The 72,089-nt window shown below is 33.0% G+C and overlaps 3 protein-coding genes and 1 pseudogene across 3 annotated transcripts; 1 reads left to right on the top strand and 3 right to left on the bottom strand.

The window, feature by feature from the left end:
• Window positions 1-4,025: 4,025 nt before the first annotated feature.
• On the bottom strand, window positions 4,026-5,245 carry LOC105178270 (zinc-finger homeodomain protein 2 pseudogene; annotated as a pseudogene).
• Window positions 5,246-42,610: 37,365 nt separating this feature from the next.
• On the bottom strand, window positions 42,611-47,739 carry LOC105178271 (GLABRA2 expression modulator). The gene is made up of 5 exons (XM_011101717.3): window positions 47,110-47,739; window positions 46,616-46,717; window positions 44,156-44,427; window positions 43,237-43,546; window positions 42,611-42,802 (listed from the first exon to the last, which is right to left on the bottom strand). The coding sequence occupies exons 1-4, from the start codon at window positions 47,492-47,494 to the stop codon at window positions 43,358-43,360; spliced, it is 948 nt and encodes a 315-aa protein (XP_011100019.1). The 5' UTR covers window positions 47,495-47,739; the 3' UTR covers window positions 42,611-42,802; window positions 43,237-43,357.
• A 12,472-nt stretch (window positions 47,740-60,211) lies between these two features.
• LOC105178272 (uncharacterized) lies at window positions 60,212-61,030 on the top strand. Its single transcript, XM_011101719.3, has one exon. It carries the CDS (start codon window positions 60,326-60,328, stop codon window positions 60,728-60,730), a length of 405 nt encoding a protein of 134 aa, XP_011100021.1. The 5' UTR covers window positions 60,212-60,325; the 3' UTR covers window positions 60,731-61,030.
• Window positions 61,031-66,612: 5,582 nt separating this feature from the next.
• Window positions 66,613-70,440, bottom strand: LOC148786949 (uncharacterized). The gene is made up of 6 exons (XM_088884587.1): window positions 70,419-70,440; window positions 68,207-68,315; window positions 67,988-68,111; window positions 67,542-67,886; window positions 67,349-67,456; window positions 66,613-67,239 (listed from the first exon to the last, which is right to left on the bottom strand). Exons 2-6 carry the CDS (start codon window positions 68,215-68,217, stop codon window positions 66,733-66,735), a joined length of 1,095 nt encoding a protein of 364 aa, XP_088740713.1. The 5' UTR covers window positions 68,218-68,315; window positions 70,419-70,440; the 3' UTR covers window positions 66,613-66,732.
• Window positions 70,441-72,089: the final 1,649 nt, after the last annotated feature.

Below are 72,089 nucleotides of genomic sequence, written 5' to 3'. Positions count from 1 at the left end.
TTTAAAATTGTATATTTATGTATTATATATATTAGGTGTGAGGCATTTTCGAGTGGCACTGTAAGGCATCGTTCCTCGAGCTCTTCGTTGGTGATGTTTTGTGGCCGAGGGGTGGTGGAGGTAGACGTGGCGGTTCCAGGGGGAAAGGAGCTGGAGGAGGGGCGCGAAGACGGGAAAAAGGGTGGGGGAGTAAATATAATAATATTATTATATATTTATATATAAAATAAACTTTATTTTTAAAAATCAATTAAAATCACATCAAGAGGGTGTGTAACACACCATCTCTTTTCAGGGGGTGATTTGTTTCATTTTAAAAATATAGGGAGATAATTTGGTATTTGTATTTTTTCATAAAGAGATAATTCACTCATTTTCAATATCACAGAAGAGTTGCACGCATTTTTTTCCTATTTTTATGCTAAATTGGCAATTTTCTGTCAGGAATCGTATACAGTGTGTGTGTCTTTTTCTTTTAGTTTTTTTTATTATTATTGTCATTTAATGCCAAAATGAATGAGAAAACTGAACCAAAAAAGTGCTACTGCTCATATGTACAGGATAAAAATTCTAACTTTTTTCTTTTTAGGTTTTGTAGTCAAAATTAAATTACAAGTGTAACACACATCAGGCTCGCTTAGGGAAAATTCTGAGTTCGGACTCGATTCGGCCCAAACTCGGAATCGATCGTATGATAAGTGTAATATACTTATCATATGATTGGTGTATAGTTTAGAAAAAGTAATAAATCGCATAGCAAGTGCATCACACTTATTTTTTTATTGATTTGATTCGATCAAATTGAGCCCAAACAAAAATTTACGGTAGATTAAAATCATTATAATTAAATTAAATTCGGACCCAACAAACCAAACTTATCATTGAATATTGGGGAACTGTAACAGCACAAATGCTATGTACGTGGTGGTAGAAATGTGCATTTATGTGTAGATCGATGGATGTTGGAATTAATTGATGCATTTATGTCTATGCTGTGTTCCATCCAGAAGCCGTTTTATGTTGCAGCAGTGTGCCCACATGTCCCCCTTCCCAACATTAGACACATCAAAGTTGCAATAAAGAGATTGCAAGAATTTCGAGACTCATACAACAAAGCTTTGGATCTATCGACTTCCTCGAACATCAAACCCCATCCCATGTTTTCTTTTTTTTTTTTGCATTTAAGGTAATTTTTTTTTTTTTTTTGGTGTTCTTTGAGAAGTCATATGAGGTTTTCAGCTCTTTCTTTCCCTCAATAGAAGGTATAAATTACTGTAATTTTAGTTGTGTAATTTTTAATTCGGTACGAATTTATTTTGATAATTTAACCGTATAATTTTAAAAAATTTTGTAAAATTGATGACGAAATTGGCTGAATTTTGCTAAAATAGATGGATAATTGCACGACATGTACCTGACTAATTCTATCGGTAAAATATATCGGCACATATTGAAATTAGGAAAAAATGCAATTGACCTCCTGTGATATAAAAAATGAGCAAACAACCCTCCATAAAAAAGAATAAAAAGCAAATCACCTCATGTATTGAAAAACGAAGCAAATTACCCACCCCTTGAAATTATGTCTAATTACACAAACACTCCCTCCCTTTATAAAATAACAAGTACACTCTTTGAGAGGGTGTTTTGTGTAAAGTTTCACCGTTCAATAGAGAATATATTTATTCTTACTATCATAACTTTAAAAAACATACTTATAATTTTATAAAAAAAATAAAAAATATTTGTATAATTAAACCTAATATTAAGGATTGTCGTCCATACAATTTTACCCCAATACTGTGAAATTGGAAGTACTGTGAAATTGGAAGGTTATGGTATGAGTAGCTATATTTATCACATTTAATACTAATTTTTGATTTAATCAATACATCATTAAAATAATAAATAAATTATAATAATTAATATAAAGTAAGATAAATACTCACGGGCAAATAAAATAATTATTTACACGTCCAGTGTATGAGGAATTAATTCAGTCTTAGGGGTACGGATGCAATCGTACACATTTTTCAAGAAATAAATACTCGTGATTTTGACTTTAATTAGTTACAATTATATAGAAATCGTACACATGTAACTAATCATTAATTAGTTCACTCACAATCTTGACCACAAGCTGCAATGTCTCGTCCAGAACACTAGTAGTAATTGCAGGTGGTTGACGATTTTTATGAACTCGACCTCGAGTTGTAATTATAAAAACACGACTTTATCACTATTAAATACTCGTAATCTTGATTGCAGATTATGACAGCTTTTAATTTAGAGTAAATAATGCTATTAAAAGACATCACCACAATATCTCATGGTCAAACTATAAGATATCAAACTCCGAACAGTTAATTCAACCTGCATTTGGTGCAATTTATGTACCAATAGTTGCCACATATCTTTATTTTTTAATGAAACGGGATATAAGTTGAATAAATAAAATTATATTGTTCGTCTCACAGGATAAGGGAGTCCATATTTTTTATCTTTTGTTTTTTTGCATATTAAGTTGTCTCAAAATTGAAATTTTCAACTTATTTACTCTCCCAATCCAACTTTCAAACAAAAAAAAAAAAAAAAAAAAAAGAAAGACAGCGAAATCATATATTTTGTACATGGCTGTTAGTTTTCGGGAAGTGGTTATTGAGACTAAATATATCAAAATAATTAAAATACTGGTAAGAACTGCACCCTATATCTAGTGCGGCAAAAAATATTTGAGAAAAATTGCACTTTCACCCCAAATAATTGGAGGGTCTATACTTTTAGTCCTAAAACTAAATTTTCTTTGATAATTAATCCCTAAAGACACTTTTCATAAAAAAAAAAACGACCACGTATGAAATACATGGTTTTGCAAGTCTATTTATTTTATAAAAATTGAGTTGTGGGACTAAATGTGTTGAAAACATCAAATTTTGGGACTATTTATAAAAATTCAAGAAGAGTGAAAAGTGTTGACCACTGTGTCATATAGGACAAGAAAACGAAATTTTGCCTAATTGAACATCTAACTGAGCAATGTATCCATACTAGGTGTAGCATGTACAACACCCATCAGAGACATGGAGTAGATTGAGTTACAGACATAAATAGTTTTCGTAATCATGCGTATTTTGCAAGAACATGATCACATTAACATTGAATCAGGCAACTTAATACAATTTAAGTACACAAAATCAAACACGAGGAGAATTAATCACCAGCAACTACTATCATTTAATTTACTTCAAACATGGCCGCGCGTACGAACCGCCGTCGCAGGCATTTAGCAAGAACACACGAGCACTCGTGACTGAGGGAGTTGCAGTCAGACGCACTTTCCAGTTGAGAATTAAACACGCTTCTTGAATGCAGATGTAAGTGCAAATGCACTTTTACATTGGAAGGTTGGGAGCCTGGCACAATCTTGAGTGTGGATGAGAGAAGAAGAGCTGAGCCCATGCAATGGCTGTGATCCGTGTACATCATCTCTCAACCGGAGAGAGAGAGAGAGAGAGAGAGAGAGAGAAGGGATGGGCTTAATTTCCCTCTATCCACATTGAATGAAGGGGCAAGCGCAGTATGATGAATTAAAGAGGTGGGGAAGTTACTCAATTCCGTCCATAAAATGCTCTCATCAGAAGAGCACAGAGTTCGATAATGTACCAACACAACACACACACACACAGTAGCAACAGAAGGCTCTGCAAGTTTTCTGCACAATGAAAACAAAAAGGCAGTTTGGGAGAGTGATGAATGCTCTAAACTAACAGAATTTAATGGCTCTAACTCACAAGAAAGTGAAGAATTTATCTCAAAGAAAGGAAAATTGAGAGGAAAACCTGAAAACCCATCCACCACAAACTATATATGATCTATCCCACTTCATATTTTATATTCAAGAAACCAAACACTTGCTGCAAATCCACTTAAAACCATATCCCAATAGGTGTAAAAAGAGTAAAGAACAATATCAAGTATCAACAAATTAGCAAAGGAGGAGAATGGAAAATCATATGCAAAGAATGTAAAAGGAGAAAAACCCTAGTTTTAACTTCGATTGGAATTCAGTAACATTAACAATGAGAACAAATTTCCGGCCGGGGTAGCAGAAATCTCAAATCACCATCCTAAATTTGAGTTCGTGCCCATCTGCTAATTCTTGCACACTCGTGCAATGTTGCTAGCTAGCTCTAAAGTTGCAAAATCATACTATATAAAATAATAACACAAACACATGATTTTCCACATAGAATACTAAGAATTTCCCTCCAATATCCCCATTTGAACTTCCCGTTTTTGATCTGCTGGCTGCTCTATTTCAATTTTCAATCCTCTTAGGTTTTCTTACCAAGCGTGTGCTTGTTATTGTGCATCCAGACTTTGAGCACATGCCTCTTCACACCCACTTCGCTGCAGAACTGCTGCACCAGTTCCTCATCCTGCTTCTGAATTTTCCAATCCAAACGCTCCGCTAAGTTCAGCATTTTATCCTTCTGTTCTTGCGTGAACTTCGTTCTGAACCTCTTCTTCCCACCGCTGCTGCTGGGGTTCGAATAATAGTCCTCCATCTCATCTCTCGACCCACTCCCGGCGCCGCCTCCTCCGCCGCCGGAGCTGGAAGGCAGAGCCAGCGGCGCCGCCCTCTGCTGCTGCTGGGGCGGAGCAACGTGGAGGTACCCACTGGGGCTGCGGTACCCGAAATGCCCGTGTGGGTGGTGCGCCAAGAGCAGCTGCTGCTGGTGCGGACGCTGGTGGAAAACAAACCCCCCGCCGCCGCCCTCATTTTCCCTCCGGTGGAAGTTGCGGTGGCAATTGCAGGCGGCGCACCTGAGGGATTCCAGAGTGCCCTCCTCCCCCGCCGGCATGAACTCCCCACAGCCGTCCACGGCGTGCCCCCCGATACCCACCGCGTGGTTCTTCAAACACTCCTTGTATCTGGGCTTCATCAGCGGCGGCGCCCCCCCCTCCACCGGGCTCGGCATTTTAGTCGGGTCCCGGGTCGAGTTAGAATTCCCGAGTGAGTCATCGTAACTCGGTCCCAACCCAACCTCTCCCTCTTGCTCCTCTTCTTGATCCTCATACTCCATCCCTTTTTAGATTAAATTCAGCTACTTAATTATCATATCTATCCCCTATATATATATAGTAACAGTGTTTTAGATTGTACACATGCATTGCTAAACCCTAGCTAGGATTAGAGTTACCGGCAACCCAGAGTACAGGTTCTAACTCTTCTTCTTGTTTTAGCCTTAGGCAAATATTTGAATTAATAGAAGTGAAGAAGATAAGATAATGTAATATGAAGATAGTGTAAAGGGATTTTTATGGCCCACTACTTCTAAGAAGAATGTATGTCTAATTTGTTTGCAACTATAGCTACCAAGTTCCTTGCCATGTATAATTACAAATCATATGTTCGAATTCCATTAGTAAAATATTATTTTATTGTATAATAAATATTATTTAAATTTTATTTATTTAATATTATTGATCATAGTATATTATTGTAATTATCTTTATTAGTTATTGATATTTGACAAGTATAATTGTAATCGAGTTATTTTAATTAATAATAGTTCATTGCGTAAAATCAAAAAAAAAAAATCAATGTGACTTAAAAACTATAACAAGTCAATTCTATCTACGAAGTTCAAATAATACTAGTGTGAAAACATAATTTTTTATCACAATTAATCAATATTTTTTATAATTTTAAGTTGTGGTTAATGTTTTGACCTCATTTGCAAAAATAATAGTTAATAGCCATTGTCCAATTGTACATGGTTATTAGTATTCACAATAATATTTTAGTTTTAACTATGATAATTAATCATAGGAGGAAACCATATTTCTCTTTAGTTAGATGTTATGCTTTCAAGTCTTACCCTTTTTAATGATAATTAGAATTTAATCAAAATATTTGACAATAATAGATAATTAATTCGCAGTTACATGTTATTATGTAACTTATGCTAACTAGCTAGTGATAGCCGAGTAATGGGGCTAGTTGTTTGTAAAAAAATTCTATGTTTTTTTAAAATTAAAATTGGTGTGTCTGTAAAAAAGCATAGTATTTTCAATTTACTAATATGTTGTAAAAGTTGGTAAAAATGAGCTTCCAACTTTTGATTAAATTTAACATAATTTAAGTTGTTTAAAAGAAAAAGTTGCAACCTTTAAATGTTCGATTTGACTTATTTTATGGCAAAAAAATTGATAAATATTTATATATACGAAAATGCTATATATTACATTCTTCAACTTTTTTTTCCCCTTAAATTAATTTTTAAAAGATTTGAGTATTAAAATCTTTGGATCAATTAATTTCAATAATTGCTTAACTAATAAAAGTTATGTAAAGATAAAAGACTATAGAATATATATTGATGGGTATAATCCTAATTTTATCTAAAAAAAGACTATTTTGCCTTTGAAGGAGTTCAAATTTGCAACTCTACCAGGAAGATCCGTGTTTTTTTTATGGGTTCGGGTGGCTAGTCGGGTCGTCCGCGATCCGAACCAATGATCTGACACACGTGGCATACAACTTTTGGCCAACGGGACCCCCTCATACACTATAAATACTCCATAGTCAATGCATTTATGGTAGGACATTAACTATGCTCAATACTATACTTCAGGTCACTTGAGCTCGCTTGTAACCAAGCGACTTACTTATTAACGATCTCGATACCAAAGACTGACTTAAGCATCGGAGGGTCTTAGCTGAGGGCTACCCCAGCAAGCCTAATGATTTATTTCTCTTTCTCAGGGCCCTTAACATTGTCTAGGAGAGGTAGCAAGCTCGAACAATCTAGAAGACCATTTCATCTGTCTAGGGAGGTTGCGTGGATTCTGACCCAGATCAATTATGGCGCTGTCTGTGGGAACCTGAGGAAAGAATATTTTTTACTTGATCTCAAGGTGGTCAAAAGACTCAGAGGGGGAATCTACCATAGCAGAACCATCAAGGCAGGAACAAGTGGAGCAAACCCCTCTACGACAGGAAGAGAGAGTGTTACAGTTAACGCACGAAGAATTGAAACGAATGATAAATATTGCTAGTAGGATGTCATGGTGGAGTATGAAAGGAGAACAGTGGCCCCTGTAGCTAAAGAACTAGTAAAGAAAATGTTGTTCAAGGATAAAGGAAAGATGGCGGCAGGTGAATACAAGGAGATGATGAGTTGTACAGAACAGAATATAGAGCCAATACTAGAAGTTAGTCATGAGAAAGATGTATCGAACATGACATTCAGCAAGAGGGGGAAAAGAAGGGAACCAACAATATCGAGAGTAGAAGTGAAAAACATAGGGAAGTAGATAGAAAGATTGAGGCAACAGATAGATGACCTAAAGAGACGAGGTGAGCTGGTGGCGCAGAATAAAAGCTTATCGTTTGCCAACAAATTCTAATTGAAGTCGTGGACTCAAGTTTTTTGCTACCCAATCTACCTAAATACGATGGATCAAAGGATTTAGAGGAACACGTGTCCGCTTTCGAATTGGTAATAAACTTATACGGACAAACTGATTCGATTAACGCAAAATTGTTTGTCACAACTTTGACAGGAAAGGCATAGGAGTGGTTCACCAGTTTGCCAAGTGGAACCATTGAATTAGACGGACAGTTAATTCAGAAATTCGCATTTTACTTTGCAAGAAAAAGGAAGGCGAAGAGATCAGCGACCTACATGAGTTTCATTGGAAGGTTTAACAACGAGACTCTTGATGTTCACAACCTAAGGGTTGACATGATGATAAGCATATTGATTCATGGATTGAAAAAGGGACCCTTTATGTAGCATTAGCAAGGGATCTTCCTGAAGATGTGGAATAATTAATACAATTAGCTCGAAAATATATCGATGAGGAGGAGATGAATAGATGAAGGATGGGAAATGGATTGGAGGTCGAGAGTGTGGTCGCGATCGAGATCGTGATATGCGAAATTGAGCTGAGAAAGAAGAGGAGAGGTCGTTCCAGTCAAAGTATCACAAGTATACACCGTTGGGTACTACTAGAGCTAGAGCCATGATGATAGTTGAGAAAGACGACCTACTACAGTGGCAGAGTAGGACTAGAGGAATCCCTGCAAAAAAAGAATCCAAGAAGTAATGTAAGTTCCACATGGACAAGGGGCATGACACTAATGATTATTATCAATTGAAGGATGAAATTGAAATGTTGATTCGACAGGGATACTTCAAGGAAATCATTTTGAAGCCAAAATGGAGTAAGGGTCGAAAATCCCCTAACAGCGCGAGATGCTGATCGCAAAGTAATGAGAGACTTAAGCAAGAAAGAGAGAGGGGAGAAGGACAACTTGGTAATGCTCTTGTAGAAGGGGTTATTTGGTGAAGAAGACGTGGGCTCCAAAGTCTAGGTATGTGAGTTTTATATTTCAACTGTTTTTAAATGGAGTGTTAGTTTTTGCAGGTACCAAGATTTTTGCTAGCGTTAAAGATAGATGATTAGATGTTGACTTTTGTAATGATCTGAGGGAGATCCCTCATAAATTGATATGAAAAAGATCAATTTGCGTCTGATTATGGCGTATATATAAGGAAGCCTGAAAAAAGCGATCATACTCTCTGTATTTGCAAGCTCACACGTCATAAGTTACATTTTTTGGGTTACAGTTATCTTCCAGTAAATGATTAACGACCTGGGAAAGTTTGCGTGTGAAAAAGACCATTTAATCTGAGAAAGACGAACCTAAAAAGAGTCACCAATTTAAATAATTATTTAATCTAAGAGATTGCATCTGAGAAAGAAGGACCTGAGAAAGGTTGCTAATATAAAGAATCTCTGAGAAAGATGGACTTGAGAAAGGTCGCTAATTTAAAGAATCTCTGATCTCAGAAAGATTGCGTCTGAAAAAGACTGATTTGAGAAAGGTCACCAATTTAAAGAATCTATTTGATCTGAGAAAGATTATGTCTCGAAAAGACGACCAAATTATGACGATTTGAAAATTGTATATGGACAAGATTGCAAGTCCGAAAAAGACGACCTAATTATTTTGATCTAAAAAAGATCGTCTAAGGAAATATCACTCCCACATTAATTCAGAATTAATTCTATTTATTCTGTGGAATTACCCGAGTTAGTAGACATGTAACAAATTTTGCATTAATAAAGTTGTCATTATATGGATGAATTGTTTCAAGTACAAGTCAGTTAGAAATCGAGGGTCATCCACATCACAAAAATGCTAAGAGGAAAATGGTAGAGCGATCTACATAAAGGGGTCAAATTACAAGTCAAAGTCCTAAAATCCATGCATCATCCTCATCCCCATCCATCTTTCTAATCTATTCAACCAAGACGTCGAACTCATCGTTTCCACGTTTGGAGGTTCTTCCTCAGGTAAGGCTAAGAGGTTGCCTTTCTAAAGTGGGGTCGAGCCAGTTTGTGTCAAAATCCTCTAAGAAGCCTTTTAATTTTTGGACTTAGGAGACACAACAATCCAAAACCTTGCATCAGTTAGTTAGCAATTTGATTTCTACAGCGACTTGGAAAGCATGCGAGTTGAGGAAGCGTCTAGAGCCCTATACGCGAGTATCCGATAAAAGTTTTTTATGATCATTGGACGCCAGATACTTGTTGCGACCTTGAGCATGAGCACCCTCCAATTCTTGATTGTACTCGTCCGAAGCAACGTATTCCTCGCAACCCTCAATTCGACCCTACTCCAACCATTCCTCTCGACCAGCAATGTGACCCGTAGAGAGGCCTTTTGCCTTCGTCGATTCTTTAGCAGTAGTGATTTTGGATTAGAATCAGAGGGTTGGATCTCGCAATTGTGCTTCAAGCTCGGCCTTTTCTCTCTCACAAATCGTTAGCTTAGCCTTTTCTTCTTTAAGGAACTTATCACTGGCAAGCTTCTCATGTTGCTAGTATGTGCTTTTCAAGGCAAGATGATGGCCAAAAGTAGCAGCCTAACACATTCAATTGGAAGACTCAAAATTATAAAGGACAATTCACAAGCTCTATTCCTAAAAGAGTTACATGAGAAAAGGAATGAGTAAGGTTGTGCTCGACCTGAATATGCGAGAAAGGAGTCAAAAGAGCCTGGTCGCGTGGTAGAAGAGTTGGATCTTATAGCTCCCATGAGTCTTGACCTATGTGGATCTTTAGCACAAAGCTCAGAGTTGAGATGGCCCGGTCCGGTATTATCTTGTCACCTTCCATCTCAGCAGATTTATAAAAGGGGATTCGAAGTTCTATTTGAGCTTCCTTCCACCAAATAATAAGCTCCTTAACCACCTTCAAATTTTCCTCCTCAACCTCGCAACAGTAGCTTTACCCTTCTTTTGTGAGGAGGTTGATTTACTCCTGTTGAATAGGCTACAATCTCTTATGCTTCCTTTTACGTTTCTTCAGCTCTCTCGGGCCCTCAACAACCTCTTTGCCCTTGGATTTTCTTCTGGTTGGCTCAGATTCAGATTCTTTGTTAGGTTCGTCAACAACTAAAGGAGCTTGGTTTCCAATTGCAGAATTAGTATCTTCGCTGGTGACATCAATAGGATCTCGAAGGTTCGGACTATGGGATTGATATATGGGCTAGCCTCCTGGGGCAATTGAAGCGTGATCTCCTTGAGATCCAAGAATATCTTCAGCACGAGTAGAAGGGGGATGCAGGGAATCTGTTTCAGGAACGAGGGCCGGTCGTTTAGCTCTTCTCACACGAAGTCTGTTCGCAATTCGAGCATCCATTATGATATGGTCTGCAAAAGAAAGTTATTTAAATACACCAATATATGGAAGCAACACAGTTGGAATAAGGGAGAAGACTCATCACCTTAAGAACCCTGGACTTGAAGGGGTGCTGGACTGAGACCGGCCAACTTCAAAGCGCTCCCTTCAAGAGCCGTTTAGCTTTATATCAGTTTTGGGTGGGTCTGCTAAACAGGTCGTCATCCAACTCCCCTACCCCCATGAATTTTGGATTCAGGCTTTGAGATACACCATTCACAAGGAAAATGCTAAGTTTGATTATTAGGGGAACTAATAAAAAAATATTGTCCTTCTAAGGACCTAAATTTGATTTTAAATAGCTATGAACGCATAGTGGGGTTTAGAGGAGAGATTGAAAAAACTTTGATCCCTAGACCTTTTCAAGGTCGTGAATTTGTAAAGGGCAAAAGTTATCAAAGTCAGGTTCAAGCCCTAGTTGATGCATGACTATGATATATACAAGTATATGGTGAATAGAGTTTGGAGCTAATTGCATAGGCATATTTCTAACCTAGATAATATACGAGCAACAGGTGGGGGAAGAGAAATGTGCAAGCCTGCATCAAGATGAACTTAAAAAATGGGACAACAACCTAGAGGAGGTCAGTGCGTCCGGTCGAAAGAGAAAGGAAGAATAATTTCAAAATTCTGAGGGATATGGTATTCTTTCCTAATCGTTGCAACAACATATGTAGAGTACTTAGAATACCAAGCCTGGGTTCATCGGCCATCATTGTTTCTCATTTCTTGAGGGTGAGATTGAGGGCTACAATTTCTACGTCAGCAACTACATCTATCCTATAAGAAGGACCGATTTGAATATTATGAGCCAAAGGCTGACTTGAGGTCGCCGACGAACTGGTGGAGGTGGAGTTGGAGCTAGACTCTGAACTTGAACTACAACTCGAAAACATAAATAAAAGAAAAAGGGAGGTCAGGAAGAAGTATCTGGGAGTGAAGGTACCAGAAAACAAGAAGATCGCATTTAGAGGTAGTAGATCGCACTTAGAAGAAGCAGATCGCAGATGAGTAGCAGGGCTGAAGTCAAATCCTCCCATATTTATAAGTGTTAGACCATGGAAAAGTGCGTCAAAATCGAGAGTTATATGCTAAGGACAACAGGAGAATCCAAAGGCTCAGATTGAGTGACTGTTCAACTTCTCTTAGCATGCTGGACACACTAAGAAGAAGTAGGGAAATAATGATGGGTATAACCCTAATTTTGTTTTAAAAAAACTATTTTACCCTTGAAGGAGTTCAAATTTGCAATCTTTTTTATGCGTTCGGGTCGCTACTAGGGTGGGGATTCACGACCTGGACCAATTACCCGACACATGTGGCGGACAACTATTGGCCAACCGGACCCCTTCATACACATAAATACTCCAAGTCAGTACATTTATGGTAGGACATTAATCATGCTCAACACTATACTTCAGGTTGCTTGAACTCACTTGTATCCAAGTGACTTACTTATTAACAACCTCGATACCAAATATGACTTAAGCATAGGAGGGTCTCAGTTGGGGGGCCACCCCAACAAGCCTAATGATTTGTTTATCTTTTTCAGGGTCCTTAATATTTATTTAGGAGAGGTAGCAAGCTCGAAAGATCATTCCATTTGCTTCGAGAGATTGCGTGGATTTCAACCCAAATCAATTATATATATGTCTTTTTTTTGTTTAAAAAAATAAGAGAGCAGGGTGACACCCCGTAAACCTGATGGTAATCATGATTGTGCCTGCCCTATATCTATGACGATCGTGATCTCTATAATTAATTTGCTATCACCAAAGAGTTAAAGACTAACCAGATAGGTATCATCACACAAGTCTGACATACATTTTATCTTATAAAATATCGTGATAATAATTAAAATGGGTTAAATCCATTTTGCCCCCCTGTGATATAACAAAATATCAAAAACCCCCTTATTAAATTTTTAATATCAAAAATCACCCCTAGGTTACCAATAAATAATCACACAGCCCCCTGGTCAATTTGAATCTATTTTTTTAGAAACAATGACTAAAATACCCTTCTAGTCAAACCGGTCAACTAGGCTTATTAATATATAATTATTTTAATTTATAATTTTTAACATATATTTATAATGCATATAATTATAATTTATAAAAAAAATTAAAAAATAATAATTATACCCCATTCCCCCCACCCCCACCTCCCACCCCCCAAACCCCCAACCCCCACCTCCATCTTCTTCCCCCCTCCCCTACCCCTTCCACCTCCAAACCCACCCTTCCCTCCCCCCTCGCCTATCCTCCCCCTCCCCCGGCGCCCATTTGGGCGACGTCGGCCGCTCAGATCTGGGCGGCCGGCGTCGCCCAGAAATGGAGGGCGACGCGGTCGCCCAGATGATGGGCGACGGCCGTCGCCCTTGCTGCGTTGGGCGACGGCCGTCGCCCATGGTGAGGAGGGCGCCGGCCCTCCTCTTCAGCAGCGGCGGCGTCGTCGCCGCCGCTGCTTTTTTTTTTAAAATTATATATAAAATTAATTTTAATTTAATTAAAATAATATTTTATTATATACATAATTAAGTAATTATTATATAAAAAAATATTTTATTATTAATAGAAATATATCATATTTTAATTAAATAATTATTATATAAAATAATATTTAATTCTTAAATACATATATATAATATTATATGTTAAATGTGAGAGAAGGGCAAAAATGTCAAAAAAAAAATATATTTTTATAAAAAAATCGCAGTCAAAGCGCGTGTGGCCCAATTTTTGTACGGAGGGGGTTTTTTGAACTTTATTTTATATCATAGGGGGTGTATTTGATACTTTAATTTTCATAGGGGGATTTTTGAACATTCCTATTATCACAGGAGGGTCTCTGAATTTTTCCCTAATTAAAATCCATTTCATGAGTGTAATAACGTTTGACCACTATTGATGACGCGAAGAATATTACATACAGGACACGTTTCTTCATTGAAGTTTAATTTGAGAATTGAGACTCTCTGTTTTCCCCAAAATGGTTTTCTTTCACTTTTGTCCAACATCCGATCACCGGACATAGCCGGTAAAAGGGTTTGTTGTCTTAACCTCTTTTCACTGCAGGAAGAAACTTTCACATTTAAGTTGGAAATGAGGTTATTACTAAAAACGTATTACGTACATTTTTTTATTTAAAATTTATATTTTTGAGATGTTTTAAAATAATATTTTATATTAGTGAGATAACTTTAAAATAAAATATAAGATGATAAATAAAAAAAATTGAAAATATTAATATTGCTCTTCAATATTTAAAATAATTTGTAATTAAAGCACACTCGATATGTATGCATAATTTATTATTTTTATTATATTTATTTAATTAAATAAAAACATATAGTTGATCAAGACTATTAAAATAAATTAATTTTAAATATAAACGAACATAAAGTTACTTAGTAAATGAAATAAGTATCCGTAAATTAGAGATTTAATTAGTCAACTAACATTTTGTTTACCTAATTAAATTAATTACTTTAACAACCTTAAGCCTTTGTAATTAGTATAATTCATACAATATGATATTATAAATGAAAATATAAAATATACTATTATAAAAAGATAAGTATTTTTTTACTTACAATAGACGTTTTTTACACTATCATACTAATTTTTTTGTTGTATCAATAATACGATTAAATTGATTTTATTTTCTTTTAATTTCAAAACGTAATGTGTTAATTTATATATTTTATTTTTCTTTATAATATCCTTTAAAGATATTTACATTGTCTTCCTCTGATATTTGGTGTAATTACACTTAATTTTTTTTATTTGAGAAATTATATTTAGTACCCTTGATATTTATTTTTGTCTCTGTTAGTTAAAATTCACCATATTTATTTTTATTAGGAAAAAGAATCTTGATTAACTTATCATTAACTTATTTCAGGTCAATTCTATTTTTTTTACCAAACTATCTTTATAGAGAAGATAATATACCTCCGCACATATATTAGCATGTGAAAAATGTGGGTAATGATTCCTTTGAAGGTAAATATGATTTTTTGTTGTTTTTTTCATTTTTCATTAATATCAGCAAATTCAGTTATGTGTTACGAATAGAAAGATATATTTTGTTAGACAAAAATAAAATTAAAAATAATAAATATAATTTTTAAACTATAAATACGTATGTGTAGTTATATTAAACTTTAAAAAATAACAATATAATTATTCATAGTATGTAGTGACGACGCACTACGAGAGTTAGTACAATAAAATTGAAAAATCAGCTACGTGCAAACAGATACAGTGCTGCTCACGCGTCTAACTGGTGATGGAAGTGGCAAACGGTGTAGTTCCCGAGTGAGGGCGGCGCGTTGAAAACAATGGAAGGGTTGGGGTTTGGTGTTGGACGTAAATGGTTTAGAAGAGAGATTTAATTAGGAAAAAGACGAAATTGTGGGTAGTGCTTAGCATTTAAGGGAGGTGGTGAGGATTTTTAATGTTACCGTCCGCTACTGACATGAATGACGCTCTCCAGGCGTCAACCCTAATTAATGTTACTTGTCCGTATTTTCTCCTCTGGGATAAGATTGTCTTCCCAAATTAGGTTGTTCTTTTTATTTTTAAATATATATAAAATTATATTATTGTATGAATGTTTGTATAGATTGAGCAATTAAATAATATAATGATTCAATTAATCTATTAGTTAATTAAAGATAATGAAATAATTTTAATAAATTCAAATAAAAGTGAGATATAGACATACTGGTCCAATGAAACTTGAACCAATGACCTAGAATAAAGTCATGAGAACTCAACTGTAACTATTAGGCTAAGAGAAAATTATGTTGACACCTCGTGAGTCAAGGTGCGTAGTGGGCACGATCGGTCTAATACCAGCACAAACCAACCCGAAAAAGTCTGGTTCAGGATTGAGCCTACTATTGTTCATGGCCGATTTTAGGGTGATCCTGGACCTCTAAATGGCAATTGGGGTCAATTTTTAAACCTAGGATCAACCCACGGTTTCAAATCGACTGAGGTCCGGACTAAGCACAGACCAGGCCCGTATCAGGCCAGAATGTGCATGTTTAATTCTTTTTTTTTTTAATTGATATTGAGATTTTCTTATAACAATTACTTCAATTTATAATTGTCTTTTTTGAAATAAATAACTAATAAATTAAATCACACGAAAAATTATATATAAAAAAATAATCGTTAAGAATATATAATAAACTTCAAGAAAAAGGCTCAATAAGCCCTGTCCAGGACCAAGTGGTTTTGAGCCACTGGGTTGTGCTGATCCCACATATTGATTCCTGAGACCAGCTCGGTCCCAAGCGAGCCTGAACCTAACCAGCTCATTCTTTATCTTGGTTCAATTCGATCTTGAGTTGGATTAGCCTGATCCGGCACACTGTGCATCTTGACACGTAAGGAAGATCCAAATACATAAATGCTTTTCATTTTTTATAAATTATAAATACACCCCTTAATGTTACAATTGTAATTATAAGGGTTAAATTCATACATTCCCCTCTGAACTATTCTTGATTAACATTAGTCCCCCTAAATTGATAAATGCAACACTTCCCCTCCTAGATGGAAAAAATTGCTTATCATGCTCTGAATAATTATATTATTCTAAATATATTTTATTATTTTGCACATTAAAATTATTATCAAATTATATTTTTTTAATAAGTGAATAATTTAAACTTAAAGTAGAGTAATAAGTTAATATATATATATAATAGATATAAAATAAATATAATATTATATCAAACGAACTCATATATACTTCTGAAAAGAAATTGACAGTATACATAGACTTAACCAAAAGTTAAATACTTTTCGCAAAACAAAACGACTAAATATATTTTCTCACATATTTTAAAAGACATACATTTAAGAAATAGATACGTAATTGTTCAATTTATGTTATTAACTATTTAATTTTTTAGACAAAAATGAGTAATATTACATATATGTTTTTAGATATATTTTCTTTATCAATATGGCAAAATAATCTGTTAAATTTTTTTCCCAACAGTGTTCAATTTTTGGTTAATATATTTATACACACATATATTGTCAATTTATTTTCAAAGATATATATGAGTTGTTGGAATATTATATATTTTTTGTATCTATTATTTACATTAGCTTATTACTCCACTTTTAACTTAAAATCTTTATTTATTAAAAATTCATTTTAGTTAAAAAATAATTTGTTAATGATTTAATGTAAAAAAATACTAAAATAGATTGATAATAGTATAATTATTCAAGACACTGAAGGAAGTGGATCAGCGGGGAACATGTGTAAGAACACATACAATAAAATTTTAAAAGAATCAGATCAAGAGATATACCCTTGATTGTTCCAGGGTTATTCGATGTAAATATGTGTAGATTAAAACATGTACAAACAATATTCAAACACATGTAGCAATGGATATAAGCAAAAGGAAGTGCTATACTGAAATAAAAGGTTACCTCATTTTTTTGTTTAATCGGCAAGAGATCTTGCTTGTTTGTTCATGCATGTTAGGCTTATGAAATTAAAATGAAACTAAAATAAAATAAATTTCAAGTATTTTAGGATTATGAAATTAAAAAGAGTTTGATGAACAAGTGAAACAAATATACAATTAATAAAACTAAAACGGGCGACGAACTAATAAAAAAATATAGAATTAATATATATTATATAAATGATAATTATATAAATGCGGTACTATTATGCATATATACATTTATTTTTAACTTGGTCTGATCAATAAGTAAAATCAAAATAAAATGAGATACAGGTGCTTTAGTATTATAAAATAAAAAGAGCTCGATGAACAAGTAAAATTAAAATTAGATAAATGATAATTTTGACAATTTTAAAATCTCTATATTTTATTTTTTTGTACTCAAAACGATTTTTGTAAGGGTAAAATGGACTTTTCTAACTTAAAAAGTAAAATTTAGGAGAGTTTTTGAAGGTTTTAATACTTTAGGGGGTAATTGATGTGGGTGAATAGTTTAGGAATGATAAGTTTGTTTGTTTTATTTATCTTTTTGGTATTGGATTGACTAAACAAAAAACATTAAAAATCTCAAAGTTCAAAGATTAAACTTTATAAAAGTTTTACTACAAATGAATGGTATATATAATTAACATAAATTGATTTACATTTGAATATTAACAATAAAAACCTCGTTATAAAAGAAGATGTTTAAGGGTAACTTCGTGTAAAATTAAAGTAAAAGTTAATTCTATTCATTTTTTTATGAATAAAAAAAACGAAAAGATGGGTGTTCCCGATTAAAAGTACTTTAATGATTTTATAGATATAAAAAAAGTATTTTAAAAGAGTTGTAAATATTTTTCTTAAAGTTAAATAGTATATTTGCTCGACTAAATTTGCATTCATAATCATTTTATTCTCTTAAGGCCTCATTTATTCTTTGGGATGGGTTTAAAGAGATTAATAAATGATAAAATTTAGGATAATAGTGATAGGATTTTTTATAATATTGTGTTTATTTTATTAGATCAAATGTTGAATTATTGTATGATAATTTTATTGTTTATTTACTAACAAATCATTCATTTTGAATAAAAATATAAAGGCAAAATATCACTTTTGGTCCCACTAGATAGGGTCTTTCTCACTTGCAGTCCCACACTTTACGTGTTCAACACATTTAGTCCCAAAACTCCATTTTTTTTAACAGAAATGGTCCTATTCCGTTAACACTAACGGAAACGGCACGTGACTTATCAACTGGGGCAAAATATCACTTTTGGTCCCACTAGATAAGGCTCTTCTCACTTGTAGTCCCACGCTTTAAGTGTTCAACATCTTTAGTCCCAAAACTCTATTTTTTAATAGAAATGGTCCTGTTTCATCAACAACTAATGGAAACGGCACGTGAGTCAACTGACAGCTCGCGAAAAAAATAGAAGACCATGCTTGTATTTAGTTTTTGGAGTGAAAAAAAGGCACCAAAAAAATATCTTTTTGCTATTTATATATGTAAATAACCCACAAAAACCACACAATATTTTTATCTTTTTTTCATCACTTAATTTTGAGAGCAATAGGCTAAATGATGTCACAAACATCTCAAAATACTTCCAATATTGTGTGATGTTTTAAAGAACAAAATGTTGCAAGGTATTGTAAGACTTTTGGGGGGTGTTTTGGCACATTTTGGATTTGTAAAGTGGTAGTATTTGACAGATTTTAAACATGCAAAATTGCACTTTACAACACATTTCATTAATGATCAAAATCAGTGGATTTTAGTATATTTTCTATTTTTTTTGCTATTTAGTGCTTTTGTGCAATTTTAGTTTCTATTTTTATTGCTTTCAAGATTTATGCTTACACATTTAAACACAACATAAACTATAATTACTGGCAAAAAAGGCATATTCATTAGTCCTTTTACACATAATTCACCATTACTAAAAGGTCATCTAGTAATATATAAGAACATCATTTGACACATAATTTACCATTACAATAGCATTCAATATTTGAAGTATTTTGAGATATTTGTGACATCTTTTGACCTATTGCTCTCAAGATTAACTGATGAAAATATTGTGTGGTGCTTGTGGGTTATTTACATATATAAATAGCAAAAAAATATTTTTTTGGCGCCTTTTTTTCCCTCTAAAAACTGAACACAAGTTTGGTCTTTATTTTTTTCACCAGCTGCTAGTTAACTAACGGCACGTGACAACTCACATGTCGTTTTCGTTAGTTGTTAATGGAACAGGACTATTTCTGTTAAAAAAATAGGCTTTTGGGACTAAAGGTATTGAACACGTAAACGTGAGACTGCAAGTGAGAAAGACCCGATCTAGTGGGACCAAAAGTGATATTTTGACCCAGTTGACTAATGACACGTGACTTGTCATGTGCCGTTTCCGTTAGTTGTTAACGGAATAGGACCATTTCTGTTAAAAAAATAGGATTTTGGGACTAAAGGTGTTGAACACGTAAAGCGTGGGACTGCAAGTGAGAAGGGCCCTATCTAGTGGGACCAATTTTGTCAAATATAAAATACCAAAATTATCCACCTAATAAGACAAAATAGTTATTAGAAAGAGAAAAATTCAACAAATGTTTAGAAGCAATTTTATTGTTTTTTGTATTAAGGTTAAAAATAAACGAAAAATAGAAAACAAAAAAAAAAAAGAAAACTTTGTCGTTTTCATCTCACCAAAACGGCATCTAAGACACTGCTACCCCTAGCCCAACGCAACCCCGTCAGCCCTACCCCCAAAACAGCCACCCTCCTCGTCGGTCAAAAGTTATGGCTTATTTATTTTGATTCAAATCAAAGTTTGATAGATTCTGAACATGTTTGTTTTAATTAATTTGCAAAATTATAAAATTGGTTCCGTAAGTATGGGGTGGTAAAATTAGGACAGTAAGTATAGGACTGACAATTTTAGTCCTATGAGTATTGATTTTTTTGGCAATTTTGATCGAAAGGACCCAAATTGCCCAAAAACGCGGCGGAGAATTTGCGGCTTAGGGTTCCGACGTCCAAATGAGCGCAACTTAAACACCTGGCGTGGGCAGAAAAAGAGGCACTCTTCCCACTTTTTTTCACCCCTATATAAGTAAACATCTATCTCTCTCATATTTGCTGCAAATGAAGCTGCAAGGGAAGGAAAATAGTGAAAATATCTTCATTATCGTCGGGCAATAACTCCACTACTGTGGTAAACTGCTTTTGTGGCACTAGGGCTCTATTGAGAACCTCTTGGACCAATGACAATTCTGGAAGAAGGTTTTATTCTTGCACAAATTATAAGGTAAGAATCTGAAGTTCAGTTTAAATTCTGTAGATATTGACTTATTTTTTGTTCGATTACAGAGTGGAGGATGTCGATTTTTTACATAGGATGACCCGCCTAAGTGTGCTAGAGCTTTATGTGTCATATCCGCTTTGCGTTGCAAGCTTCAAGTAATGAAAATTGAAGCAAAATTGTTGAAAAAGAAGATATTTTGGCTTAAAGTTTGCTTGGTGGCATCATGATTTGTATTGGTCAGTTTTTGGATGGATAATCAGATGGTGGTTTCTGGATGAACCGTTCCAGGTTGCTAAATTAGTAGGGACTTACATTATGTTGTTAGATATGGGTAAACATAAGATGGAGGAATGTGTATGTTAGATATGCATATTATGCAATGGTATTTTGTGGTTTTGATAATGAAATTAAAAGCCTCAAATTTGAAACTTTTGTGAATTCTGTGTTATGTTATTAATGAATTTCGTTAATGAATTTTAATAATAAAACTAAAAGCCTAAAATTGTAGTTGTTAATTAATGTGGCTTTGTGTTGTTAATGAATTTTTCCAGCCTCAAATTGAAAGTCTCAGCAAGATAGCAATATAATAAAAATGAAAAACATTCATTTCTACATCCTTTTCAACCTGTTAATTAGAAACATTCATTTCATAACTTCCATTTACAAACCCGTTTTCACACAAAACATAAATATCCATTTATAAAACCCCCTAATTCATAGGATATGCAATAACAACTGATTTCTTAATTTTCTAAAGTATCTTGAGATTGTTTCCATTCCTATAGAAAAGTCCTTAAACAAAAGGTGAATTCCTCCCATCTTTGTTCTTTCCCTTATCTCCCTTGTCCTTTGATTGTAATAAAACATTGTTCAATCTTGATGATGTAATATAGTTCTTGCCATCCTTTTCCAAAAAAGTGTATATTGACAAAAGAGATTTGGTCTTTGGATGTAAAAGCTGTTTTGGAAAAACCTCCTGTCTCTCAGTCCATCTTGGTGGGGCTCTAATATTAACCTTTTGGACTTGTGGCTGTAGATGAATTAGTGGAGGAGGCCTAAAAGTTTGACCTGCATCTTGTTACTGTGATGTGGAAGACTTGTATGATGGATTCCAAGGTTGTTTGTGTGCAACTTTTTATTTATAACGGGTGGCTTGAATGGTTTGGGTATTGATTTTGTGTAAACTGACGGTAATGTGTAAATTGCAAAACGTGACATTAACATGGTATTAAAATAGCTGATGTTGAAAAGCTTGGTACCATGGCTATAAAGGTGTCCTAAACTATGTTACCAAATATGCAATTCCCTTATTCAATATTTTTCAATACTTTTGAGGAGGAGGGAAGAGGAGGATATCATAGAAACTTTTACTCTAAATTGTCTCCCAATATTCATTTGAATAATATAAGATTACAAATCCTTTTATATGCCTAAAACAACTATTAATAATCATAGAATTTCGTCACAAATTAAATACAAAACAAAATTCGAAACAACAAATTTTGTTTCTGACAGTCATTGGTAAAACAATCATTATTTTATATAAATACTTTGAGTGGACTTGAAATCTACACATTTGAACTAAACTCACATATATGTGATTCATTCAAAATGGCAACCATCTGCATTTCCAAAATGTATTTTGAAATTTTCTAAAAATCTATCGCTACTCAAAATAAGAAAACAAGTTAATTATCATGGGAATTCTCAACTCCCCCCTTAAAAACTTGACTTCTTTACAAGTTCTATATATCACATTTTTAAGTTGCTAAAATCTATCTTTCTTGAGGATCTCTGTAACTTGATCAAGAGTTCTGATGCATACCTCAATCTCTTTGTTGCAATCCCAAATAAAATGAAATCTTACATTTATGTGCTTGCTTCCATTATGAAACACTATTCTTCAGAATAGCATGACCGATTTATTGTTCACCAAAATTTTAGTTGCTCCATTTTGTGCAAAATAAAATTCACCTAACAATCTTCTCAACAAAATTGCATTGCATGCCCATGCAGTTGTAGCGATGTACTCTAATGAAGATGTCGATAAACTCAAAATTGGTTGTTTTCTTGAACACTATGCAACTTCATTTTTTTTTATTTAAAAAAAAAAAGTCACTATCCCGATAGCACTTTTTGGATCATCAACGTCACCACATAATCACTATCACCTGACCAATATAATCACTATAACAATATTCTCTTAAACAAACTTTATTAAAGGAGGTGCAGAAAAAGTACCATAATCAAGAGTACCTTTTAGATATTGAAGAACTCACTTGGCAACATCACTTGGATTCTCCATGAATCGATTTAATAAATACAATACTATATTATGTAGGGTTTAGTACATGGTAAGTATCATCGACTTCCCATAAGACTTCAGAATGTAGTTGAGTCAACTTTTTTTCTCGATCATCTTTAGAGAGTTTTACTCTACACTCCATTGGGTTATTCACGGAACAATCCATTATCTTAAATTTTTTATAACCTCCCTTGCATACGCCTCTTGAGAAAAGAAGATTCCGTCATTTTGTTGCTTCATTTCTATTTCCAAGACATAAGTCCGATGTTGTTCATCTCAAATTCTTATGTCATCAAGTTTTTGAAATTTTTACATATTTTTTTTTATTATTCCCTATAAGAATGAGATCTATCCACAAAATGCACGCGCATAATATATCTTCTTTTTTAGCCAATATAAGAATGACAATAAGTTTGTCTGAATCAAGATTAGCGTCTTCCATTCAAAAAGGGAGGTGTTGATTTGTATTTGACCTCGATCGAACCTTTTTCGGCTTGGCCTTGTTTACTTGGGATTGCTTTTCTTTAATTACAGTCATGGGCCAGTCTACTATTAAATTTTATCTATATCAATACAGAATTAAAATTGTCAATTTGTACACTTAAAGGATTAAAATTTATTTTTTTTAATTTTAATAAAATACTTTCAAGTCTTTATTTGATAAGGTGTGCCAAACTTTACAACGAACTTTTGCTTTTCCTTGTTTTATCAAACTTTGTTCTTCTCAAAATTGGAAAAAGTTGACAGACAAATACTATAATGTCTTGCAAATAGGTGGTGAAGGGTGCAGGGTCCCTGGACTGACGGGATTCATGTGATCCCTTAAAGCAGCGGTATGAAAGACGTGTGACTTGACGTGCTGACACTGCAACACACACACACACAGCACACACTCCTCCTGTCAGCTGGAAGGAAACCAGTGTAGTTTATGTACAGGAGAATATGTGTAGGCCATGTACGTATGAACTTATCTATGTACTGTACATATATATATATATATACACGCACAATTATACACAAAGATAAGTAGGGTCTGTCTGTCTTAGTTTTTTCCAGATATATATAGAAACCCTACTGCTGTATTTGGTTCTTGAATATCAATAAGGGAACAAATATAAAAAAATATATATTTATACCTATGAGATAATGAGGTAATACTATTTTACATTTCTGGATTAGTATATCATTCTTTCATGAATTTTGGTGTAATAACATGTATATAGATATGTTGTGATTTGAAAAATTACATCTAATGTTTTTAGTGTGTTTGTTTTCGTCTATTAAATAGATCCATTTTTGCTAATAAAATTCACAAATTTGCAAACATCATTAAAAAATTAAATGAAAATGCGTATATACCCCGATTGACTTACAAATTTTATAAGTCAAATAAATCTTTTTTAATCAAACTATCTTTATAAACGTGAAAATATGTACATGCTTACATTTTATCACAAATATTTATTTTAACATGCAATACTTCAGTACGTAGTAAGTTAATCAAATATCATATGAATTTTCGTTTAAGTTTTTTATTGATACCAACAAATTTTGTGAATTTTAACTAAAAAATCGATCCATTTATTGGTTCGAAACAAGGTTCGAGAATATTGAATATAATTTTTAAATTACAAGAGGTCTACGTATGTGCAATTATATCAAAAGTCATGAGAGGACGACGTAATCATATATCTCTATATTTATTTAGTTTTTCAATAATATGTTTACTTTTTTTTTGGTCAAAATTAAAATTCAAACGTATACAAATGCTGAGCCAAAATTTACAGAACGCTGCAGGGGAATTTAAAATTTAGAATATGATGAAAAAATTTTGATATGTTATAATTTATCCACGTTGGACAGAAGCCATTCGTTTTTGGTGAATTAATCCTAACTCGTGAATCAGATTATTACCTGGGGATATATTTGAGTTTGACGAAAGCATTTTAAAAAACGATTTTACATCATTTCACTTTAGAAGAATTTAAAATTTGTTAATATTCAATAAAATAAAATTTAAATTTAAATCTGAAGGACTTAAAATCATTTGAATTTAGTTAAAAATATCCAAAAAATTTCAACAAATTTATTATTAGAAATTTAAAGTCCACAATTTCAAATCCATCAACTGACTTATTTAATACTAATATGAAATAAATAACAATAAATTCTATTTTATCCGAATAATTCCACAAGTTTTAATCATATACCTAGTAGCTAGTGACTTGAGCTACGTTTGAATTTCATTATTGATAATTGAAGATATGTGTAAAATTAATAGTGATAATAAATAATATTAGCGATAAAATTATTATTGCAACGGGATCCCTGAAACTCTTCTAATCAATAATTCATTTTATTTTATCAAAAGTAAGTTACGGCGGTAATTGATTATTCTAATAAAATTAATTATTTTTCGTGTAATATATACCAGTATTTTAAGGCACACACTATGTGTGTATAAATTTTACAATACTATTCAAAACAAATATATTTTAAATATTTATCATATAATTTATAAAAAATATTGATAAGTTAATATCAAATTTATAATAAAATAGTGTAAAATAGATGTATGAAAAAAATTAAAAAAAAACAAAGTAACTATCAAATGATAATGGAAAAGTGGGAAGTTATAAGATGAAGAAAGAAAAGATAAATAAATTAAATTTAAAAAAAAAATAGACCAAAAAAGAAAGAGACCCCAAAGAGGTGTTCTCCCTTAATATATAAGTATAGAGAATTAATGAAAAGGTCTCCATATTATTACATAATGAATTATTAATGCTCAGTTCGAATCTGAATGTGTTCGTGAGTTGGGTGTTTAAAAAAAGCCCTAAAAGACACAGGGATTGCTCTTGGATTGATTGCACTTTCTAGCTAAGCTAGAAAATTCCAGATTGATTCAGAAAACCAGTCAATGTTGGCTAAAAACCATTCCTCACTTGTGAATTGGCTTTCAATTTTCAATTTTTTTTAGTGAGGATATCGAGATTATCTTAAGAGAGAAGGTAGCCCTTTGCCACGAGCTGGACTCGAACCAGTACCTTTGGGCAACGAGTGGGAAGGAGCCTTGAACATTGTATAAGTGCTTAAGGCTCCTTTTCGCTATAGCCACAACTATCATATAAGACAAGGCTTGGAAGCAAGCTATCTCGCCGATATATATTTAGATTATGAGGCCTTATTTAAGTGATAAGTTCGAATTCCATTGATATATGTAGTACGCTATTTTAAAAAATAGTGATTCTTTTGTTTGTTTATTTTAAATATATTGATTGATTTAAAAATATTAATATATTGAATTAGTATTTTAAGTTTGCAAATACTGAAGTAGCATCGAACAGTATAAAAAGAATCGCTGCCCATATTCTTTGTATTTTCTTGGAACAGTTAAAAGTGAATTATTTGAGAAAATCAGAAAAAAGGAAGACTCAACGAAAAATTGTAATATTAGTTATGTAAGTATGCAATCCGTCATGTTAGTCCTATACTAATTCATTTTTAATAATATTATACTGTAACTTAAAAATTTTGCACATTGAGCCTAAAAAAAACAATATTTACTAAAATAGACAGAAAAATATGCGTGATGACTAATTTAATTGGACATATATTTTTTTTAAAATTGTTAACATTTATATTTACGGGACCAAAATTATAATTTTTAAAAAATTGGATGTACATGGGAAGAGTATAATGGTTGTAGTAGTTACAGCAGCATAGCGACGTAGAGAAATGGACAAAAGAAGTCACTCCACGTCTGTCACTCTTTCACCTTTGCTCAACTGTGCAATGATGCTTGAGCCATTCAGTCCCTTTCTTACAAAGAGGGCTGCCATCGCCAGCACAGTCTGTGATTCTGCTAACATCTTTGCAGCTATGTACCTGCAACTCCTGTCAGAATGTTTCTTACACAAGAACTTGTTATCCATTTATGCTTAATTCCTACAATTGAAATGGAATAGCTATTACATTTTTTTTTTTTTTTGAGATTTGATGTAATCATATACGAATTTTTTTATAGTTTAAAGAATTATATTTATTACTCCTGATATTATTTTTGTGTAGCAAATATAAAATTTATTCAAAATTTACTTAATATTTGAAAATTCGATGAATTTTAATTAATTGATGGATCTATTTATTAGATGAAAATAAATATTAGAAGTAGTAGAAATAATTTTTCAAATTATAAAAAAATTATGTATAATTATAACAAATCTCAAAGAATGATGTAATTATCCATTGAAATACTTTTTTTTAACTTCCCCTTACAGTTTTATAGAAAAAAAAAATAGAAAAAATACTTTTTTTTTTAACTTCCCCTTACAGTTTTATATGACTTTTGCATTTCTGAAGGACTACTCCGTTTCATTTTTCATTTCACCATTTTTTTTTTGGGGGGGAATTTATACCACATTCTTTAAATTTTGACATAATTACTAAATATTTCATCATTATTTGATAAATCACAAATACTTACCTGATTTTCACGTTTGTCTAACAATGAACCCACATCATTAGTTTTCATTAGATTTTTATCTAATTTTTGTAATGAACCAGTCAAAATACGCTTATTTATTATGAATTATAATTATATATATTTTTTAAAATTAAAATACTTTTTGTAGACTAATACGCATTATGGATTATTTACTTTATTCATCCTCATAATTATAACTATATCAAATTTTTTAAAAAAATAACTGTAATATATTCTAATTATTTTTGGAATATGTTAGGTGGGTTCCAGGATTTGGAGTTTGAGATGTTACATTCCTCTGAATGGTATGGATCCTGTGATGTATGAATTTTATCAGAAATAATGGAATGTAAGTTACTCTTTTGAGACTGGAGTCAGCAACAACTAGCCCTCAATTTTTGAGCTTTCATCGCGGCTCTGTCCGAGTGGGCAGGATCTTCTGAAGTCTCCGGGGACGTTATGGGAAAATGTACTGTTATATATATTAGGGATAGTTATATTTATTTTCTTAATTTATGATCAATTTATATAAATTATTTTCATTTTTGGCTAATCATACAAACCATTCTTGGTTGTAAAAGTTGTATGTATTATTTTTTAAAAATTAGAGGCGATTTATGTAAATAATATTAACGTTTCTGATGGGTGTATGTCTAATTTAAAAAAAAAAAACAGGAGTGATTTGCATAAATAAACTATAGATCAGATATAATTATCCCTATATATTATAAAGAGTAAAATTTTTAAAATTTAAAAATTATGATAAAAATAATATTAATGATCATGATGGAATAAATTAATGTAAAAAAATTAAGTTATTGCTATATAATTAAAATGATCATAATAATCTTAATTGTGATCGGTATAGTTGTCATGATTTTTAATTATAGTCAAACAAAACTCGATGCTTGGCTTCTTTTCATAGTGTTCATGCGGTCTTTTGAATCTTAGAATCAAATTGATGTTTGCATATATGAGAAGATCGAGGCATGAAAGCTAAAAATTAATAATAAAAAAAACAATTTAATCAAATTTTGACAACGGCACCAAAATTTGATATGTGTCAAATCTAACAAAATTATTTTTTTACTTTTTTACTCAACTTGTAGACAATAAGTATGTAAGTCAAATTCATAGATATTGATTTTAAATAAATTTCTTTCGTAAAAGGGGTACTTGGGTTTAAACTAAAGTTAACAAAATAAATTCTAAACAAAATATAAAAAATGTGATCTATATGAGAAAAACTTTCAGGGAAAGATATGATTCGACTCAATTTTACTGTTGATCATCGATGCAATGATTCATTCATCCACTACACAAAATGAGATATTTGACCCTATCTAATTATCATGATTAAAAATAAAAAAAAAATCATATCAAATAGTCATTAATCACAGCCATTATTGGGAACCGATCCCAGCAGTGATGAGCTTCAAAGAATCGAAATAAAATTTTCTTTCAACTATTACAATAGATCAAGGTTACACAAATTCCTGTATAATATTATAAATCGGAATTACAGATTTAAATACAAAACTGTAAATATCAATAGGTCAAAAATTGTTACAAAATAATATAACAGTAAAACTGGAACCAAGCATAGATCCGAATAGTTTTAGGTCATAAAGCCAGATCTAAAGAGAGAAGCACATAGCCCGAATAAAGCCGACAACCTTTTCATGGTTGCTCGAAAAACCCCAATAATAGTCACGACTGAGAACCAAGGTCACCAAGACCCAAATAAGAAACCACTAAGGTTTATTTATCAGAAAGAATTCACAAAGAACAGATATCGAAGTAGAGAGAGAGAGAGAGAGAGAGAGAGAGAGAGAGAGGGAGGGGGATACTAATCAATTGAACAGAACTCAAAAGCCATGGATGACTTTACAGAGAAGAGATATGGAAGAAGAAGTGAGAACCAAAATGTGCAAATTTCCGATGACATCGGAACAAAGTGACGAAGAACCAGAGAAAACAGAGAGAGGAAGGGATAGAAACGATAGAAGCGGCGCAAGAGAGAAATAGGGAATAAGGTTAAGGTTTTGGATATAAGTATTAGGTTGTCGGGTCAGGGTCAGGTAATCAGTTCGGGTCCAGAGGAGGCCCAGCAAGCTAGTGGGCTTAGACATATGGTGACTGAAAGTGGGCTGAGCCATCCAGTGAATGGTTGGACTTGGGCTGGGTTTAACAAAAGGTCATTGGCCATTTATTCAACATTCTCCACCTTGGACAGGACCTAAGAGAGGGACCCAGGCCCAAGGCCAGACCGAATTTTTCCTACAAAATAAAAAACTCACAAGTGTAAGAGTTTACAAAAAATAGCAGAGAATGCATTATAAGTTCAGAATTTTAAGACACGCTTTGAACTTTCTGTAGGTAGGCATTTTGTTCCCATGTCTGCATGGTTTTCTTCTGCTTTAATCTTTTGAAGGTTGTTAAGTTTTTTTCCAACTATATCCCTTATGAAGTGACATCTAACATCAATGTGTTTGGTCCTATCATGAAAAATAAGATTTTTGCAAAGTTGTATGACAAATTGACCATCAAAGAAAATAGTAAATTTTTATTTTAGAAAATCAATTTCTTTTATTAAACCTTCAAGCCAGATTGCTCCTTTAAAAGCTTCCATTGTAGCTATGTATTCGGCTTTGGTAGTTGATAATGCCACAATATGTTGAAGTTGGGATTTCCAACTTATGCATGAACCACACAGAGTAAAGATATAAGAAGTGATAGATTTTCTACTACCTCTATCATTTGCATAATTAGAATCAATATAACTAATGAGATTAGCACCTTTAGAGAATTTAGAGAAAGTTATTCCAAGATTTGTAGAGCCATTCAAATATCTAAGTAACCATTTAAGAGCCTCCCAGTGAGGAAGACCAGCATACAACTAATATTATATGCAATGTTAGGTCGTGAGCATTTGAATAAGGGAATGTTTCTATTTTTTCTTTCTCAATTTCAATTTTAGGACACTGATCTTTGCTAAGTTGGAAGTGTGTGGCTAAAGGAACAAATGAAGGTTTTGAGTTTGTCATGGAAATCCTTTTTAAGACAGATTGAATATAGAATTTTTTATTTAAGAAAATTGTGGAGTTTTGCCTATTTCTTTTAATACACATTCCCAAAATTTTCTTAGCATTCCCTAAGTCTTTCATTTCAAAATTTTTACTAAGTTTATCTTGTAGGTCTTTAATATGTTTTATACTAGGATTAACAATAAGCATATCATCAACATATAAGACAAGGAACACAGGAATATCATGCTCATATTTTGAAATAAAGACAATGATCGTAATTACTCCTTTTAAAGTTTAAGGAATGCATCAATAAATCAAACTATTTGTTCCACTGTCTAGGTGATTGTTTTAAACCATATAACGATTTTTTCAGTAAGCATACTTGATCAGGTTTAGACTTATCAATAAAACCAGTGGGTTGCTGCATATAAATATGTTATTCTATATTACCATGCAAGAGAGCAATTTTGACATCCATTTGTTTAAGTTCCCAATCAAAATGAGCAGTAAGAGCAAGTATAATTCTAATAGAGGTGTATTTCACAACAGGAGAGAAAATTTCAGTATAATAAATTCCTTCTTTCTAGGTAAACCATTTAGCTACTAGTCTTGCCTTAAACATATTGGAAATATTTTCTTGTTTTATTTTGAAAATTCATTTGCAATCAACAACAGAACAATTTTTCGGCTTAAGAACCAGAATCCCAATTTTGTTATTCCTTAATAATTTCATTTCTTCAGTCATGGTACTAAGCCATTATTTAGAGTTTTAAGATTTTAAGGCTTCTTAAATAGAACTAGGTTCACTATCTTCAGTATTTAGTGCAATATGAAAATTCTTATACTTAGAGGGAATCCTAGGTTCTCGTCTGCCTCTATCTCTAGCCAACTGATGGTTTTCTAAGTTATTACCAAAATCGAAATTTTCAGAACTTTCCTTATTAGTATCAATATTTCTTCCTCAATTCCTTCCCTGTTGGTTATCCTCTAAAAGACCATCCACCTTATTAAAAGTGGACTCTAAATCAAATTCTTTATCTAACTTTTGTGGACTTGTGAGGCATGAAATTTCAGTTTCATTAAATATAACATCCCTACTTATTAAAAGTTTAAAGCCATGTTGATTTCTAAGCCATAACCTATAACCTTTTACCCCTTCAGGATAACCAATAAACACACATTTTTTTGGATCGGGGTTCAAGTTTATCAGTATTTTGATGAACAAACACAGAACATCCAAAAACACGTAAGAAAGAAATATCAACGTCTTTTCTAGACCACATAGATTCAGGTATTTTTCCAAGTAAATGAACAGAGGGTGATCTATTAATCAAGTAAGCAACAATTAGCACAATTTCACCCCAGAAAAATTTAGACAAACCAGAACTAACTAGCATGCATCAAACTTTATTGAGTAAAGTCCTATTCATACGTTCAGCAACACCGTTTTATTGGGGGATAGGGGCTTGTTTTATGCCTTTTTATCTCAAATTTATCACACAGATAAGAAAATTTGGTTTTTCAAAATTCTAAATCATTATCAGTTCGCAAAGCTTGCAATTTCTTTCTAGTTTAATTTTAACCAAAATTTTCATTTCTTAAATTTTTCAAAAACTTCAGATTATGTTTCATTAAGAAAACAAAAACCTTTCTTGAAGAATTATCAATAATAGACAAGAAATATTTGTTCCCACCATGAGTAGCAGTGTTAGAAGAACCCCAAACATCCGCATGCACATAATCAAGAATGCAAGATAAAGACAAGGGGTTTGGGGAGGGTGATGTAGGAAAATGAACTTAATGTTGTTTTCCCATGACACATTCATCACAAAATTTTAACTTATCAATTTTGTCAACTAGATTTTTCTGAAATCTACGGATGCACTTGCCTTTGAACTTAATCACTTTTTGAACACTCAATCGAAGGGGTATAAGCATTCTATGAATTTTAAATTGGGCATCAGCAAAGCATATGATCGAGTTGAATGATTATACCTCAAGAGGATATTGGATAAGCTCGATTTTCCTTCTTCATTTATTGAGCTCATTATGATTTGTATCTCTTCTGTCTCTTATTCTTTTATCTTGAGCGGTACAAAATTTGGTTCTGTTACTTCACAGAGGGGCCTCCGACAGGCGGATCCTCTCTCCCCTTATCTTTTTCTTTTATGTACAAAATTTTTTAGCTTGTTGTTCCGTCAAACTAAGGAAAGTGCGACTATTCCGGGTATCTCTGTTTGTTGAGGGGCTCCGAAAATTTCTCACTTGTACCGATGATACAATGATTTTCTGCTCGGCCTCTCAGAACTTGGTGGAACATGTTAAAGGAATTCTTGATGTTTACAAATGAGCTTCGGGATAGGAAATTAATTTCCAGAAGTGTTCTATTGTATTCGGCCGAAATACGCCGATTGAATTTCATAGAGACCTTGTTGATTTGTAGGAAATCCGCCTTGAGAATAAACACGAGAAGTGCCTCAAGCTCCCATTGATGGCGTTTCGTTCAAAAAGAGTTTTGGTTGCATTACTCAAGGATCGAATTTGGAGGAGGATCCATGGTTGACACAAAAGGACATTGTCTCAAGCCGGCAAAGTTGTCCTCATTTAGTTAGTGGTGCAAGCTATCCTGTCCTATGCAATGTCCTATTTCCACCTCTCCAAAACACTGTTGAAAGAGTTTCAATCACTCTTGGCGGATTTCTTTTGGCATGATGGGGACCGCAGATGCGTTCACTGGATTGCATGGGACAAATTATGTTCAATTAAGCTTGATGGTGGTCTCGATTTTCGAAATCTAGAAACGTTTGACCTGGCAATACTTGCGAAACAACTCTGGCGTATCCTCACTCGGCCGGACTACTTGGTTAGAAAAGTGTTAAAGGCTAAATACTTTCCCCACAATCATATTTTTGAGGCTCAAGTGGGAAGACCCCCTTCTTTCACGTGGAGGAGTATCATTGCTGCAACAGAGCTCCTGCGGTCGGGATGCAGATATAAAATTGGGATAGGACACTCGGTGGATGTTTGGAAGGACCCTTGGATCCCTCATTCTCCTTGTTTTAGAGTTATTACTCCGAATGTACATAATGTGCAGAAGCTATGTGTCAATGACCTTATTTCGATTGAAATTATCAGGAAACCCGGATATTCTAAATTGACATTATTCTAACAATTGTCTCTTTTCGAGTCGTAGTACGTATCATCTTGCACTCTTCCTTGCCTCTAAGGCAAGCACACGTGATGGGCGATGGTGTTCCAGAAAGCTTTGGAAATGAATCTGGCAAGCGAAAAGTTCCAAACGAAGTCAAGGTGTTCACGTGACAAGTGGTCCGAAATGCACTCCCAGCTGCGACCAATCTTAGAAGGAAGCTGCCGTTTGAGGAGATTGTTTGTCCCTTTTGTATAGCCACAAATGAAACAATCATCCACACACTTTTGCATTGCTATTTGTGAGATAGGTTTGGGCATTGTCTAATTTTCGTTGGCAAATTTTGAGTGATCCCATCCCCTCTATTAAGGATTGGTTTTTTAACATTTTTGAAAAGTTGTCTCAAGGAGATTTCGATTGTGCTCTCATGATTTGTTGGACGTTGTCGTAGTCTCGTAATTTGAAAATGCTCGACAAGAAGTTTCTCTAACCCACAACAGATTGTGGATTTTGCTGGGAGTTACTTAAATGCGTTTTGGTTGTAGAATTGTGTTCAATTCTCTCCCATACCAACTAATCAACATTGTTGGCAGGCTTCACATGAAGATTGTATCAAAATTGATTTTGATGGGGCTCTTCTTAATGGGGGTATTTCTTTGGGACTTGCGGTGGTTGCTCATAACTCATTTGGAGTTTGTTTGACACTCAATCCGTCTTGATCAAAGAGGACCAACACTTTTGGCAGAAACATTTACAACAACTAAGGAAATTCTTTTGGCATGTTAAAAATCTTGGCAAAAGGTGACAATCGAAAGGGACTATGCTACATTTCTCTCCAAGATCTCCCTAGCTTCACAGGAGTGTTCTACTATTGGTCCATTGGTTTTTGATATTGTTTCTTTTGCGACTCATCTGGACTCAATTTCTTTCTCTTTTGTCTTTCTGTCTAGCAATTCAGTTGCACATAACTTGGCCCGTGTTGCACTCAACCTTGAAGAGGATTCTTCAAAGGTACCTTTGGGGTGAACTTTTCGTTGACGGGTGATCTTGCCAATTAATATATTCCCAAATTTACTCTAAAAACAATTAATGTTTGTTTGAATATTTTTTAGTGGGATTTAACCATAATTCTAGACAATCCACTCTATTATGACTTTTTATATAATTTTTTTATTACAATCAGGTTCTTTATACAAAAAATATGATAAAATATGATAATCCGGAACACATTTTCATTATATCACATCTTTTTGTAAGAAAAACCTATCACAAAATATATTAATCGAAACATATTTTTATTTTTCACATAAAACTTAATAAAACTCACTTGAAAATTGAAAATGAAAATAAAATCTATGAATTTTTTAAATTAAATGATCATTCAACACTAACATTTATTATTTGATATTTTTATATAGGGTTAAAGGCAGTTTACCTACCTATGATATAGAAAATAAATTCAATGTTAAAAATAAAATATCAAATTATCTCTCTGTATATTATAAAATGAAACATATTACCATCCTATCAACTGTTTAGACAGAAATATTTTTGTTTCATTTATCAAAACAAAGAAATAAGGGTGCAAAAGAGTTGACTTCAGCAAAAAATTTTGACTCGAGCTCAACGAGCACAACATTTTTTAGCTCGAGCTCTAGCTTTTTCTTTTAATTTTTATTTATAATTGAAATAAAAATTATTTTGGAATATTATTTATTATGTTAGATTGACATGCTCAAAATTACTTTTAACAAACATATATTCTTATTTTTTTAAAACTATTAGATAATTCAAAAAATTAATAATTAATGTAAAAATAAAAAATATATAGTAATAACAATAAACTTACTAACTTCTTAATTAAGTTTATTTTTGAATAGAAATTAAATATATAATAAAAATATTATATTTTATCATTAGCTAAATTTAAAATATGTGATATTACTTAACAATTATAATATATGGTTAATTTTGAATATAAAGTATTGAATATGGAGTTAAATATATAAAAAATTGAAAAAGCTCGCGAGCTTATTAACATAATGTTTTGAGCTTAACGAGCTCAAGCTTAGCTGGCTCGATTCGTCTGACACCCCTACATAGAAATAATATTTACTTTTAGAGGAATTTTATTTTTCTTTTTTTTATATCTCATTGGATAAATTGCATATTTTGACACTTTTCTATATGTGGTGCATATAGATTGTTGAAAGAGATTATTTAAATGATATATAAATTGTTTGAGAAAGTGAGAGAATGAAAATATGGATGGGAAAAGGGGAACCTGCAGATGGCGACAGGACGAAGAAAAGCAAACTCTGATTTCCCATTTTTCTTTCAAACCATATGAAAGCATGCAGCGCAGTGCAGTGCTGGCCCCTCATCATAAGAGCAACAACTGCAACCCCTAATAGAACTACTAGAATTTTGAATTGCATGTTCTCATCTGCTTTGTCTCTTATTTCACCTCTGTCTCTTCTGCTCCCTTCATCCCTTCTTTTCAACTTTTCATTTCATTACAGCTCATGTTTGAAAAGACATCAACCAACCAATACCTGTTAATACTGCCCATGATCATATATGTATCTATATATATATTTAAAAGGGTAAATTACAAAGACTTTTTTTGAAATTTAACATAATTAAAAATATTCCTTTCGTTGTTTGAAAAAATTATCAATATTCTCTAATTTTAACGACCGTTTAACAATCAGCCCGACCCATTGGACCAAAAATACGATTTTTCCTATATATATATACATATTGGATAATTACATTTTATACCCCTGTACTAGAGTTTGTCTACACAAAAAGACCACATGATCTTTAAGTGTATGGAGCTAAAAACACTACTTTTTTATTATTATGGGACCAAAAGTAATTACTACAAAGACCAGAAGTATAAATACTCTAATGTTCACGTGTTGAGTACATAACATTTTTCATTAAAATATCTAAGAAAAATGTGCTATGAGACCAACACTATTGCATTTAAAAATTATGAGATCAAAAATGAAAATTTTGTAACTAAAAAAATCAAAAATGAAAAAAATTTGAGTTACAGGATAAAAATGTTATTTCTCCTATCCAAAATTCCAAGTTCTGTTCATTTCCTTTTAAAGTGTGTTTGGTTGGGGTTAAAAATGGAAGAATAAAAGAAGTGGAAGTAAATATATATATATATATATATATATGAGATAATCTTGTGTTTTGTTAGGAGGAAAAGATGGAGGTGAAGAAAAACTCGATGTATATAAAACTTTTCAAAAGTCCAATTTTGTTTCCGTCTGAAATTGAGCGAAAAAGTGGATATATAAAGTAAAAAAGAATAAAAAAAATACAGTTTTTATTTTTATTTACTCTATTACCCATATATATCTATATATAATTTCTCTCCAACTATTTTCTCCTTATCGCTGATAATACAATACATAATTGCCAAAGAAAGGATAATCGCATCACTAAAAAGCTACTGCATCGAAATCAACAATCAGGTAAACAATCTTGTTAGTAATTTTTATTTTCAAAACTAAATATTGTAGAAGAAATGAACAATATTCATTTTGATGAATATTTTTATTAATAAAAAAAATATTCTTATTTTTATTTGATAAATATATTTATTAATAAGATTTTTAAAATCTTGATATACTAAAATTATATTAGTATAATATTAATTTATTTATTTTCTAATGCAAAGTGAACAGAAGGGTAATTCAATAAAATTATAAAAGTTAGTGTTTTCTTTTCAATATGTTTTCCTTGTACCAAATAAGAAAAAGTATTTGAGATTTATTCCCTGTCCAATTATGACAATTTGAAGGAAAACTATTATTCTTTCCTTCTACCTCCCATTCCACTTCTCTTTTCCTCTCATTTGAACCAAACAAACCCTTAATTTAACATTGACAAATAAAATAGAGTTGTTACGGACAACTTGGGTAGTTAAGATTTTTTCCTCCATATTTTATCCTATCATATGAACAACACCCGACATTATAGATGTTTTCAATTTATCAAATTATTATTCATTCCTTTAAATATTCAATAATAATTATTAAATTATTTCATCCAATATTTTATCCAAACAGATCAGTACTTATATCATTGACAAAAACAAACGATTAGCAAAAAATGCAATTTAACGCTATGTGATATGAGAAATAAAAAAAAATCCCTTATGAAAAATAAAATATCATATTATCCCATGTATTTTAAAAAATAAAGTAAATTACCTCCTATCTAAACTAGTGATAGGAGAGTAATTTACTTTATTTTTTTTAATATAAAGAGATAATTTATTAATTACTTTTTTATAAAAAGTATTTGCTCATTTCACATATCATAGTAGTTAAATTGCATTTTAACCCTGAAACGATTGTATTCCTTTTCCTCTTCCTCACATCTTACGCGACGACAATAAGATGCTTTTTTTTTTTTCATAATCAACCACAATTTGACCTAATTTTTTGGTTATCTCCATGACTATTTTGGCAGCGCTAGCGTGTCAACATCTAGTTTGCTAGACTCTCCATCTATGGATCCTCTTGCTATCATGTAAATCACCAATTTAGTAGGTATGTTTTTGGGCTCTGCTCCTCAACAGGAGTCTTCCCTTGTAGGTGCTCTGTCCTAGAGGAGTCAGTTGGTCGACCTCACTACTAAGGAAATCCGAATAGTGGGATCGTTTTTCCCACCGTTCACGATGTTGATCTTTGTCAACATAGTCCTTCAGAAGATTGGCCTAAATGAGCCTCTCTATCTCCTACCTCAACTGAAGACACATATTATTGTTGTGTTTGTACTCCCTACTATTCTTACAAAAATATTTGAATTTGGAAAGTTATGGTCCTTCCTTAGAAACTTAAGGCCAATGCAGAGCAGGGGCCTATTTATAGGCCATCAACGGGGTGAAATGCTCATTCTTGGGGTCAAGGGGATTAAACCGCCCTCGCGGTTCCTCTCTGCTTCTGCAAGAAGATGTGGTTTCATAATCCCTTCTCTTATCGGGACTGTCACCCTTCTTTGCTAGTTGGGCATCTTCAGGGTTTATGTATTTCTCTACCCTAGCTAGTAGGTCACAAAAGTTGGCAACAAGCTTCTTGGCCAATAATTCAAAGCGAAGTCCCTCTGAATGTCCCTAAATGAGAAGACTGATCAGCACCCCTGGTTAATAGATGGGACTCCTAGGATCAGACGTTTAAATGTTGCACAATATGACCTCAAGATCTCATTTTCCTCCTATTTTACTCAAAAAATAGTAATAGCTGATTCTCGATATTTCTTACCACTAGCGAGTTGGTATAGAAAGAGAGACTTAAACTCCACTAAAGAATATATTGATCTAGGCAGGAGTAGGTGGAACCATTGTTGGGCAGAGTCTGTTAGTGTAGAAACACGTGATATTTAATTAATTAATATATTTGTGCTATAGGAATGCACTCTCAAACTTATGGATGTTCAGCAGGGTCCGTAGTGTCATTGTTATCAGGTTGGTATAAGGCGTGTTGAAGTGAGAGAGGAGCTCTTCTGCCATGATGTGTGTCCTGAAGAGAATATTGCCCTCTAGGATAAGGGCTTTCTTACTTACCTCTTGGCGGAGTTCCACTATTTCCTTTTTAAGAGAACGCCAGACCTCGGGAGGTTCCTAGTTAGTCCCCTCCTTGTCGGTGGAATCAACATATGTAATTCCGTCTTTACTAGAGCACCATGGGAATCGATCCCTCAGCTCATTGCTCTCCTTATGTGCTGGGATGCTTGCCTAGCGCTGCCAGGAAGGGAGCCTGAAAAGGTTAGGTTGATGTGGTTGAGGGATTAAACCACCCATGCAGTTCCCCTTTTCTTTTGTTAGAAGATGTGGCTTCATAATTCCTTCTCTTATCGCGACTATTGTGCTTCTTCACCCGCTAGTATCTTCAAGGTTCATGTATTTCTCGGCCTTTGTTAGCAGGTCACGGAAGTCGGCGACAAGTTTTCTTGGCCAACAATTCAAATAGAGGTCCAACTCAAAGTCCCTGCATGAGAGCACTCATCAACATCCCCTGATGGGTAGTCGGGAATAGGAGTGGGTGTTTGGATCAAGTATTTCTGATCATCTGACTCGATCGAGTTCGGGGTTTTTTGGGATAATATTTTAAAAACATTTGGATATCGGGCAACCCGATATCCAATTTTTAAAAGTCAAGTCGGGTTCGGGTAATACCACTCTACTTGATTGGACCCCATATTTTCTATAAAAAAAATTAACTTATTTTATTTTCGTTTTATTTCTACTTCTTCTTCTCCTTTATTAAAATCTTATTCTTCTTTACTTCCACCAAAACTTCGTCTTTCAAAATTTTCTTTTATTTTCCTCTTATACTTATAATTTATATTTCTAACAAACCCTGTGAAATAAGTTATCGAACCCGAATGTTAGCGTTCAATATTTAATTTTCTTATATTTTTAATTTAATTTTATTTATTTTCATATTTCATTGCTTAGTTAGTTGATTGAAGTTAAAATTTTTTATTTTACTATACTAAATGATTAAAATAGTATATTCAAATATTTATAATTCATAAACTTAAAAATAATTTCTTAGTAAATCAAAAATATAAAAAGAAAAAAGGAATATCGTGAAATAAGACTAGAGGTTTTCGAAACAGCCTATGTTTTTGTGTTAGGAAAGTTGAACAACTTCTAATTTATAAAAAAGAGTCACACGTTTGTGCCTCTTTGTTTTATATATATTAAAAAAATTAGGCACCCACCTAATTTCATTAGGCACCTTAAACTAAATTTTGGGTCTAGCTACCCAAAATTTCATGTACACGACCCGAGCTACCGAACCTACAAAACCCGAGCCGATGCCCACGCCCAGTTAGGACTTCCAGGATGGCGTATTGAAGTGTTCGACATATGCCACCAAGGTCTCATTTTCCTCTTATTTTACTCTGAAAATGCTAATAATTAATTATTTGTATTTCTCGCTACTAACAAATTGGTAACAAAAGAGAGAACTAAACTCTACAAAAGAATGTATTTGTCTAGCTACGAGTTGGTTGAACCACTTTTTGACAGAGTCTTGGTTTAGTAAGAAATAGGGGGCATTCAGTATCATCAGTATACCTGTTCAGCAAGGTTGCATTCTTACACTTACCAATGTGCTTAATAGGTTCGTGGTGCCATTGCAATCAGGTAGGTACCAAAGCGCCTTGAAGTGAGCAAGGAGCTATTTTGCCATAGTGTACCCTGAAGGGTATTGCGCTCCAGGATAGGGCCTTCCTTCCTCACCTGTTGGTAGAGTTCCACCCTTCTTTCTTAAGAGAATGCCAAATCTTGGGAGGTTCCTTATTAGTCCTCTCCTTGTTGGTGGGATCAACGGGTGACAATCTATCCTGTTGGAGCACAGCGAGAATCAGTTCCTCAGCTCCTTGCTTTCTAGCATGTTGAGATTCTCCTGCTAGGATGATTGCCTACTCCGTCGTCAAGGGAGCCCCTCAAGGTTAAGGTGATGTTATAGACGATGAACTGACAGAGCTAATCCCAAAAGAATGAATTGGTAGTAGTGGGCAGGGCTATTAGGTCAAGAGCGAGAACGGACGCATCCCCAGTGTTTGTTTTGGAGGTGGAACCGTAGAAACAACTGCAGCAGAGAGGCAATTGTTCCTTCAGAAGAGTCACTGTCACCTCCATTGTCTGAGCTAGCCATTTCTCACGCCATTAGCTCAAGTGTTTCCACATACGGTGTTAATGATGCGTACCGAAGTCCAATAACACAACAATGATCGATGACCTTCAACGAAATATTAATATCAAAGGAGGACTAACATGCAAAATATTGGTTAACACTCAAATATTTGAGTCAATAATTAATTAGCTAATAAAATAATTGGGAAACTTTGAGTAGTGCGAAAATCATGGTGTAATAATTGAATTAGGGCAATGAGATACAGAGATAAAGTAACAATAATCAAGTGGAATGAAAAAATATATGAAAAGATTGCTAAAAATCAAGAGAAAAGTGTGAGTAAGTGAATAGTACTTGTTGCATTTATGACTTCACAATGACCTTTATTTATAGGTGGATGGAGAGCCAAATCAGAGATCGTTGCAACTTATGATATACGTTAGCTGCATGAGCTAACTCAACAAGAAAAAGAAATGGATTGAGACTTGAACGTATTTAGAAGAATTTATGACAATTTCAATTATTCATGCCCATCAAGCTTGAATTTGTGGATTTTGTTTTACTTGCTGCTCCCAGGTCGGCCACCACCAATTTAGGAGGAGTTTGTTAGAGATCTTTTGGTATGATGTATCTCATAGTGTCAGAAATATGTATGACATGTTTCTCTGCTGTCTGTTAAGTCATCTTATTGGATTGGACTTATTTTTGGCTGTCCTTAGTATAAATGAATGGGCTATGAGCCCAATACCTTGCTTATAGGCCAGCAGAGCAAAGTCTATTAGGCTGTTTGGTGGGGTCCATCTCCTTAGGTTTGGGTTTGAAAAAAAAATAGTAGAGGGTGAATCATAAATATTTAAATTTGAAAAATGAATGTTGTATATTAAATTTTTTATGTGATGTTAATTTAAGTTATAAAATGATATACATTTTTGGTTTTTGATATTTATTTGAATAAATATATTTAAAAAAAAATTGTTTTAGGAGGCAGAAAAATACAAAAAAAAAAACACAAAAACATCAAAATAGAAGAAAAAAAAGACGATGATTTTAACAAATAAAAAGATATATTTTAGTCAAATTTGGTCCAAAAAGAAATTTATTCAAAATACAGGGAATTGTTACCCTATTTTTGAAATATTACGAGGTTTTTTGCCTTTTTATTTATTTAAATTTTTTTTTTTGCAAAACATAGGAGGTAAAATAAAATATGAACATTTACTTGTCAAGTCAATAGTCGTTAACAAACCGATGCCTAACCAAACACATGCCTTTTCCATTAACACTTATCGGCAAAGAACCAAAAGTGTTAAAATTTTAAAATTTTGGGACTATAATCCATAAAACTTGGGAACCAAAGTAAGAACGATCTTTATCTAGTGAACTAAACGTGCAATTTTGTGGATTTGCAGGGTGTAAACAAATAAAATATTTTATATTTATAATGACCATTATATTACATATATATATACACACCAAATAATTGAATGATCTGAATCTATACAATCGATCAATAATAATTAAATTGTAAAGATTTAAATAAGAGCACCGACATGCAATCAATCCGGTTTCTGCAGCAACTTAATATATTTTTCCCCAAAACATTCCCTGCAAAAAATGTTTTAAGTTAGATATTATTAAAGCAAAAAGCGAAAAAGAAATACGAAAATATGAATAATAAGACTAATGATAGCTCAGTTACTACTACCAGTACAGCATGTCTAAAACATTTGCATTAATAACCTTTTGATAAATTATGTTTGACGCTCTTGAGGATAAGTCTAATAATAACACAAACACCCCATATTCTTTATCAATACACCGGTTTATGGGGTGTTTCTGTAAGTGTCTCAGTGTTGATGTAAATTACATACACAACATCAAGGCATGTGCTTATAAGTTTATAAAAGGCAAAAAGTATTTGCGTAATTAGACATAATCTCAAGGTTATCGATATAATTTATCCATAACTTTTAACATACGATAAGACGTCTTAGCGCAGGCAACCATGCATGCATGCAATTCAATTTTCTGAATCTTACATTGAAATTCTGAGGGCAATAGATCTTCGTCGAATTTGTTCTCCAACGAGGTAGCCTGTCTTAATGATATGCGTAAGATTTGGAACGTAGAATGTACACATATGAGAATGTGGATGATAATTTACACGGACTGGATTTGATGAGGTTGTAGTGTCCCCTGTAAGCAAGTGACTGCTCCGGCATAACTCATAAAGCCCATATACCAAAATTCATGGTTATCAATGGATATAACCTGGATGTATTTCTCAGCTGGATTTGTTCTGCTTGCTGAAGTGTTCACAGCTTTCAGTAGATGTAATGGGATGACAATCTGTAAGATAATGTTGCCAAGGAAAAAGAGCAATCAACATTACATGATCCTTAAAATAATTATAAGATCTACATGCGACAGACATACTTCTAAATTTTTAACTCTTTAATATTAATAATATTACTATAAGCTCTGTATTCTTATTTTATCCAAACATTTATTTTATAAATAAGTTTATAAAATTACCATTACTAAAATCTTATAAAGCTGTAGGAAGATATTTTGTAAGCTCTCGAAAGAAATTATTAGATATACGAGCTTATAAGATCTCTTAAATAAGTTTAACCAAATAACCTATTAATGCGGACCAAAACTTTAATTTCAAGTCAAGGTCTAAACAATAAAAATGAGTGAGAACGCAATCTATCTTCAAGGCCAACAGGATTTTCTCATAATTTGGAGTAGTAACCCCTTCAATTTTTGCTTATACTAATTACAAAATTATAATTACTAAAATTCTATACAGCTCCACAATTTTATTTTAGGGATTTTATCCAAACAGTTAAGGTGCTTAGTTTTAAGATATGCCAAACGCCCTCTATGTCTAGGTAATTGAAATTAGTGCTGCAATGCCAAGAATAGATGGATTTAAAATACATGCAAACATACCTTATAATAGCTCCACTCAGTCTTGTTACCACTTTGATACGGTAGCGGATTATCACTACAAAATGCCAGCTTCGCAGTGGACACATACAGAACACCCATGACGGGCCCGGCTGAAGTGGATAAGTAACATGCATATGAATCTTTCAGCTGCTCGTCTGAAATTGTCTCGAATGTTTGCCGGAATATTTTCTCATAACCACCTTCAGCTAGAACCTTTGTTCCATGTGCAATTCTTCCTAGGGCGGCCTCCGCTAGACTAGGGCTTGTTTTCACTGAGTCAACCAAATTGCAGAGAGACAGAGACAACAGTTCAGAAACTCACTTGCTTTTGAACAGTGAAGAAAAGAGAGAATGGCAAGGAGAACACAGCTTGTTTCTTGTATGATTATCAAGCGGGAAGAGGAAGTTCCAAAACCAATCAGGCCACTGCACAGAAAAATGAAATGCAACAAGAAGTCCGCAACACCAAGCAATACAATAGAAAACTTGATTTTTCCTTAGATTAGAAACTACGGCATAAACACCATGATAAACCAATACTATCTACATAGTCAAACAAAGCCAATGTGAAATTTTAAGTTTTGACCATGATTAATCAACATTTGTCCTGATTTTAGCTATGCCCAAAATATATTCCATAATTTTCAGCTATGACTAATGTTTTAACCTCACTTGTAGAGACAAATGGTAATAGCCATTATACAGCTGCTGTCAATTAATATTCGCCTCAGTTTTTTGACTTTTTTTACCACTGAAATTAGTCATGCCAGCAAGGATTATAAATGCATAGTGGAAAAGTGATTGTATTTTCTTATCTCTATCACCTAATATTGCACCAATATAGTATGAAAAAGTTCAAAAACGGAAGAAACTAAAATTGCAAAGTTGTTCTTTTTTGTGGATAAGTAGGTCAGTGGATGAGTATACTTTGACATGCTCACAACACATTTCCTCGCATGCCACTGAGATGCATTATACAATTGTTGTAACTTTCTCCAGAGATGAGAAAAAAAGTAAAAGCATGTGCAAAAGAGAGCATTTAGAAAGCAGGAAAGAGTTATTCTATCGTATCTGTTTCACCTACGCTGTATGTTAAAGGTTCGTGTCACCACACGGCACAAAGGTGTTTGTAGCCATAGCATGCATTGTGTATTATCAAATGAGGAGCATGATGGTGTAAATAAATTAGATATCTGTAGTATCAATAGCTTTCAACAAAATAATTTACTAATAAACAAATAGGTTAGCAGTAACTTCACATGTGTTGAACGAGAACCACTAGAGTGAGACACAAGGTTTTCTTCCCAACCCCTTTTTCTTAAAAAACCCCAACTGCTTAAAGAGGAAGATGAAGACGGAGACGTAAAACATCCATAGACATTGGCATAGAATCCCATTTTATGGTGCTTGACAATCAGGGAAAATCGCATTTTTCGTCCCATACATTAAGTCCATTTTCAACTTAGTCCCATTTGTTAGACTTTTCTCATATTCAGTCCAATTTGTTTTAAAAAATTCTCAGTGTTAGCCCCGAATCACTTTTCCCCTCCAACTTTGAATTGGATGAAAAAGTGACTTTTCCGTTAAAAATTGAATGGAAAAGTGACTTGGGACTAACATTGAGAAAATTTTAAAACGTATTGGACTAAATGTGAGAAAAGTCTAACAAATAGGACTAAATTGAAAATGAGCCTATTATATGGGATAAAAACTCGATTTTATGGGATAAAAACTCGATTTTCCCAATGAATTGCAATACCTAGATATGAAAGACAACTTCAACCTTAGTATTATAATCCGAGCACACCCTAATCAAATTGATAAAACCTCACTATACATCGTTTTTGGCCCCCCAAGTAGAACCAGAATAAGATGGATCCTCAGATGCAAAACTTATCCCACAACTTCGTCACTCACATCCATACTCCAACACCAGGTCTCACACGAGACTAAAATGGATCAATCTATGTATACTTCTTGCTTTGTGCATGTGATCAAGCATAGGAGTATAAAATGCTACTCCCCCTATCCCAAAATGAAAGTTCTGGTTTCCCTTCTGTAAAACCCAAAGAAGATGACTTCCCTAATTATGAAACTGTTATTTCCAAAGTTATCCTCTCAATTGAAGTAGTAAATTGACATATGAACTCCCAACAGAAACTTATATGGGCAACAGTGTAAAGCTGTACAAGATTTCAACTGTTTCAAGTCTCATATATAGATGGAGGGAGCATTTATCAGCCACCCGTTTCAGTTGCATGCTGTAGCGTACAACTACAAACCACTATATATTTCTCATTCTCCAAGTTCATCCAATAAGCATACCGTCTTAAAAGAATTACTCTGAACTTATCAATGAGAGCTTAGCAAAGTCATCAAACTCATTAATTGTTCGTCAAGTAGATATAAAAAAATAAACAAAACTTCAGAAAAATAGAAAAAGGGAAAGGAAAACTTTACAATGCTGCCAAGTGTTCTCCGCAAAATCCTCAGCCATTCTCGTTGCTTCTCCTACCTGCTTCCCCCATCTCCCCAGCACATTCTTCACACTAACCATAGTATCTAACAACAAAAAACAAAACAATGAAAATTTTACATTCTAAACCACTATGTATATATGAATTATCCATACAAATAATACATCAAACATATTTATAGAATAAACAACAGAAAACCTAAACTTTAAGAAAAGATAAATTCAAGAATACCAAAAAATTCAATGCAACCTGTCCTAACATCAATCAGAGAATCCCCAACTTGATATTTTCCTGTATAATTTGTGCAATATGAGAACAAAGACCAAACTTTCTCTAATTTTACTCTAATGGCTTTTAATTGGCACCAACGTATTCGTAATAAATAAAAAATTATCAATAATCCACATTTTCATGTCTTTGTACATGCACGAAGATAATACAGCACAAGAATGCATGCGTGAAAGGAAAACAGCCCACCTTTGAAATTGAAGGACGAGGAATTGGCGGAAGGCGCGGGCGAGTAATTAACGTATGGATTGCTGGATCCGTGATCAAAACCCCTCGGCACCGGCGACCCCGTCGCCACATCATGGCTCCACCGCACCGATTTTTTCGGTTTCAAACCGCCCGCCCGCGACGCAATATCATTCTCCCCCGGACTACCGTTTCTCCCATTTAAATCAATATCGACGGTGGTGTCATTGGTGTTATCATCAGCACCATCTCCTGGCTTTAACGCGCTGCCCTCGGGCTTCGGTTCCGGGGCGGGTTTCTCGACAGGGGTCGGATCATTACCCGGTGATACGGGTTTCTTTTCCTCGGCATTGTTGCCCTCTTGACTTTTGTGCGCCGGCTGCTCCATCGTTCTCAGGAAATGGACATGCCGATGAAAACAAGAAAATGGAAAAGAAATGGGAATTTCTCTCTGTGTTTGTAGATGTTGGCAGCGCGTGGGCGGCGCGTGGACTTATGTGCTGCGATGTAAACACCTCTCGTCCCTTTGGGTAATCGCGTTCCTGAAGTAGGTAAGACAAGGTTACCGATATTTCCGGTGGTGTAAGGGGGCATGAGAGCGCGAGGGCAACTGGCGAGTTTAACGCGCGGTGGCATGAATGAGACGGTCTAATTGCCATGATTTTAATTTTGACTAAGACAGCCAAAATCATTGTTATAAATTTTTCTAAAAATAAATTAAATGCACAAAAATTCTATTAATTGAAATGAATAAAGTTACACATTTTTTGTTTAAATGTATATTTTTTCATGCTCTAACATTTTTATTTGCAGCTCATTTTTTTTATTTTAATTTGCATTACTTTATTATTGGGAAAAAATACAAGATATTCGTGTGATATGTGATATGTGCAAATTATTCCTTTATAAAAAAAATACTGAATTACTTTATTGTATTTTTTAAATTTATTTATTTACAATATTATACGGGAAGAAATTACATTTATCCATTTTTAGTGATTTTCAAGATTTGGAGTCTCACATATAATAATTTTTATTCATGTGGAATTTATGTGTGGATTTCTGATAGAAAGGATGGTGCCATTTTGGGGTTCAATTTCTTAACATTCTATAATTTTCTCTAACAGTCAAGAAAATAGATTAAAATGAAGCTTTTTGATTGTTTTGGGTTTCGTCTTGATAATTTTTCAAATTAGGAGTTCTGAACATTATATATTTTTTCTTCTATTCATATCGAATTCACGTATACATGGTGATCATATTTGAATACTTATTATACATGTAGTTAATTCAATCTTGAAAATGTAAATTCATATGTAGTTGAGAAAATAGGTTATAATTGAAGTTTTTGAATTATTTTATAATTTCTTTTAGTAGTCTTTGACATTAGGAGTTTTGAATATATATTTTTCTTTTTTCCTAGGTTTGCACAAAGACCTGAAAGTCTCAAAGAAATTTTCATTGTTTTAAGTTTCTTGTATTGTTTTTTTTTTTAATGAAAAAAGGGTGAATATCGTTAATTAAAACCAGAAGCAGAACACAACAATAGACCCAGCATCTAGCATTTGTCAGCTAACACCATACCCCAACAGGTTAAGGACGTGGCCTGACACTGCAATGCACTCTTTGATAGTTATCCAACAGCACCGCAGCCTCCCCCCATGCACACATAGGGTCCAGTTGTTGACCCTCCATCAATATTTTTTACGTCTCTTTTGCCAAATGATAAATTTGGGATTTATCAACCACATTAACATCCTGCATTACCTACCAGACCTATTATTCCACTCTTTGATTTCATTCCGATAGATATTTCCACGGGATGCAGGATAGGGCCCAAAACTGTCTCGCAAATTGGGAAAACAAGAACGTGTGCCTGAGAGACTCGATGTGAGCACCACAAGTCGCACAATACCTGGCTTACAACATCCTAATTTTTCCAATGTGGGCTAGCACTCTCATGCACAATAGCCATATGAACACCCTTACCCGTGGAGGAGTTTTGGAACCCCAAACCATTAGCCACAACGTACCTTGCCTATTCGGGGTCGAACTCGATGATGGCGCCACCATTCTCTCCCTCATAACCCTTACATTCTTATACGTGCTCTGCACTATGAATCTTCCCATCCTGTGAAACCACCAACTCCATCGACCCTACTCGTTCCCCGACCCCTCCACCCACTGGCTTCTTTCCTCCAATAATGGACGAGCTCGAATTAGCACTTCCAAGTCAGTGAAGGTCACCTACCAACAACCGCATCCCAATAAGTCCTATGCCTGAAATACTCTACTCAATAATGCATTTGGGCGACTCAATATTTTCCACTGCTTTACCAATACCGCCAAATTAAAATCCTTCAAGCCTCGAAATCTCAATCTCCCCTAGGATGTGGGTTGGCATAGCTTCTGCCAAGCAACCCAATGAATCCTTTTTCTCACCCCTACTATGCTACCAGAAATCCGCTATTGTTGATTCTATATAACGTACTAAGTAATCCGACAGCTGAGAAAACGACATGGCATACGTGGGCAGTGACTGCAATACTGACTTGACCAATACTCCTTTACCAACCTGTGATAGCAACTTGGAGTTCCATCCATTGATCCTATCCCATATCCGATCTCGAGTTCCCTGAAATAGTGACCCCCTCAATCTCCCACTCGATGCTGGCAAGCCCAAATATCGATCATGGCGGTACGAATCTGACTCTTAGTATGGCCGCCAGTTGGGTTTTCCTCAACTCCGACATTCGTCCCCTTACCACCATACTAGACTAAAATTAATTACCTACCCTGATGTCCTTTCAGAGCCATTCAGGATCCGCCAAACCTCCCCAATCAGTGCCTCCTTAGCCTCACAGAACACCAAGGTGTCATCTACAAAAAATAAATGCTACGCTCTCGGTGCCTGCTAGGACACTGCCACCCCGATTATCCTTCCTTGTCTTTCCGCCTCCTGCATCAAACACGATAGAGCCTTTGCACAAAAGATGAACAAATATGGAGACAATGGGTCACCCTGGCGGATGTCGCTCTCCGGACGTAAGAACCCAAACTGTTCACCATTCAGCATAAACAATATGGGACAGTCGCAACAATCATTATAAGATTGACAAACTGGTGATGAAAACCTAACCTAAGGAGCATACCCCTGAAAAATGGCCATTCTACCCTATCATAAACCTTGCTCATGTCTAGTTTAATCGCCTCACAACCGCCATCAGCTCGGGTTGAAATCTTGAGGTGATGATTAAGTTTAAAGGCTACTAACACATTATTTGTAATCAGCGTACCCGAACAAAAGCAGATTGAGTTTGGGACACAATATGATCAAGTAAAAACTTCAATCGATTAGCTGCGCATTGTGAAACTATTTTAAAGTTGAGCCACCTTTTCTGGTGACTCACACTTAAGAATGAGTACCGCATGTGTATAATTTTTGATATAGCACAAGATCATTCAAAATGTGAAGTACACAACAAGTCATATCATTACCAATAATAGATTAGAATTTTTGAAAGAACAAAGGGGCATGCTATCAGCACTAGGTGATTTAAGAGGGAACATACCGAAAACAACTTACTTTATCTCAGTTGTAGTGAATGGCTCGGCAAGCGACAAGTTCATCCCTATAGTTACACGTGGCTAGACAACTAATCGTACCTCAATCAAATCTGAAGTCACTGGTTGAGTAGAAGCGAAGATGTTACAAAAGTATTGCAAAAGAACCTCCTGAAGATAAGCCTTGCTCTCCTTCCAAGTTCCTGTGTTATCCTTAAGTCTTTTTATATGATTCCTTGTGAGTTCCAGGCTTGGGGTTTTTTTTTAGGTAGTTTTTTGTACTTATGTTTATGTTTCTTCATGGTTTTATTTTTTAACTGTTGTGAACATCTTGATTTTTTGGTTGGTTAAAATATCGTCACGGATTTCTTTAAAGAAATAAAAACAAATTGATATCATAACTTTAGAGAAAGGTTGGTCTCTTATAAAAAAAAGCTGCAATACTTTGGAGCAATGGCTTTGAGCAATTGAACAACATTTCAAATAGTTGAGCTTGTCCCGACTATTATTTTTTACCGCTTTTAAGCACTATTATTTTATTAAATTATGTGTTTATGTATTTTTAAATCCTAGTTTTCATATTTATTTATAGATGTTACAGTCTCTACTCTCCTAACTTCACCTACAATAATACATATATTGCAAAATAAGTACAATTATCATTATCAATATAGACATATATATGTTACAAATGTAATAATTTTGATCATAATCATTGTGGTTATAAAATTAAAATCAAATAGTATGGATGTTACAAAAAGTATAACTCCTATACTCATCTCCGTATAAAAGGAGTATTTCTATTAATTAAACATTTGGCATACATTTGATATCTTGAAATTTCACATACTCTTGAAATACACTTGTGCTTCGTACACTCTCTACTAATTAAAATATTATTTCTACTTATTTTATACTTATGTTTTAAGGGCAATTTCAGTGGTTAAGTCCATTGGTCTCATTGTGTACGTGCACACAATTTGTTGCTAGCTTATGAGTTTTATTTTTAGAGTGGTGACAAGCTGTTAGCACCCACAATGAAAACAAATAAAGTTTACAACACTGACATAGTTAAAATTGAGATTTTATAGATGTATAGTTGTTATTTCATGAGTTCGAGTTTCCTGAATGTAAGTTTGTTATAACTTATTTGATGTACATAAATCAATTTTAGATCTTGTTTATATAACTTTGTAGAATATGATCCCTAATAGTATAAGTAGACTAAAAAACTATAAGAATCACACAAAGAAGACGCTGATTATAGTCCTTTGATGCCCAAATTAGATAGGTCATAGAAAATAAATACTTAAAGTCGTAAGAATATTATGATAGCAAAAGTTATATCCGGACATAGAGGGGTGATTTTTATTTTTTTTTTTAATTTCATGATTGTACATGAACCATAGATTTACAAATGATCAGATGGTCACCATGACTCTGTACCTGTCGCGGCCCAAATTCGAGATATGATACGGCAACATCACTAAAATGAGACAACTTAGTGATACTAAGCCAACAAACAAACTATCTCAAAATAATTATGACTTTATTTATTTCTTTATTTTTTTTTAAGCCAAATACTAAACACCATCATCCGGATAAGTGTAGTCAATGTATCCCAAATTGAAATAACTTGAAACTAATAAACAAAGTCCTTATACATCCAAATCAAAAACACATAATGAGTCTAGTAGTAAAAAATATATATATATGTGACGCCCCAAAGATTATAATATATAATTGGGGGATTAATTGATAAAGTTTTATGAAACTTAGTTAATTAGTACATAAATTATGGGCCATAATTAGAATATAATAAAACTTAAACGGATTAAATTGGAGTTTGTTATAATATTTTGGGACAACTTATATTAATTAAGAAAATTTAGGAGGGACATGATGGGTATTTTAAGAAAAGTCTAATTAAATTAATAAAATAATAATATTATATATATATATATGTAAATGATATATATATATTAGTAAATAATATATATGCATACATATATATAAAAGAAAGAGAAAAGAAAACAAGAAGGAAAGAAATGAAATTGGGGGTGGGCCATCTCCCACCGCCCACTTATTAGTTTTTACTATATATATATATGTGCATTCTAAACTATTACACACACAATTATCAATTTATCACACACATTTACACTTTAAACACACACTACAAAAATCCGTGCGTTCGCCGAGCAGGTAATATCTTAATTTAAAAAAATTCATATTAATTTATATAATTATATTATTTAATTAGTCCGTTTATTAAATATTGTTTATATTAAGCGGTGTACTATTTAATCGAAATATTTAATGAGTTTGACTATTTAAAATAGTGTCGAATTAAATATTAAATCTAAAAATGATACCGTTGGTTAATTAAATTATTAAATTTATTATATTAAATATTACTATAGCCGATTTATACAATTTCATCGGAATTATTAGCCAAATACGTAATTCTATGTATTATTGCTTAATTAAATTATATAATAGAGAGAAATTGATAGAAAATTCGTAGAAATATTTCAAAAAGTATATTTAATAAATAGTATGTTAATAAAGAGGAAAAATAAAGATTTGTACTTCGATAGAAATGGAATATTAAAGAATTATTAGAAATTGTACGAATAATATTTTATATTGTATTTAAAAGAAATTATGATATTCTCGATATATTAACTGTATGTGGTATAATTTATTATAGGATACGGGGGTAAAGTTAAAAAAAGACCGAACCACTACCTATTGAATAGATAAAGGCGTTGTAAGGTCGATGTAAGTAAATAATTAGTATTATCTATATATGTATCTTTATTTGTGATTTTACTGTTTTCTGAATTTGTGGTTCATGCTGACATGGATTTATCTGAAAGTATATGAGTGATGGATGATTTGATTTGATTGATGGTATTGTGTACATGGAATGAGAAAATACGTTGAAATACTATGTTTGTTGTTTGATGTATTGTGGATGTCTAGAATGAGAATATGTTAATATATTGTTTTACGTTACTAGTTGCTTACAAGAATGGTGATATGTGAAAATGAGAGAGTGGTGGAAATTGAATGTAATTGTGGTGTGCATACCCCTTGACGTGTTGAAAAGCCTATAAGGCGAAATGAAATGAAAAGAGCTTTGATGCGATATGAAAAAGAGATGAAATAAAAAGAGCTTTGATGCGATATGAGAAAAAAATGATATGAAAAGAGCTATGTGCGAAATGAAAGAGCTATGATGCGAAACGAGATTGATGAGCCGGCTGTCAAGGGGATTCACTTGAATTTATATAACAGTGAGATTGAGTTGATGGGAAAAACACAATATCACCTTCTGGTAAGCAAACAAGGAAAAATGGAGTTTGGTTGGTTGTCTTATTACGAGATAGTCATGTGGTGTAATAAAGCTGATTATGTTGGAATTAAATTGATTGTATTACATTTGTGTTGCTTGTTTATCTTGTTTGGGCTGTGTTTAATATGCATATGTAGATAGGGCTGGTTATTTACTTATTGAGTGGCAGGCTCATCCCTCTACTGACATTTTCTTTCAGGAGTAGATTTTGAGGGTGTCTAACTGTTGAAGAATAGTTCTACGCGCTATACTCAGGCAAGTCGGGCCAGTATGCTGTTTTCTCCTCTTTGTCAGTTAGAGTACAAATCACATTTTATTGTGTAGAGAGAACGTAAGCGTGGAGATTACTTATGATGGACTACTTGTGGTGTTTGATGTGCATATATGATATTGTAGGTTGATTACGCTTGTTATGACGTTGGGGGTACGTATACGAATTGATTAAATTATTTTGTGCATTTATATTTATAAACACAGGGATTACTATAAGTATGACGTTTAGGATAGATCTATTGTAACGAAGGGGGTGCTACAATATCTTTAAGAATTAAACTTCTACCACAGTCACCATTCCTATTACTGTTTTTCGTTCATCCCTTCCTCTAATTCATTTGCAAGACATTATATTATAGGAATGAGCGACTAATCGCCCAGTAAGTGACTTTTTCTTTCTATTAACTTGAGCATGCACAATTATATAATATCATAAAACACATAAAATTCATTTTTCAAAGTTTTCAAAGAACGAGTAGAGAAGTAGTTCAAAACATTTCAATCTCATACACAATGTACAATACACCGGAACCAAAGAGATATGAACTTGCAATGCACTAAATTTGGTCCAGATGTGGAAAACACTATCATAATTTGACTAAACAAGATTTCTTTTAAGCTGAAAAATATTAAAATTAATTGATTTAACTGATTAGCTCCTTAACTTTTGATCCTGTTAAGGTGGGCAAGATGTCGTTTTAGCCTATGGCCAGACCCCACATAACACCAATCGGCGAGTCAGAACATATTATCATAGCATATCCTACTTAGCACTAGAATGCGGGTCATAAATACTCACTACTACAGTGGTGACACGCTAAACACCAGTAGGCAGATCGAAAAATTTCGAAACTAGCCCCTAAACCTAACTTGGTCTTAATAAATTTTGAGCAACAATTTATTTTATATTGCCAATTTACTTAGGTTTGAATAGGACTTGGGAAAGATCGAAATTACCTTAAAAAGAAAAAATAAATAATACATATAAAACTTGTAAAAAAAATTAATATTAAATAATAATATTCATACTCCTAAGAATCGAAGGCCCAAGTGACCCAAGAAATGACAAGGTGCATTGAATAAGGTTGGCCCATTAGAAACTCGAGGATGCTAACCTAGCATAAGGCCCCTCTAAGGAAGTAGGCCAAGCCTAAAGGCCTTTGTGACCCAACCTACGTGACAATTGATCCGCGTCCACATGAGCGTGGTCGACACATGATGAGAGCTCCCGCTAGCTAGCTCGGCTAAGAAGTACTACCACTGCCAGATAGGATATCTAGATATCAATGACTGTTTGGCTGAAGAATACACTCAACCGTCTCTCTTGGAATGCGGGATAACCTTATCCACCTAAGGTTTGGCCCTATCTTGGGGGATATACCCAAGACGAGAGGATATTTGGTCGATGGGTGAGGTAACCTCTCTACCGAGTCCAACCGAAAACAAACTCCTACCAACAGTTGGAGGAAGCGGTTATAAATAGGCCCATAACTTCACTTTCGAGGGTAATTTCTTTACAAACTCACACACAAAAAGTTTCACAGTGCAAATCGTCCTAGTCTTACTGCATTACTTATTCCTACTTTAACATTATCCACAATTATCTTTATCTTAATTTTTTTTTAACTTGAACATCAGAATCCTAACGTAATATCTGCAGATTCCCATTCTAAAGTTAGTAAAATGTTGGGCTTAAAATTCTTGAGGTGAGCCCATTTAAACTAACAACATTTTACTGGTATCAAATATATATGAAGTCAACAAAATTTATTAAAATAAATGAACCAATCATGTCACTAGAGGCATAAAATATGCAAAAGAAGCATTGGCAACTTTATGAAAGATGAAAATGTTTGGTTGTCGTCCACCAAAAGATGGATGACTTTAATATATTCTCTCTCTCTCTCTCTCCCCCTCCAAATAATTAACGGCTATGATACAGCTAACACTGCAAACCTTCCAAATGAATATATTCTTGACATTTTTGCCGTGTGGTTTCTCCGTCAGGACACTCTGTCTCTGTCTCCATCACCACCTCAATAATTATTCACGTGTACTTGGAGGAGGAGGCCACCTTTGAATAATTGTCTCATTTAACATTTTTAATTTTGGATTATATTTTATTTAGTGTATTTAAATGTTCATTGTATAAACAAAATTATGGCATCTACTTAAAAATGTAAATTATGAGATGTTGTAATTAGAGATACAATTAAAATAAAAAACTTATTATATTTTAATTTCAAATCACAGTATTCAAACAAGCGAAGGGGATGAATCAAAATGCACAAAATTCAAAATTCTAAACCTTAAAAGATAAATAAGTTCATCACAAAAAAAAAAAAAGTGAATTTTCGCTACACTATAAATGAACACGCCTTAAAAATTATGATAAATCAATACTATCAACCAAAGTTAAATAAAATCAAAAAAAAAATTTAAACTTTTACCACGATTAATCAACGGTCGCCATAATTTTTAATCATAGACAAAATATTTGTCTTGATTTTTGCCATGGCTAATCACTACAAGAAAAATGATAAATAGCTATGGACAAATTTTGATACTAAAAATCAATGTCGAGCTAATTAGCAAGTAAAACTTTCGTTATTGACTTACATTATTTAATATACCTTTTAAACAATCCGTCGCTAAATCCATAGCAAGTTAATTTCCCTTGCTAAATTCATTAAACAAGTAAATTTTTTTCATTAGATAATTTAAATTAATAATGAGAGTTTTACTTGCTAATTAACTCAAAGCTAAAAAAAATTTCGTCGCTATTGAACAACTTTGTTGTAGTGAATATTTTGGCTATACTTGCAAAACAACGGGCAATGATCGTTGCGAAATCATGGTTGATTTATAATTGTTATAATTTTTTTTAAATTATAATAAATAATTATAAGAAAAAATTATATTTGTTTTAGTGATTATTGATGATTAGGTCGGACGTGAGGATCCGAATCGTGGCTGGATCAAAAATCACAAGCCAGTTTCTAGACAGTCTGTCAGGGGGAGTCGTCTTAGGCATTACATACATAGATCAATCAAAAATTAAGACAACATTTTTCAGAACACAAAATCATAGCAAATAAATACATTTCGTCCATTATTGGAAGATAATGACATTTTACCGACCACCTGCAACCCCAAAGACCAATAGTACCCAACTTTTGGAATTTCAGGCCTACACTTTTTGGAATTCGTTTAACTACCATGAGAAAACTGGCAACTCAATCATCCATCTCTTCCAAAATTATGGGCTGATTTTATTCAACACCCCAAATTTAAATAAAAATAGTTTTAAGTATTTTTTTTAATAAAAAAAGAACAGGTGAATAGCAATTTACCCTCTTATAATATTGAAAATGAGTACGTTACCCCCTATAAAAAAATATAGCAATTTATCCCTCTATACTTTTTAAAATGAAGCAATTGTATTTTAAAAAATATAGGTGGGTAAATCGTTATTTATTTTTTCATAAGGGGGTAATTTGCTCATTTGCGGTATCACAAGGGGGTTGCTTGCATTTTTTCCAAAAAAGAACATTAGTAATTATTACTTTAGTTTGAAATATAAAATATTAAATTAAATACCATTAAGGTGGTAATTTAGACCACACACGTGTCTTCTCTAAGACATATATAGGATTAAATCAATTAAAAAAAAATTCACTCGCAGTACTAATATTGGACAATGGTAGCGTGCTTCTAAGGTCACGTCACAAAGGGTATTTGTCTTCGTTTAAAATAAATGCCTATCAATTTACTGTTAAAGTAATATTTTTAATTTATGATTCACTATTTAAATTTATAAGATAATTTAAGTTAAAAACTATAAATAGTTTCCTACAAAATTCTTACGGCTTATTAGTAAAATTATAAAATTAAGGTATTTTTTCATTTTTCACTATTACATTCAAATAATTCCAACTTTTGAGGATGCTTAATTTATGTCTTTCTATACGTGTAATTTATTTCCACGATAAGTTAGAAATTATTGTAAGTACTCGTATAAAGAGTTGTTACACTAGTCGTCTCATTTATACTATTTTGACCATAATAGGAGGATTAAGATATCAAAAGAAGTATATATTATATAGGAAAATACATTGGTTCTGTAGCAATTCAAGTCTTTGGTACTTTCATTTTTTAATTTTTTAGAGCAGGATTTTGATTTTGCATTCTTTTAATTTTTACAACTTTAGTCCCTTTTCCTCTTGAATGGACCTCCAACAGCTAGAAATGTGACCTTCAGTACAAAAAATAACTTCAATCACAAAACTTAAAAATATAGAACAAAAATGCTACTTCCGAGAATTAAAAGACAAAAATGTGGGGGGGGGGGGGGGGAAGAGCCAATAGTAAGAACAGCCCTAATTTTCAAATCCTACGCAAAATGCACATATATTTTCTCTGACAAAAAGGGTGAACTCCGGCTAAAAAAAGATTAATATGCAAAAATTAAAAAGATGTAAAATCAAAATGCTATTCTAAAAAGTTAAAGGACAAAAATGACAAATAACCTAAGTTACAGGTTTAAAAAAAAATGCAATTTAAACCTATTATATAAAAAATGAAATTTTATTTTGGGAAAGTTACAAAAATAGAATAAACACAATATATTTGGAGTGAAGGAAGAAGCAAAATTAATTTGGAGAAGCTTCAAGGAAATAAAGAAATAGCACCAACCAACCAACTCAAAGTGGGGAAAGTTGTAAAGCTTTTGGCAAAGGGCTACAGCTCATTCATCAATTATTATTATTATTATTATTATTATTTATTATTATTATTATTATTCCTAGTTTCTTTGCCCAATTGCCTTTTTCTTTTAAATATTCAGATTGATGTGTGTCTTGCAGTAAAAGCAAAGACATGAAAAATTAAGATTATGATGATGAGTTAGAAGGAAAAATTAGATTTCTAGAATTGAACTCATGACCTAAACTTAGAAAGGTTGTTCAACTAGCACTTCTACACATGAAATTTGTGCTTACAATTCTGTCCACCCACATGTTTGGTCATTTTGTTTCTTATATTTTAGTTTTTAATTTTCAATTTTCAATTTTCAACAACAAATGCATGTTTTTGTTGGATTTTAATAGATTTTCATGTTTGTGGAAATAAAAGCCTGTCCCGATTATTTGGTGCAATTGTGTTTTGTGTTGTTCGTGGTGTCAAATTATTACAGATTTTTCTTTATTTGAATAAAATTGAAAGTAATTCATTTTTAATCGTAGTAGTGTGAAATCAATAATACATTTTTTATTTGAACGAAATAACTTTTTTATATTTATTTATTTATTTATTTATTTAAATTGTTCTTACTTGTAATGCATTATGAAAAAGAATATTTTATTAGTTTATCCAGTTAATAATTGAAATATATATATAAGCATACAAATACAATTTTTAAAACTCGATCAAACTACCGCTAGAGTTTAGTCGAATTTTGTCAATTTAAAAAATAATATTAAATTAGTATATAAACAACATTTTAAAATTCATTAATATTTCAACAAACATAGATATTATTAAAAATATGAAATCAAACCTTAAAATCCATGAATCCAAACACAATTAACTGGACAATAACTCAAGTCAATATCACTTTCACAAAATCGTTAATCAAGTAACTAAATGTTGTCATCAGTTAATTAATTACCACTTATAGTTAACTCGCAGAAATCATTTTCAAATAAATTAATTAATTAATTACCACAAAATCATTTAAACAAAGCAGACTTTGACCTAATTAATTCACACTGTAAACGCGCAAACACATGCATCCCTCTTTACATGTTGTATTCTAAAATCCTTCTCATGGAATCTCATCTCTCTCTCTCTCTCTCTCTCTCTCTCTCTCTCTCTCTCTCCTCTTTTTATATATATCTTCACTTTACAGTCTTCTTTTGTCCATCTCCACAGTTGAAACCTCTCACAAACGTCTCTCTCTCTCTCTCTCTCTCTCTCTCTCTTCTGTCTGCTCTCATTCTCTCTCTAAGACTACCTAGAACAATGGCTTTATCATCAGGGCTTAAAATTTTCCTCCTCCTAGCACTCTTGGCCACCTCATGCATGGCGCAAGCACCAGCTGGTGCACCTAAGGTTTCCCCCACGGCCAGCCCGACGCCGGCACCGGTGTCGCCGCCAACCTCCACCCCAACACCATCGCCAGCCCCCTCCACCTCCGCTCCAACCCCAGGCCCCGCCACCGCCCCCAGCTCATCGCCCGTCCCTTCGGAGAAATCCCCCTCCCCCGCCCCGGGTGCTTCCGGAGTACCAATTTCCCCTGCCCCCGCCGCTTCCGGGCCCGCCTCCGATCAGACCCCCTCCGACGGTACAAATAACGGGTTTGTCAGCAGGGCAGCCATTGGCGGCACCGCTTTCGCGGCGGCGCTTGTCGCTGTGGCGTTGGTGTAGGTTGCCACTTGGAGGCTTTAGATCTGTACTTTTTCTTTCCAATGGACGGATGAGATTTGTTTTGTCCTTTTGTCGGGGGGTTTAGTGGTCATTTCAGTTTCTTGCTCCTTTGGGTATATTTTGTCTATGTTCATTTGATTGTATTTATAGAGTGGACGATTTGTTTGATTATTATTATCAATTATTTGGGTTGATATTTACATGACTCTTTGCATTGGCTCCAGCAATAATTTACTTAGGAAATGAGTCACATGTACATTTACACCCCATCATTAATAAATTTATACTTCTTATCTTCAATTTATTTAGTTTTCCAAGTATCGATATATAATTATTTCACTTTAGCACTCCGATTCAATTTCTTACAACGAATTGTTTTCAATTAAATAATTATGGATTCAGTTTCTTTAATTATTATAAGAATTGTGTTGGTACGTAATCTATAAAAACCCATATAAACAATTTACGATTTTAAGTATACTCTGACCGTAGTCATGGTTATCATTTAAATTTTTATGTTTAATTTATTTAGCTTATATGAGAGTTGTGTTGGTGCGTAATATCGAAAAATTCATATAAACGGTTTATCATCTTGGGGCATGTTCTAACCCGTGGTGGTATCAGAGTCTACGCCATTCAAATTTTTATGTTTGATTTATTTTATTCGAATTCGAAGTCATTCAATTTTTTTTTTAATTAAATTTAATAGTGATTGATCGAAATCATTCAAATTTTTTATTAAACAATGGGTGAAGCAATTGACCCCTTGTGATATTGCAAATCAATAAATTAATCCAATTAAAAAGAATAATTTTGCTTGTGATATTTCTTTCTCTCTATATATATGTTGATAAATACACATTTCAAATATTGATCTAAGCTTCGAAATGTCCAAAATTTCATCCCTATAAATTAGATAGATGTTAGGTAATTTGTGAATGATCATTAGGTGAAAATATAGTTTTTCATAAAATGAAATGCTGACATTAAATTTTTAATTTGAAGATTCATCGATTTAAATGCAATTCATTGGAATCCATTCATTTGTAATTTTATGTGAAAAATGAAATGTGGAGAGCTTTTGTTGGGGAAAAAAAATCCCAAAAAATTCAACTTTAGAAAAGGAGAAACGGACAATTCAAATACTCAAAATACATATTTTTTCCAAATTAAATATTCAAAATAATGTTTAGATTACACAAACATTTCCTAAACCCAATCAACTATCCTTATTATTACTTTTTTTAGTCCCATAAAATAAGAACAAAATTTGTTTGGTACCATAATTATGGTAGGTGTAGCTTTTAGTCCTATAAAACTCATAAATTTTTAGTTTTAAAAAGTCACGTGTTGTGGTTTTGTGACTAAAAAAACATTGTTTGGGACTAAAAGTCGTTGTAATTTCGGGTCTAAAAGGCCTACAATTACATTTTCTAGGACTGAAAAGACTTGATTTGAGTTTTATATAACTAAAAGCGTCACATGCTATAGTTGTTGTACCGAAAAATTCTACCCTTATCTTATGGGATTAAAAAATTATTTTGCCCCCTTACACTTTCTTCTAAAAGGTAATTACATAATAATTACATCAATATTTTGATAACTTAAATTATATATCAATTCAACTAATATATTAAAATAACTAAAAAATAATAAATAAATTACGATAATTCACATAGATTGAAACCTCAACATTTAATAACTTGGCTAAAACATTTTGGTCAAAGTGCCCCTTTATGTAGTTTTTATTGTCTTATACATTTAATCTTGTATGTCTCCACACCAATTATTATTTGTATTGCCTATCGTGATGTTGCTCATAAATTCAAAATTAAAAATACAAAACTTTATCCATTCTAAAATATTATTAAATTAGAATTTTTATCATTTATATATCCGCCATCAATTTACGTAATTTAAGAAAGGAAATATGAGTACGCGTTGCTTATTTAGACAATAAATAAATAAAGCGCAAATTGTAATTTATCTATCCGTATTATGAAAAATAAGAAATCAACTCCTTATAAAAAATAAAATAGCATTTTATTTCCCCTATGTTTTTCAAAATGTAGCAATTTACCTTACTACATTTTTAAAATTGAAGCAATTTCTTAGATAAGGAGGTAAATTGCTTCATTTTTTAAAATATAGGGGGTAAACTGTTATTTATTTTTTGTAAGGAGATAATTTACTTATTTTCAATATCACAGGAAGATAAATTGCGTTAAATCCCAATAAATAAATGCAAACTAGTAATTGAACTATATTTTACAATATTATGAATGAAACTTAGTTTGTACTTTTTTTCTTAAACTTTAATTTACACCAACTCTTTGTAAAAGGACAATCTTTTCGAAAAGTTATATTATCTTTTACGCTTATTAATTATTTATGTTATAAAAAAAGAGTAGGAAATCTCACTTTCTTTATTGAAAAGGGAGTCTTATTCTAATGAAATTCTGGCATTGGATGCTTTATCCCTGGGAACAAAATTGCAATTCTAGTAGTATAATTATAGAGATCAATAATTTTGATTATATTGAAATTAAATTTTGTAATTTAATCGTGTAATTTAAATTATTTCGTAATTTTTGAACAACTCCTGTGAATTTCATGGGAACCTCAATTTAATTAGGTAGCAATCATTAACTTGGCTTATCGTGCACTCCTGGTTGCTTGCATTTACCACATTTGGAGGAAACGGAATTTGAGACGCTTTGAGCACACGGAGCGACCACCGAATATAATAGCTACCATTATTGTGGAAGATATTAGACAGAGGATTATCAGTGTTAATTTATCTCGTTCTGTTAATTCATGTGCATTATATAGATTATGGCGTATCCCTTAGCCTATTGAGGGAGAAACCACCAGTTGAGCACTATTGTACCATACGATCTTATTTTATTAATGAAATTTACTTTACCCAAAAAAAAAATCATTTATGATGTTATTATGCCAATAGGTATGAAATTAAATAAACGTAAATTTATAGGTAATTAAACACAAATTCTTCTCAAAAACTATCATTAGAAACGTAATATTTTCCTATTATAATTAAAAAAAAATTAATATTGCAAAACTTTGTAGCTGTCCTCATACAAAATTTGAAAATTCTCCCCAAAAATTTACTAAGAAATACTTTCTTCAATAAATATTCTAACAAAATTAACACCAAAAAAAAATAAAAAATTGATGCTAGATCCGCAACAAGCTAATTAATTATCAAATAAATATTTTTTTTGCTAAATTTGTTGCTAGCATAAATTAAGAACGAACGCTACAATTTTGCAAGAATTTTCAATTATTATTAATTATATTATTTCTTGTAGTGCAAAGAGAATAGATTAATTTATTTTAGTGTGTTCAAAGCAATTCGTGAGACAGAAAACATTATATTTATTCAATTTATAAATGAAAACCCCTTTTTATTTTTCAAATATTTGTTTCCTAAATAAATAGATAAAATATAAAAAAACGATATGGTGAGCCATAGACATCAGTGTATTTGCTGGCAGTAGAATCTGGCACATGAAGGCACCGACGGTGCCGCCGCCTAAAATTATTAAAGTAAGAGCGCAGGAGCAAAAAACGTGTTTTGTTGGTAAGTAGTGCTATTTTCATATGCTGGGAATTCAAATTTATTCAAATGTAACGTTCAAGAAATGGGGCAGCTGATCATCAGTTCCATCGAAATTTGAAATTTAATTATGGGTTTATTGTAGTTCATCTCATGTGCATGCAGTTTGGGACCACTGATCTTGGAGTTGAATGTTTTATAGTCTTTTGCTACAAGTGATCTTCCATCACTTCATATTTTGAACTGATTTTTCCTTTCTTTTTTCTTTTACCCCAAAGAAGCCCAAAAAAAAATTACCTTCTTAGTTATGATTGGAGATTTAAGTTAAATGATAATAATTTTGATCTTATTGTAATATATATTTATTAGCGATAAGAATTGTGTATTAAGTTTTCATTATAGATGTATTTTATGTATTGGTTATACATTTATAATGAAAACTTAGTACCAACACAAATATACTGATAATTGAGCTACTCGGCTCTGTAGCTAGTTAGCCTCGTCTTAGCCATTGGGTAGGATTCCTTTTAGAAGATTAGAGGTTTCCTCCAGTCAGCAATCACGCTGACGACATGCACTTCTTCTGTCACACTAGGTTGTGGTTATACTTTCGGAGGTAATATCTGGACCATTATGCCACACATGTGCTAGTCCACTATACAAGTATTCATCTCAAATATTGGCAATGCAAATATATATATATATATATATATATAATGCATATTATGTTAGTTTCGTTTGAGTTCTTTTTTTCTCTAAATAGATTATTGCATCATTAACTATCTTTTTATCTCAAAATATATCCTTAAATATTATACGAAAAGATATATCTAACGTTACTCACCTAATGACTTACTTGAGGTTCTCAAGCCCACTTGAGAGTTGAGCTGAGGAGCTGAGGTTATCCACCTTGAGGTCCATTCGAACCAATCCGAAAATCCATTTGAAAGTCCACATCATGCAAATCATAGAAGCACAAAATTCATCAACAATAACCACCCAACTATTTTAAAAAAAAATTAGGGAAATAATTCCTAAAAATCCGCCTAACCACCTAGATACAACTACCCAAAAGGTACCTTGAATTGCGAAGATCACTTGGCTCAACCACCTTGTAAAAAATCAAAATATTTAGAAATACAATCATATTTAATATTCCTCTTTAATAGGCAACGTAATCCCTGTTCACTTTTTACACTTACTATATTAAAATTTATTATTTTCAACACGTTTCACAAATATTATTTCTTACATAGTTGTTATGCTTTTCATTCCAATTCTATTAATGACTTGAGCGTGAGAGTGCTATCACATTTTTGCAGGTACTTCTCCACTTATATTCACGTGTAAGACATTATTCTTAATTACGAATCCTTGGTGTTGAAAGCTAATAAGCCTTATTGGTGTAGTCTGTGGTAACATTGCCCTAAAGCATGAGGATGATTGAATTTTGAACATCCAGAATAAATCTAGCCCTCAAGACTGAATGAAGTACCTGGTGTAGCTAACCCTCTAGGGAAGCAACTAAGGAGAAAATCAGATGAAGTGACTGGAGCTACCTCATGCGGCCGGAGAGGTCACCACGTTCTCCAAAGCAGCATAGTAATGGTTAGACCAACTAACCCCTAGTTCCCTAAGTCCATTAAAAGAATTCAACTTGTTGTTCTTGAACCAGTTCATCAGTAGCAAAAAATATCAGAAGACGCACTACAAGAAAACAGGGCATCAGAGACGGAAATTTCCGTCTCTGAAAGTAGGATTTCCGTCTCTAAAACAAATTAGAGACGGAAAAAATCCGTCGCCGAACTCCGTCGTAGAAGGCCGCGTCTCTAATAATTTAGCGACGGAAATATTCCGTCGCTAAATCTGAGACCGAAAATTCGGTCGCTAATTCTGTCGCCAAAAGAGAAGAAAATTTAACTGTAATCCGTCTCTGATTTCCGTAGGTAATCCGTCTCTAATTCCGTCAACAAAGGTAATATAATTTTCGTCTCTAATTCCGTCTCTGAAATGAAGAAAATATTCCGTCTCTGATCCGTCAATACAATCTTACAATTTCCGTCTCTAATCCGTCGCTGATTCTGTCTCTAAATTTTCAAAATGTTCCGTCTCTAATCCGTCTCTGATTCGGTCTCTAAGTTTTCAAAATTTTCCGTCTCTAATTTTTTTTGGTTTTTTTTGGGCAGATTTTTAATTTCTGTACCCAAATTAATATCCTGCTCATTATACCATCAAATATACATTCCATCAATACCAAAATCTGAATTTCCCAAACAAGAACAACAAAAATTAACAAAAAAGATACTCAAAATACAACAACACTAATATAATTGATGTCATCATCCAAATACTACCAAATAATATCAATGTCTACTCCCAAGTCAACAAACATATGTCAAAGTACAACCCAAATCAACATACACTAAGTGATAAACAACCAACAGAAAAATAAACTAATTATCTTTCCTGGAATGTTGTTGCTCCTGTTGTCCCGACCCACCAGCAAATTGATGATTTGTGTATCCCACATCTTGAAGTAATTTTCGAACAAGTTCTTGTAGGTCTGCCTCCCTCTTCCGAGCCTCTTCGTCCCTCTTTCGAGCCTCTTCATCCCTCTTTCGAGCCTCTTCCTCCCTCTTTCGAGACTCTTCCCCCCTCTTTCGAACTTCTTCAAGAGCAATTTCAAGTAATTTTCTATTTTCTTCTTCTCGTTTTGAAAATTCCTCCACAACCTTGTTAACTCATTAATCTGCTGGTCAGATGCTTTAAGAGTAGAACTGATTGAACTTGAACTTGTAGATAAAGAGCTACAACCAAATCCATATAAGCGTCCTTTAGAAGGACCTCCAGTGATATCATACCAAGTTGAGACATCAAATGAAGACTGTGAAGAAACATCAGTACAACCCGTTTTTTCAAGGTATTCTTCCTGTGACAGTACATTCCATACAAAGGAACATTTATGTAATAAAAGTCTAGCAAAATTTCTCAACATATATACTAATCAATATTTAAATCCAATGACAAATTATACTTACACTAATTCTTTTGGATTTGTTGTCGATGAACTCCCCGATTCCTTTATTCTTTCTATGACATCTTTGAAATAGCTCAAGATCAGTCACGTCTCTACCAAGTTCTTTTTCCTATAGTGTACAAAACAATATTAATTCACATGTCAATAAATTGCATAAAAGATATCTAAAAACTTAATTTATACTTAAAACTTACCATTTTTTGCCTATGTGCCCCAACAGGAATAGAACCACCAGTGTGTTTTGTTATCGAACCATCTTTTTCAGTCAAACGATTTTTCCGGGCAGTTTGACATTTTCCTAAATAATCTTCTGAGGCCCAATACTTCTGAACTAAATCATTCCATAATTGATTATTCAACCAATAAGGACCTCTATCAATCATATCACTCATCTCTGGTTCTCTACCTAACTGTTTGTGAGCATCATTCAGTGCCTTTTGTTTAGCTTTGTACATCATTTCTTTGAATCGATCACTCGCATTTTCATTCCACACCTTCCTCATTTCCTCGTCGGTTAGATTATCCCACCAATACCTCAACTATCACATGTCAAAACAGTAAATCACATTAAATAATTACAAAATATGTCTATATAATTAGCAATGAATAAATTGGATTAAATATAAATAGTATTTATTACCTTAAAGTTCTCCCACAACAAATTTTTAGATGCTTTTGGCACTGCGTGCCATCTTGGCCATGCTTCAGTGAAAATGCCTTTAATATCATTTGTGAGGTTTCGTGTAACACCATTTTTAATAAATCTATTTTGACAGAATAAATTAAAAAATATATAAAATTAAGAAATAGAGCTAAAATTATTTATGACTAAGCTCAATTTTAGAAGCTTTAAACTTACCGATTGTTCATCACTGTCACTTTTGTCCTTTTACTTGGATGATCTGGGATTTGAGCTCCACTATTGGGTCCCCGTCGACGTCCATGTGATACAATGCCTTCACTTTGTCCTGTGCTCACAGGTGTAGTTAGATGCATATAGCCTTTTGAGCCTAGGTATCAAAGGCAAATAACGCAACACCTTGAAAGGTACTTTTTTCCGTGATCCTGCCTTGGTTGGTTTATATCGAGGATGATAACATATAGGACATTCTTGAAGGCCATTGTTCTCTTTGTAATACAATACGCAATTGTTTACACAAGAATCAATTTTTTCGTAACCTAGACCAAGTTTACCTAGGTGTTTTTTGGTCGTGTACAAGTTATCTGGCAACTTTTCATCTTCAGGCAGCATGCTTTTGATTGTTGACACAAGTCGATCATAGCAAGCTTCAGGTAAATTGTACTCTGATTTGATACTTAATAGTTGGGCCACAGCAGAGAGTTTTGTGTGATTTTTGCAGCCATCTCATAATGGTTCGTCAGCATCTTTTAATAAGTTAAAAAACTTTTGTGCTTCTGGATTAGGCAGTTGTTCAGCACACGTGAAGTCTGAGCTGAACTCATGGCCTATTGCATCCATCACCATTGTTCTATAACGAGACGTTTCTACATGAGGAGCGGTTGAAGAACCCCCCACATCATCTCTTGTGTTCACGGATTCACCATGTGCGTACCACATATTATAACCCCGAGTAAATCCATTTTTTACTATGTGTAAATGCGCATCACTTCGATTCAAAAATCTTGTGTTGCCGCATTTAGAGCATGGACATTTGATTTGTCCATTATTCAGAAATCGTGGGTTATTAAAGGCAAAGTTCAAGAACTCCTGATCAACCCTTGTTACGAATTCATCTAAAAGAAACCCATTATCATCCAAGCGCCTCCACATCCAACTACGGTCAATATTCATTATTCTGCAATTTTTAGAGAAATGAGGCTAGATGAATTAACCATTATTTTGAAGATCAAGGTTTTTTATCCACTGATATAAGAAAAGTCCCAAAATTTAAAGAATATGACATCAAAATGAAGTGAGAAATGCTAATCACCAAAACAATCAAGTGTGTGTTTCTTCTTTTTCCGAATTATATATATATAGTAATGTGTTCTATAAGAAATAAATAAGATACTTTTAATTATCTTTCAGACAGAAAATAAAAATAAAAATGACCTAATCCTTTCTTTCTCTGTTTCCATTTCGGCTTTTGCATCATATTGTTGCCGAGAAAATAAGGAAATGATGTGAATCGAAATCTCACAAATATGATGTGTGGATGGTTGGGCCAGCAAGCATCAGGTATCGTTTAAGGTAAAGAATTTACATAATATATAAGGTACATCTAATTACACTCAAGCAATAGCATCTCACAAGTTGAGAACACCATAGATCCTGTGACCCACACAGCAAAAACTCTGATGCTGTTTCTGTTTGTACATCTTATGGTCCAATTCCAAATGAATGAGCATCAAAGGGATGGATACTATATATGCCACATACACACACAATGTACAAACACCAATTTTACCTCCCAAGAATGACATTAAATAAATCCAAAGTAGGATGTAGCATGTAATGCCACAAATTTGATTCATGAACACTACTAATATTGATGGCATTAAGTGAACATAACTACCAGAAAAATCAAAATGTCCCAATCAAGCACATATGACCTGCCTACCAAGTTACTAAGTCAAGCAGTAAGACCTAATGACTACAACAAAGCTTTATATTGACATTTTAGACTCGTCCCAACTCAAGGGCCAATTAGTTTTAACATCAGGAAAGACCGTCTTTTTACAATGACGAGAATTAACCAAATACACAGCTAAAAGTTTTTCAAACTTATAAGTAATTTGACAAGCTAGATCCCATAGTTCAAACTACAAAAAGCAGAAAAATCAAAAGGCAAAAATCAAACTACAAAAATCCTGCAGAGATAATAATCATATTTCAGAAAAAGCAGAAAAAAAAAAATTCAGCATATTTCAGAAAAATTTCGCATGTCAATCAGCCAAGTTTTTCAATTTTCAACATACTTCAGCAAAAAAATATGTATTTCGACAAGAAGAACATTAGGGTGTTCAACGGACATTTTAACAAATACCTTGAAATCAATTAAAATTTCACCTACAAACTGTAAAAAAGAATTACAAAGAACAAAAATTACCTGTTAATGTCGTAGGGAAGAAGTTGTGCCAATAGATTTGGAGCCGTCTGCGAGCGAGGAAAGATCTGCTTTCTTCTTCTCGGTCGCGAGATAGAGAAAGGGTTAGAGGAGAGAGAGAGAGGGCTAATTTGAAAGTTGAGGAGAGTGAGGTTATCGTTCTTTTAAGAGTCAGAGTAGTCAATTGGTAGTTTTAGTTATGTATATATATATTTACTGTTATATTTTATTTTACATAAATTAAATAAATATTAAATAAATTAGTTATTTATATAATATAAATATAAATACATAATATAATATAATATTATATATAACATATATAAATATTTTGTAGTTGAGATAAATGTATGTTCATAATCTTTAGTAAATTTATATATTTATAAATGTTAGTATTACATTGATATAACTATCATCTTACATTGTTGAACAACATAGGTTAATCGGACCATCAAAATTCAAATTAGACCGTTAGATATGATCATACTTACAGAAAAATACACTTGGTAAAATTTTAGACTTATTGGATATACGGATGTCAAGTTATCGTACTCAGAACATAAGAATAATCATTTAAGTCGGTGTATCATAGAATCAGACCATGTGATTTTAAATCAAACCATCTGATATGATCTAATGGATACGTTCTTATATATATTTAAATTTGGTGTGAATCGAGTAACTAGATTTTAAGATATCGTAATTATTGATTAAATTTTTTTATCTCATTATAATAAAATAATAATTAAAACAATTCAACCATCACTATTATTATCCAAAAAATATATGATATTAATTAATAATTATAATATATGGTCGATTTTGCTTATAAAATTGATCAATTATTAAATATAAAATGAAATATATAAAAAATTCAAAAATAAAAATATATATAAAAAAATACAAAAAAAAACTCGCGAGCTTATGAACAGACACAATTAAGCTTGACTTGAGCTTGAATTTTTCGAGCTCGAGTTGAGCTCAAAATCTTCGCTGGTGAGAAAAAACATTAAGAGGAATGCGTGTTTTTTATAAAAATAAAAATAAATTAATAAAAAGAAAAATAAATTAATAAAAAGTTTACTTTTAGTTTTATTGTAATTAATTAAACTTAAATAATACATTATAATTATACGAATATATATATATATATTATCATGTCATGTATTTACAACTTAATTATTATTTTCATAAATAAAAAATATTCTTATTTTTGTGTTTTAATATTTTCATAAATAAAAAAATTCCTATTCCACCATCAGAGACGGAAATTTCCGTGGCTAAATTAAAGAAAAAATTAGCTACGGAAACAGAGACGGAAATAACCAAGTCTCAGCCATATCGATTTTTAAGAAATTATTTACTAGTATCAGAGACGGAAATTAGCGAAATTATAAATCCGTCTCTAAATCCGTCGCTAAAATAAAAATTATTAACAATTTATCATAAAAAAAGCGTTCTGTCTCTGATAAAGACGGATTTTATTCCGTCTCTGAAATTTGGTCTCTGATGCCCTGTTTTCTTGTAGTACGATTATGACACTATAGAAAAAAGGTGGAATTTTACACGAGTAAGGCAATCGTTTCAAAACTCGTTTCATATTGTAATAGGTATTGGAACACATGAGGAACGAATATTGATAGATGACGTCATGATCGATATTTTTTTAGATTA

This window comes from Sesamum indicum, linkage group LG9, assembly GCF_026168435.1.
Source record: "Sesamum indicum cultivar Baizhima isolate 11 linkage group LG9, ASM2616843v1, whole genome shotgun sequence".
Classification (NCBI taxonomy): Eukaryota; Viridiplantae; Streptophyta; class Magnoliopsida; order Lamiales; family Pedaliaceae; genus Sesamum; species Sesamum indicum.
Note: the sequence above shows the minus strand (reverse complement) of the source record. Positions and strands in the feature narration are given on the sequence as shown.

Coding starts and splice junctions, on each gene's coding strand:
- LOC148786949 (XM_088884587.1), bottom strand. Junction 67,887..67,987: donor TGTTGTGGGAGAACTTTAAG/GTAATAAATACT, acceptor GACATGTGATAG/TTGAGGTATTGGTGGGATAA. Junction 67,240..67,348: donor ACAAATCCAAAAGAATTAGT/GTAAGTATAATT, acceptor GTACTGTCACAG/GAAGAATACCTTGAAAAAAC.
- LOC105178271 (XM_011101717.3), bottom strand. CDS start 47,494: ATGGAGCAGCCGGCGCACAAAAGTCAAGAGGGCAACAATGCCGAGGAA. Junction 46,718..47,109: donor CTCGTCCTTCAATTTCAAAG/GTGGGCTGTTTT, acceptor TTTTGTTGTTAG/ATACTATGGTTAGTGTGAAG. Junction 44,428..46,615: donor GGAGAACACTTGGCAGCATT/GTAAAGTTTTCC, acceptor TGGTTGACTCAG/TGAAAACAAGCCCTAGTCTA.
- LOC105178272 (XM_011101719.3), top strand. CDS start 60,326: ATGGCTTTATCATCAGGGCTTAAAATTTTCCTCCTCCTAGCACTCTTG.